Here is a 71,672-nt window from a genome sequence, read left to right as displayed (position 1 = left end):
CTTTTTAGTAGATTCATTTGAGTAGGAAGTATTATAATTGATACTAGTCTAGTTTTTGGTTTGGATAGTTGGGATTGTTGTGTTAGATTTTATGATTTTTGTGGTTGGAATTGGATGAGTAAAATATGTTTCAAAGCAGGAATTTTATTTTAAAGGGTAGTATTTTAATTTTAATGTTTCGAAGAATGAGTTGATAAAAAAATTTATAAAAAAAGTAGAGAGAGTATAACATTAATTGAATTTGTACAAAGAACATGTTAATTAAAGAACGTAGTGTATGCCTTTGGATAGGATAGAATAGAATAGAATGGCGGCAAAGAATACATGTGGCAAACTATGATTAGTCTGTTGAGGATTTATAACCAACTCCAAAATTTTGGTATTAAGGCTTGGTTGTTGTTTTGAAGAATCTGCAGATTATGGGGATAATGAAGTTACAAACTTTATGTTGTTTTAGTTGTCAATAAAAGCAAACTGAGGTCTTAAGGGACAAAAGTTTTTGATTTTGACTTCTGGTTTACTTTCCTCTGGAACTTTTCCCAGTGATCAAATGAAGCATTAGAGTTTTAGTTTGCATGTGTGTGTTCTCACGGAAGATATTTTATTTTATTTATATATTGTATTGATTCTGCACCCTTTGTTACTCTTGTAGTCTCTGTTGTTGGTACTTTTTGTAGATTAACTTATTTTGCGAAAATTGAGCTGATTTCTTGGGATTTTAGGGAAGAATTTGGATGACAAGGGCATCAAGAACTCGGTCTTCTGTTTGGAAAGTTAGTGATAAGCATCCAGGTTGAACTCCATATTCCCCCCCCCCCCCCCCTCGTTTGTTTCCTTTCTTTTTTTTTGGTTCTTCTTCTTCTAATTAAAAGTTCATATGTTGCTATATGGTAGGTTATAATGCCAGTGATTCAGATTCAGACGAATTGAAGGGTGATTCTTAGTAGACCTTTTAGGCCTGTGAGTCCGAAACAATCAAATGTAAGTTGATATCCCCATTACGTTTGGCCTTATTGTACTTAATTTAAAATAGCAAGATGTTTACATGGCCTTATTGTACTTAGTTTTTCTCATTACCTTTTACTTAATTTAGAATATCCGGATGTTTTCAAACAGATGAAGACCATGGGTTATTCACTGTCAATTGTGTCCTTAACATGCCCTTTTGTGTCTGGTTTTGTGAGAATCTATTTTCTGGGTTCACGTATAATTTTTTTTTTATTTGGCAGTAAGATGCACTTATCTGAATTTGATTAGCGCACTTAATACTATAATTTAGTAAGTTGATTTACCTTTTTTTTTTTACCCTAAAAATAGTGAAGCTTTTGTTGGTTTCTTGTAGATTCACATGCTGAGGTTTCACCTTTCTAGACTTGCTTGTTTGATTTGCCTTAGTGTAATCATTGAAGCTACTGTCTCTCTTGTTAAATTGTCCCATAGGATGTTATCTTTAGCTTCTTCTTCTTTTTTCTTTTATGTGTGTGTGTGGAGGGGAGGGGAGGGGGGGTCCTACCTATGACAATGGACTGGGTATACCTTCACATGCATGCACATTATGTTGGTAATATCATTGTGCAAAATTATATGGTGATAAATACTGATAGTGAAAGTTCTCTCGTACTGGATATTTGACTTGTTATGGTGTTTAGAGAGCCACTTTCTTTCATTTTCATGGACCTTGATAGAAATAAAGTTTTAGGCTTTGAGAGATGGTATAAACCCACAGATGGCAAGCTTCTTCCTTGAAGTGCAAAATGAAAATGATGAGGTTGAATGTTGGAATGCAGTGCAGGGCTTGGATGGACCACTGGTTTTCTTATCTGCAGAAGCCTGCAGCCCTTATCTTTGACTTCATTGCAATGGGGCTTCAATTGTTCTAGAATTTAAATAAAAAAAAAAAAAAAAAAAGACCTTAGTCTGAGCTATTTTATACAAATAAAATACCTAAACTTATATTTTTATGTTCATTATTTATTTATGCTTCTTTTTCACTCTGCTGCTGTATCATCTTAACCCGAACCAATCCTTTTATCCTATATATGTTTCAATGAAGCTTAAAAAGGGCAATAGCAAGGTAAACGTTAAGGTTTAGAACTTGGCTAAATTTCAATGGGTTTCTCATCTCCTCTTTTATCCCATTGAAGGGGTATTTTTTTCAATTTCAACGCCAATTACTCTCTTCTTACACAAAAATTTCTAGAGGCATGTTACTTTTTATTTTTTGTTAGCCAGATGTTTTGTTTTATATTTAGTCATCACTTCAAGATATTGTTTTTTGATGAGCCTGGATATATATCATATAAGAGAGGCTCTGTTTATGAGAGCAACAGTCAATGAGTAATCCATAATTGCAATGAACATACTTGTACAATGATAATTTTGAGGTGGATGAGTTGTAAAGAAAGTAGAACTATAAATCAATGCTTTCATGTGAAGTCAAACACAATGAGTGAGTGTAGTAGTAGCATGTTGGTTTGCAAGGAGACCAAAATCAATGGTTCAAATTGAATCTACTAACTAACAAGAGTAAAGCAAAGTAATGATTAAATGAAGTGGCACTAAATAGAGTTAGATGAAACACTCAAGTAGATCACAATTGTTGAGTTTGCTCTATACTTTTCGATTTGCAGATTCAGTAGTGTTGTACTTAGTAACAGTCATGGATTGCTAGATCATTGATTGTATATATCTTTCCTGAAACATATGTTAGATATGGGCATGAGTTGTTTATAATTTCTGTTCAGTTAAGCATAGTTCTGGTTTGACTAATCTGCTTTCATTTTTTTTCCTTGTTTCTAGGCTCAGCTTGGAGCTATGCTGTTCTTCGCGCATCTGGAATGTGCCTGTAACAAGATTTTGTTCTCTTTTCCTGTTCACTTGTCTTTTTTACTCCTCACCCCCCAAAGAAAAACCCAAAATATTGCACTGTACAAATTCTTTTAATTGTCATCAGAAAATGATTTCTTCATTGCCCATTCATTGGCAAGAATCCTTTGAGGTTTTCAGTCATTACTAGGAAATGGTTGTTTGCATTGTTTTCTTTAATTACCAAATGATACAAAATTTTATAATTTGAATAACATTGTTGACAAAGAAATAATTACTGAAACATCATGCAAAATCTACTTATCAAAAAAAAAAAAAAAAAATCATGCAAAATCAGTGGCTGGCAGCATCTGAAACATCATTCAACTAGCATGTTTGCCTTAGCCCAAGTATGTTGAACTAAAGGATCCTTTGGTTTCATGGCAAATTCTGTGTTGCTATCTCAGTCAACAATAATTATTTTAATGTTTTTGGTTTATGCATTGTCTCTCACGTGGTTTTTTTTTTTTTTTTTTTTTGGTGTTTGGTTACACGCGCACCTAATGGGTATTGAACCCATGGATTCACCTTCTACATAGAACTTTTAAGGGAGGAGGCACCAGTATGAACATAAATTTCTTTTATGCTTTAAATTTGCAATACAATGGTCTTGAATAAGCATGTGGAATTCCTCAATCAAAGATGGAGATCTGAGGTTTCATGTTCCAATTATCATGTGTTAGGGACTGTAAAGTGATGTCTTTTTTTTTTTTTTTTTTTTTTTTTTTTGAGGTGTGATGTGTCATTTCAAATATTCTATCATTTAGCAGACCAAATTAAAAAAGGACAATACAAATCTCAGTTTCCATTTGTAATTTATTAAGGTTTTGTTGTGTGTCGGTTTTTTTGACATGTTTGGAAGCAGATCCAGGAAAAACAAAAAGAAATCAAATAAAGAAGAATGAACAAAAGAAAAACGAAATACAATGATTACATGAACCTTTAAATCTATGTTGGATCCTGTGTTTTGGTTGGATCTATGTTGAGTTGTTCACAACTTGCGAGGTTCCTCGAGTTCAGTAATCAGTATAGTGAATAGAGCCGCCCCCTGGCAAAACACAAAAAAAATGTCTTCTACCTGCTACTGCTCTTCCTCTTCATTATGCTTTCCAAGCAAAATTGACCCCCTACCTAACAAGTTCAAACTTCAAACTAGATTAGCCAATTAGCATCAATTTTTTTTTATATCTGTACGATTCCACATGAAAGACATGCCAAGCATTATTGTCAGTATATTATCATACACAGACTGATGCTTCTTATGTTAAATAGGTCATATGGGGTGTACATGAATAAATATAGCCATATAAGGTGTGCATGATGCGTCCTATGTTAAATAGGCCATATGGGATGTGCATGGATAAATATGACCATATAGGATGTGCAACTGTGCATGGATCAAAGTTAAGTTAAAGTTTTAAGTGTTTTTATAATCTAATCTGACTCTCTTGTATTAAAAATCTTCTATTCAACCTAATCTATGATAGTTCTAAAAACCAATATTTAGTGGTCAAGTTAGATTGGATTAAATGTTTTTAAAAACCTGAATGAGATTTGACCTAAATTTCAAAAAAAAAAAAAATATAACTCAATTTAACTAATCAATTTATGAATAACCAATCCGAAATGTTGGATTGGACTAGATTTTTGGGTTGAATGCATCTCCTAATATTAAATATTCATATTTATTAAATAAAAAATTAACTGATACTCTATGGCTACTAATTTATGAAATATTTTTTTTTTTTAAATATGAAAAAAGAAAAAAGTAATTAATTAATTTGATGATTTTTAAATATTTTTCATAAAAATAGTATTAAAACTCTTCTATACTGATTTACTAACATTTACCTTAAAAATACCGGTTAACAAAACTACCTATTCTGTCAAACAAAACAAGACTATCAATTTAACCAACAAAGTCCATAACAAGACGAATTGATTATCACTATCAATTTAACCAAAAAAACAAAATAGATTATCACTCCCAAATCTAGAAGCCCAATTTAAAATCAATAACTTAATCACAATTTTATTGCTATTGGACCTGGGCTGAGGTGGTGAAGGCTGGATATAGTATATACTGGTATACAGTTGCCTACTCCTAGTGCTAGTGCTAGGACAAGACCTCTTCAAATTAAACTTTCATTTTTTTAAGGAAAAAAAAAGAAGAAAGAAATTTTTAAAAAAAATCGGTTAATGTGAGCTTTAAAGGCACATATTAAGCCATTTAATTTTTTAAAAAAAATTTATCAAAAATTAAAAAAATTTTACCAATTTTTTAATTCCTGATGATTTTTTTATTTATTTTTTAAATAGTATATATCATGTGCCTTAGCTCACATGATGGTAAAACCTTATTAAAAAAAATATCTTACCCCACTGCACTAGAAAACAATGAAAAGTCTGACTATAAAAATTGTCTTTTCCACTGAGAAAATCCGCCTCTTTGATCTGACTGTTCATGGAAAAGGTCTTGTTTCGAGGTTGAGCGATCACATGGGTACGTGTTAGAAAGGACACTTTATTTTATTGTTGGGTTGTTCTCCTCTGATGTAAAGACGGCTGACTGTTAGAAGGGTCAACTTTTTGATGATGTGTTACCCAAAAAAATAAAAAATTTGCTGATGTACTTCCTAATATAGTTTTATAAAATTTTTGTTTAAACCCCCCCCCCCCCCCCCAAAAAATAGTTCATTCAAATGAGAGACAATATTATCTCTTGAAGGAAAAAAATTTACCCTTTTTTAAATTTACTAATTCATTAAATTGATTTGGTTGTACAACCATTTAACACAAAAAGAGGTTGCTAGTTGTAACTTGAATTTTTATTTGGATAGGAGTTATTATTTGAATTAAAAGATTCTTTTTTTGTAAAAAATATAATTGAGAATGGGCGATCAATGTGACTTTGCTATTTAAGCATAATCATAATAGTACCTTAACCGTTTTCGAGCAAGATTTCATACTCCCAGTTAATTAAGTTAAGTCAATTTCATTTAAAATGAAAATGAAATATAAGAAGTACTACAACATAGTTAGTTGTTTGATACTCGAATTCAAGTCTTGAGACTTATTGACCTGATTTCTAACCAACTAGGCCTCCCAAATTTCTTTGGAAAAATAATATTTTAAACTCTACGGTCTACAAGGCAACAAAGTTGATGGGTTGAGGTTTAATTGCTTAAAGGGATTAGTTTTTCTTACTATTAATTTGCTAATAATAAGAAATAATGTTATTAGATTATAAAACTCTTGAATCTTGAGAACTATATACTCCTAGTTTAATTTGTTAAATATAATGCATAATTTTGCTATAACTTTTTATTTTGCAGGATACTAGCCCTTATTGGATTGGGATTCGAACCATGCAATTACTATCGGGTGTAAGATATAAGAGCTAATATGGTAAATTGTTATTTACCTTTTACTTTTAAAATTTTTTACTCTTTTATCATTAGATTTTTAACTTTTACATCTCACAACCTAGTGATAAATTGCATGGTTTGATGGTCATGGTCATGTTATTGCACCAGATCTAAATTTTCAATTTTCAATTAAATAAAAAAAATAAGTATATATATATATTTGTAGAAGAAACAAAAACACCCGAAATCTTAGAGCAAGTCAAACAACATATTTGTAGTATTAGACTATTAGTATCGTAACAGCAACTTTCAGAGGGGTTTCCATCACGTACAACTCATAGCTGTTTTTTACGAAAAGATGGTGATGCAATCATGTTATCAATATTATCATCATCATTATCATCATCATCATCATCATCATAACATACAACATATAACATACAAGTACAACAACACATGCATATCCCATAGTTAGAATTACAATAATTACTAAATCTTAGAAAGACTTTTAAGTTTGAACGTTAGCATAATAATCCGAAAGAGGAGGTTGAAATAGAAGAGATGGAGAGAGAACCACTTCTAGCGAAGCAAGAAAAACCTTTATTAGATACTCAACACAATTCTATCCCTTCTTCACTTTTCACGTACTTGTACGTTGGTCACTTTTTGGCCAGATGGGGTGCCAGGTTTATTTCTCATTTTCTATCACTATTTTGTTTACAATTACATTCTCATTGTTGGGTTTTTTTTTTTTTTTTTTTAATATATATATATATATATATATATATTTTCTTATATTTTTTGGGAAAAAATGTATGTGCTAACTAGTATATTGAAAATCCATGACAGTTTCAACATTTTGAGATTAAGGCTTGAAATTTTAGAGACTAAAGTTTTTTTTTTTTTTTTTTTTAACTAAAATTTTGAGACTAAAGCTGGTTCTTGTTGTTGTTTACCATTTTTTGTTAGGCTTATTGAATTTGAAGCTATTTCACTGCTATTGTGACATTTTAAAAATTAAATCTTTCACCATTAATGTTTTAGAACTATTTCAAACAGTATAATTTTCATTTTTATTTCCCTGGATGTTTTTAAGTGTTGAGTGAATCTTACAACTCTGGTCTATTTAAAAATTGAATTTGTTGTTGTTGTTGTTGTTGTTGTTGTGTGTGTGTGTGTGTTTTTCTCTATTTTTTTTTCTTTCCATTTCCTATGAATTAGTTTATTATTGAGGTGTTCAAATTCAGATTGTATGAACACTGCTATGGATTTTGAACCATTGAAAGGCTATTTATTAGTTGCTAAAATTTTATTAAAAGCTACTGCATGAGAATTCAACAAATAAACTACACAAATCGATTTCAGGTGAACAATCTATTAATACTACAGCTATCAGCTATGCCCATCTTGGGCCAAGAAATTAGAACTATGGAGGTATTAAGTGAAACATCTTTGAAGGAAGAAAAAGAAGCCAGCCAGATTTATTTTTCAATATATATATTTATCTTTCCCTACATGTTTATGCATCATTTTGTCATAGAGGTCAGTCAACCTAGTTTCATGAAAAGACTGAGTCTGTTCAAGTAAACTTATCTGAGGACCATGTTCCATGTGATTGTGTTCATTGTCTAATGAAAGAGAACGATTGAATGTGCCCTGATTGAATCCAAACACATGGTTATATTGACCAATGCATTTGCCCTTCAATATTTTGCCAATAATGACAAATTGGGTGACTCCTCACACCCAACACACTGTTTGGAATTAAGTTCTTATTGAATTCTTTTCTTGTTGCAGGATGTGGGAATTCTCTGTTGGTTTATACATGATCAACATTTGGCCAAACTCTTTACTTTTTGCAGCTATCTATGGTGTGGCAGAAGCTTCTTCTACCGTACTCTTCGGTGCCATTGTTGGACAATGGGTGGATAGGTTGACATATGTACAGGTTTGCTTACCAATCTATTCAGTGTACACTATATTAAGTTTACAGATTTGGGATGGAGGGTGAGGGCATGAGTTTAAGATATATTGGGTGCGTATGTAATATAATCAACCAAAAAAAAGAGACAGATTTGTGATTGGTGAACATCAAAATAAAACAATTTTTCAAAAGTCTCCTAGAAACACCCAAAATATTTTGCCAATTAATTATTGCCCGATGACTAGCTCTTGAACAGGCACAATGAGAAGTTTATGGATTCTAATCAATGTATGGTTCTCCTTAACAATTTATAGCCAGGACTATCTTCTAAAAGATTATTGGAGATGGCTGGCAAGTTCATTTTTGGCATATTTGTTCTGCTTAAATACCTTTCAGACAGGCCCTCCCAACTCTTTATGTTATTGCAGAACACAACAATGTGTTGGAAGGTACTGGGGTTGTAGCCTCTTTGCCTTCTTTGATAAATCTGTTATTCATTTGTAAAAGCAAAAAGAATAGACTAAGAAAGAAAGAGACAAGAATTAATCCGCCTAAGCTGTCCACCAATTAATTTGCTGAGATAATCTTGTTGTCTTCATCTACAGGATGGAACATGAACAAACCATTATATGATAATATAAACTTACTGAGTTATTTGTATAAGTATGCAGGTTGAACTTGCTGTTTGAGACAAATTTAAATCATTGATAGATAAATATGCATCTTAAACTCTATTGGCAGGTTCTCCGACTTTGGTTGATAGCACAAAATCTCGCTTATATAATTGCTGGAGGCACAGTAATTGCACTGCTGAAATTTTCATTCTTGAAGTCCACAAATTTTACAGCCTTCATCTTTCTTGTGATATTAACCAACGTCTCCGGAGCAATTGCAGCACTTTCAACCCTCGCTGGTACCATCTTGATTGAAAGGGAATGGTAATTGCATAGAGGCTTTCAAGTGAAAAATGACTTCATAATTTCACTTACATTAAAAAAAGTAGTGTGTAATTCTAGTTGAAACGTTTATCAGTATTGTTGTTATTCAGAATTTGATCCTGCCAGACATATCATCTAAAATTTATTTTTCCTTAGTTAGAAAGTATTAAACATTTCATATTTTTGTAATCCTTGTTCAGTTTGTGCCTTAGTAATGCTTAATTTTTGTTATATTGTATTGTTGCTATCACACCATTTTGTCATTTTTGGTTTAAGTTCCTTTGTTTTCTTGGCTACCAAACGGAGAATAAGGAACTTGCTATATTAAAAAATAATAATAATAATAACTCTTATGTAATATATTATCTAATTTTAATTTACAGGGTGGTTGTGATATCAGAAGGCCATCCTCCAGAAACGCTGACAAAGCTGAATTCAATTATCAGGCGAATTGATCTAATAAGCAAGCTAGGAGCTCCTGTATTATCTGGCTTTGTTATCAGCTTTGTGTCACTAACATCATCTGCTGTGTCTTTAGCACTGTGGAATGCTATTACTATTTGGGTGGAATATTGGCTTTTTATCTCTGTATATAATGGGATACCTGCTTTAGGTGAAAGTAGCCAAAGGAGGGTCTCAAGACTTTCACCTAGTGTTGAAGAGACAGAAAGCTTGCTTTCTGATGATGGAGGCAATTCAGCATTGGCAGAGGAAAGCTGTTTCATGAGTATATTTGGATGGATCCCTTGTTTTGATGCATGGAAAGTGTATTGGCAACAAGATGTTGTGCTCCCTGGATTAGCTCTGGCTTTGCTCTATTTCACCGTCCTTAGGTGAGAACCTAATTACTCTTGGAATAATGGTTAAATGATCAAATACATCATTTCCTAACATCTTAAACTTTAGGGACAAGTGGTAGTTTAAGCTTTCAGGACAGGTGGTAATCTATCAATTACAACTTCTTCATGAGTGAATGAATATATAAATATGTTTTAGGTTGTCTATTTTTCACAGGTCTTATCTCCCCTTAATTGCTATCCATTTTACGTCTGATTTTTTTTCCTTCTAATTGCTTCTAACTACATCTCAAAGTACATAAAATTTCCTCTCTCTCTCTCTGAGTCTGTGTGTATATTTTTTCCATGCTGTTTTTTTGGCTTAGCTGAATGTTCAACAAGTTCTTACTGATTTTGTTTATCCAGCTTTGGAACTTTGATGACGGCTACTTTAGAATGGGAAGGTGTACCTGCTTATGTTATAGGGTTAGCACGTGGAGTAAGTGCTGTGATTGGAATAGCTGCAACAGTTGTATACCCAATATTACAATCTCGCATTTCAACACTTAGAACTGGACTCTGGTCTATCTGGTTTCAGGTGAAAACTTCAGTAGACACATAACAGGTCATTTGGTAGTCAGAAAATAGATTTAGTAGTATTACTTATTTTTAAGTCACATGCCCATTTGTAAATTGTAATAACCTGCAATTGCATTTTTTCCCTTTCTAAAAATACAGATATAAATAGTGATTCTTTAAGTAAAATTTTTTTGTGTTATAGGCCATACTTTGTCAAAGTTACTCCTAATTGACCATTGAATTTATGGAGTTTATGTGGTTTTCATGCAGTGGTTCTGCCTTATACTATGTGTTTCTTCAATATTTGTGCAAAACGGCCTTTTATCAGCGTATATGCTGATGGCTGGAGTAGCAACATCTCGGCTTGGTTTGTGGATGTTTGACTTATCTGTCATCCAACAAATGCAGGTAGAGAAACCCCAGAAATAAAACTAGGACTATACACTTATAGCAAATTTATAGCAAACTAGCACTTATACATTTTAATGTCTCTCTTTCTTCTATTATTAAAAATAATTTCAACTTGTATTCTCACTCATTTTCCTTTGTAAATAGGATCGTGTTCCTGAATCTGATCGCGGTGTTGTGGGAGGAGTTCAGAACTCTCTGCAGTCTATTTTAGATTTGATGACTTATGTCATGGGAATAATTATCTCCAATCCCCAGGTGACCTTATTTAGCTTTTGGTTTTGGCTTAGTGGAATATCATTGGATTGGTGCATGTATGTTCAGTTTATGCTTTGCTCTGGAATATGCATTAGTTCAGTAAGAGCACTTAAGACATCCTTCCAATCTGTGTGTGTCGTGAGAGAGAGCGAGATTGAAAGAGATTATCATTATTATTTTGGTGAAATTTTCAGATTCTCTGGTTCTCAGTTTCTTTAAGTTTGAGAAACAGATAAAAGAGCAGAAGGAAATTCTATATTTCTGTATTTGTAACCTGTACAAGTAGAAGCCTGTATGCTATATGTATAGGTGCACAAAATGAGTGATGTATAAGAAATGGGAGTACTGTACTAGTAATACTAACAGGCCTGGCCTTTGGGCCTATAGGGCTTACTGTATTCTAACACTCTTGATAACTTAAGAAATTGTGTTTTTCTTAGTACCATTCATCCTCATTTGACTTTTGGTTGTGGTGGAAATACGATTAGTTCTTCATGCCACACATTTGAGAAGCGTATCATGTCACATGTGGATTGTGTTCACCAGACTCTTGTGTCAATTGAGAAATATGATGCTTTGAACCAAATTAACTCCATTATTGTTATTGTGTTATATTTCAGGATTTCTGGCAGTTGATTTTGATATCCTTTATGCTGGTGACATTGGCTGCATTGCTCTATACTGTACATATCTACCGTGTCCGGAAGCACCTCTTCCACTTTGAGAAGTTATTTTCATGGATTCAATGGTCAATAAGATCACCTGAAAAGGCTGAAATGCATACTCAAGTTGAAAAGGTAGAGGTTCTTGCGTCTAATGAGTCATGATATAAATGTTTCTCAGTTGGTGACAACAACATGTTGTATCTGCTGGCCTGAGAAATTGATTTCATATTCCTATGTAAATAACATTCTTACAATCAGTATGGCTAGAACTTAAACGTTTTGTTTTGAGAAATAAGATAGGCAAATCTAATAATGTGTTTTGGCATGTTGTAATCAGCTGGAATATCAGCATTAGAGCTGAAACTGCTATAGATAGCTTGTAAAATTTCTCTTTTAGTGAAGCTATTAGATGAATTCAAGTACAAACAATTTAGTCCTATTATATTACTATCAAAGGACCTTTATCTCTTGACTTCAAAATTTATTCTCTGAAGTAAACGACTAACATAGCACTTTATAATTTAAGTGTTTGTAGTCTTTGTTAGAAAGTTTAGTAGCTGACAATTAATGATGAAATTACTTTTTGGATGTTGGTTGGTTGGTTGTATGGTTGTCAATTTGTCAATGGGTTATACAGAGTGCGATCAGTTTGGGCTATTCTTCAATGTTCTGAAAGATTCGTTTCACGAAGCAGACATGTGAGACAATTATTGCTTGCCGTAAGAGTTTTGTTAGTATTAAATCTTTTTCTACTAATAGTAACCAAACTACACAAAAGCCTTAGAATTAAATTTTATGTATACCAGAAGGGGTTTTATTATAATCCCTCAATTTATAGCTTACAAGTTACAAGTTCAATGGATCTCTATTGTAAATAATCCAAAAAAACAAAAACAAAAACAAAAACAAAAACAAAAAACAAAAAACCCAAAAAAAAATAAAAATCAAAAATCAAAAATCAAAAGTGACACTTTTCTACAAAATAAAAATGATTTTAAAGAATAATGATAAATAAGAAGTAAAGTTTATGGAAACTGACAGTGAAGTGAAGCTTATCATCATGCCAAAAGAAAGAAGAAATATTTTCATAAATTGTTTATACAACGTTGTATAAACAATTTAACTTTTTTTTTTTATATGAAAATTGTTTATACAAAAAAAAGTTAACTTTTTTATTTTAATTTTATGAAAATTGTTTATACAAATAGCTCATGTGGCAAGTTGAGATTGATGTAACATCACTTTCACACAGGGACGGACTCAGTAGAGGGCCCAATGGGGCCCGGGGCCACCTTGGCCCAAAAAATAATTAAAAAATTTAGTTATATATAATACTTTAAGCCTAGCCAACCCTTACCGAGCCCCCCCAGCCCAACCTTGATCGGCCCCCCTAAGCCCAACCCAATTTTTTTTTTAAAACCTATTAACACTTTTAACTCTAGAAACCGATTCAAATATAAGAGAGAGAGAGAGAGAGAGAGAGAGAGAGAGAGAGAGAGAGAGACCAAGAGAGTGATTGGAGTGGAGAGATTGAGAGAGAGTATTGATTGGAGTTAGCGGTTAGCCAAGGCGCCGCACAGACCATCAGCCTCACACGACATTGCCACAGGCCACCATCACGCCGCCTAGCCTTAGCCGCCATAGACCCACGTCGCTACCACTGCCCTTAGCGTCTCCGGCAGCTTGATTTGCCTAACCCACCATCGTCTTTGGCAGCTGCAGCCTCTAGCCTCCATCCTAAAATTCCAATCTGCCCTTTCAAGTAGTTTTTCTCTCTTTAAACTTCAAAACCTAACATAACATTGATATAATGTTTGTGTTGTGAATCTGTGATTGACTGTTTTTTTTTTTTTTTTTTTGCAACTGATGAGTGGGAGAGTCTGAGTTGAGAAAGTGAGATGTGAGTTGTGATTTATATATAGTTTTTGCTAAAGTATTTGATAGTGAGTTGTGATTTATAAAGTGATAATATGTAAAGCATTTGATTGTTTGACTGTTTGTTGGTAGTTGGGCAATATTGGGAATAGGCAGCAGAGATAATGAGAAGAAGAAGATAAATGACATATAATGCATTATAAATTAGTAGTGGGGGTACTGGTGTGTTTGGGGCAATGGGTGACAAAGATATATAAAGAGACAAAATGACAAAGATAAAAAAAAAAAAAAAAAAACAAAGATAAAGAAACAAAATTAAATAAATAATATAATATATATATATATGTGACACAAATTTATCAAAATAAAATTGTCAATGTTTGATTAGTCCTTTTGTGAGATAATAAATATAATTTTTATTTTATTTGTAGATCATGAGAAAATCAACTACAATATTTGATTTTTTTTTTTCAAAAGAAAAGATTTAAATTCAACATATATGGATGTTGTAGGGATAAAAGGCCCAAGGTGCATTTTTGGGCCATAGGCTTTGTCTGAGATTGTTTACTTGTCCGAGGACGGATTAATAGCAATAAAGATGTTAGATCTAGAGACCCAAGAGCAAATTGTGACAGAAGAAGCTAAGAGAAGTAATCCGAGGAGGGGTATCACCTCGGCTAAGCGAAGTAAGGATCAGATATATCATGTTGTCCAGAATGATCTTTTAGGAGGTCTTGTGGATGAAAATATGTTTCACGGGGACACAAAGAGCAGAGACAGTTGTGAAATATCCAAGAGAAAGCTGCTACTACCGCATTGAATGCTCTGTACCTAAATCTCTAGCCGCATTAATGAGCAAGTGATATGTGAACAGTAATTTTCAGCCTTACAACTATTATCTAAAGACTTCCGAAAGGGGCTGATGGGACAAGTATCAACATTAGCAGTCTAAACTTACATGTGGAGAGCAAAAATGGGAGGGAGAAGGAAGTATAAGAGGGAAGAAGGTCCCGGAGAAAGGGGGATCGAAAGAAAAGAGAGAGAGAACACTGTAGACTGAATTTTTGGTAATCAATCTTTAAGAAATAAGAAGTATAAGAATCAACTCCTCGGCTTGAGTCCGAGGACAATTTTTATCATACTCACTAGTCCATACTTATCATTTTAGGGATCTTGGGCCACTGTTGTTGTTATTTAAGCTCATTAGAAACAAGATTTCTAACCCACTCTCTACAAATTTATTGTTTTGGACTCTTTAAGCCTATACCCTTCCTATTATTGGGCTTAGGTATAAATTGTGACCTTACAATTGGCACCGTCTGTGGAAATCTTTGTTTTTCAGTGAGTTTAACGTCTAGTTATGATAAATTCAGGTACACACCAAATAGAGTTTAGGGGGTCCCAGCGTCAAGATGACTTTCTCAATCTTGAACGAGGTGGAAACCGGGAAGGAAGTGTACATACCATCTATACTAGCAAGAGTCGGTCACGAAGTGGAAGCAGAGTATCCCATGAGGAGAATGTCAGGGTCATGCAGTTGGAGATTGAGCATTTGAGGAGAAAGTTGCGTCACGAATGACGGAAGCGAACTCCATCCATTTCTGACTCTTCTTCTGATGAAGATGGGGAGGGCAGCTACAGGCCTAGATCAAGAACTCCCCCTAGTATGTCTTTCTTGTATGAAGAGGGTAACCCTCATAACCGTAGGAATAGGAATTCGTCCTGCAAGGGCTTGGGAAATGATGCTATGAGCAGGACACTGAATCAAATTTCTAAATCACCCTTCACGCGTAAAATTAAAGGGGGGAAACTTCCTCGGCGTTTCACTCAGCCAACATTCACCATGTATAATGGTCAAACTGATCTTGTGGAGCACGTAAGCCATTTCAACCAGAGGATGGCTGTGCACTCCAAGAATGAGGCTTTGATGTGCAAGGTGTTCCCATCTAGTTTAGGGCCTGTCGCGATGAGGTGGTTTGATGGCCTGGGATCAGGGTTTATTGATTCCTTTAAGAAACTCACCCGGGTGTTCGGATCTCGCTTTATTACATGCAGTAGAGTCCCTTGGCCTTTGAAGGGGGAAAACTTCCTCGGCGTTTCACTTAGCCAATATTCATCATGTATAATGGTCGAACTGACCTTGTGGAGCACGTAAGCCATTTCAATCAGAGGATGGCTGTGCACTCCAAGAGTGAGGCTTTGATGTGCAAGGTGTTCTCATCCAGTTTAGGGCCTATCGCAATAAGGTGGTTTGACAACCTGGGATCAGGGTCTATTGATTCCTTTAAGGAACTCACCTAGGTGTTCGGATCTCACTTTATTACATGCAGTAGAGTCCATTGGCCTTTGAAGGGGGAAAACTTCCTCGGCATTTCACTCAGCCAACATTCACCATTTCAACCAGAGGATGGCTGTGCACTCCAAGAATGAGGCTTTGATGTGCAAGGTATTCCCATCCAGCTTAGGGCTTATCACGATAAGGTGGTTTAACGGCCTGGGACCAAGGTCTATTGATTTCTTTAAGGAACTCACCCAGGCGTTCAGATCTCACTTTATTACATGCAGTAGAGTCCCTCGGTCTTTAGATTCTTTGTTGTCTATGATTATGCGAGAGGGTGAAACCTTAAAAACATACACAAACAAGTACTGGGAGATGTTCAATGAGATTGATGGGGACTTTGATGATGTGGCCATAAGAACTTTCAAGGTCGGCTTATCGGCCGAGCATGGTCTGAGGAAGTCGTTAACTGGGAAACCAGTTAATAATGTGCGCCAGCTCATGGACCGTATTGATAAGTATAAACGGGTTGAAGAGGACCAGCAGTTAGGTAAAGGAAAGGCGAAGGTGGTCTCTCAGGATAGGAGGAACTTCAGGTTGGATAAATACAATGATAATCGTCCTCGGTGAGATTTTACTAGGCAGACTGGGGCTGCTATTGTGCCAGAAGCAGTTAACACAGTGTTCCAAGATCTAGTTCACCAGATTCTAGAGAAGATCAAGAATGAGCCATACTTCAAATGACCTAATAAGATGAGTGGAGACCTTGCCAGACGCAATTAGAATCTTCATTGTCAATATCACCAGGAGCGAAGACACACCATCGAGAATTGCAGAACCTTGTAGAATCATTTGGAGCAATTGGTCAGAGATGGAAGGTTAAAATAGTTCTCATATAGGCCCAATGGGCAAGTAGATCATACAGGCTTAGGCACTCAAAGGAACACTTCTTGAAGGCCTCCATTAGGCACCATTAATGTCATTTTTGCAGTGTCCAGGAGGACGAGTTCGTGTCCCTCCAGAGTAATGACTGTAACTCGGCCATTATTCGAGGACTCTAATCATGAGCCGAAGAGGGCTAAGGTTGTAATCCAACTGGTATTGAGTTTCTTGGAGAATGATAGGTTTGGAACTATACAACTACACGATGATGCTTTAGTGGTCACGCCCAGGATAGGGGGTACGATGTGAGGCGTGTACTGGTTGATCAAGGTAGTGGGGCAGAAATTATGTACCCTGACTTGTATAAGGGATTGGGGTTGAAACCAAGGGATTTGACTAGTTATGATTCACCCCTAGTAAGTTTTGATGGAAAGATGGTTATACCAATGGAACAAGTCAAGTTGTCAGTGTAAACGGGGTTAGAAGTTGTAGAAGTTAACTTCATAGTGGTGGATGCATATTCTCAATACACAGCCATTGTGGCAAGACCCTGGCTTCATGCCATAGGGGCTATCCCTTCCACTTTGCATTTGAAGATGAAGTATCCATCTGGCAACCAAGTTGAGGAGCTGATTGGAAGCGAATCTACGGTTTGTAGCAATTAAAGAAGCAGATGTTATTAAAGGGTCTAGTGGCAGAAGCAGAATGTGAAGGTTTAGAACAGGTTTTTATAAGTGATGATAGAGAGAGGTATTTTCAAGTAGGAGCTTAACTGCCTCCTCAGGAGAAGAAAGAGTTGATGAAGTTCCTTAGGGAGAACATTGATGTGTTTGCTTGGAATGCTTATGAGGCCCTTGGGGTAGATCCGAGCTTCATTTGTCATCATTTGAATGTCAACCCCACCGTCGTACCAAGAAAGTAACCACCTCGGAGATCATCTAAAGAACATTCCGAGGTTGTCAAGAAAGAAGTAATCAAGCTCAAGCAGGCAGGGACTATCAAAGAAGTTTTTTTATCCTGAATAGTTGGCCAACACAGTGGTGGTTAAAAAGAAGAATGGAAAATTGCGGGTATGTGTAGACTTTACGGATTTGAATAAAGCGTACCCCAAAAATCCTTTCCTCATGCCCCGCATTGATCAATTGGTGGATGCCATGGTTGGGCATCTTCAAATGAGTTTTCTAGATGCTTTTCAAGGTTATTACCAAATACCTTTGGCTTTGGATGATTAAGAGAAAACAACCTTCGTTACTCCTATAGGAAAATATCATTACAAGGTAATGCCTTTTGGTTTGAAGAATGCGGGAGCTACCTACCAAAAGATGATGACCAGAATGTTCAAATCGTAGCTAGGGAAAAGTATTGAAGTTTATGTAAATGACATGGTGGTGAAGAGTAAGGTGGTGTCCGAGCACGTTGGGAATCTTGGAAACATCTTTGAGATAATAAGGAAACATAAATTACGCCTAAATGCTTCCAAATGCTCTTTTGGCGTGGGGTCCGGTAAATTTCTGGGTTTTATGGTTACACATCGTGGAATTAAAGTCAATCATGATCAAGTTAAGGCGATTAACAGGTTGCAGCCACCTTGTAATCCTAAAGAAATTCAAAAATTGATAGGAATGACGGCTGCCTTAAATTGGTTTATCTCTCGGTCCACGGACAGATGTAGGCCTTTCTTCCAGTTGCTGAATAAATGGAAGGGATTCGAGTAGATTGAGGAGTGTGCTTTGACTTTTCAACAGCTTAAAGAATATCTTTCTCTGCCACCTGTTATGTTCAGGCCCAAGGTGAATGAAATGTTGTTTGCTTACATTGATGTGGCTTCTCATGCTATTAGTTTAGTGCTGATAAGGGTTGAAAATGTTGTTTAGAGGCCAGTTTTTTTATGTGAGTAAATTATTGCATGAAACTGAGATTCATTACTTACTACTGGAGAAAGCCATTTTGGCAGTGGTACATGCCACGCATAAGCTTCCCCACTACTTCCAGTCCCACACAGTTGTGGTTCTAACCCAACTCCCACTTAGGTCTCTACTTCGGAGTGCTGATTATACGGGAAGAATTGTCAAGTGGGGAACAATTCTTGGGGCTTTTAATATTAAGTATATGCCACGAACCTCTGTAAAAGGTTAGGTCCTCGTCGACTTGGTGGCTGAGTTCGCTAAGCCCTCATTAGAAGAAAATATGAAGAAGTCAGACATTGATGAAAAATCAGTTGGCATGATCTTCTTGAAAGAATCTCTATCATGGAAGGTGTACGTGGATGGCACGGCAAATCAAAGAGGATCAGGAGTGGGGCTGGTTGTAATATCTCCGGATAAGATCGTTATTGAAAAATCTTTGAGGATAGGTTTCTCAGCCACAAATAATGAGGCCGAGTATGAAGCTCTACTAGTAGGAATGACCATGGTTCAGAAGATGGGAGGGAAAACTATGGAGGTGTTCTCGGATTCAAGATTGGTTGTAGGCCAAGTGGAAGGGGAGTTAGAAGCCAGAGATCCGAGGATGCTAGAATATTTAAGTCAAGTTAGATGTTTGCAATCAAAGTTTGAATCTTTCACTTTAGTGCAAATCCCTAGAAACAGAAATACTCATGCTAACTCTTTAGCCACCCTAGCAACGTCCTCGGCACAGGTTTACCCCAAGTCATTTTAGTGGAAGATTTGTGTACGCTTGCTAAGATGAATATGGATATAGTCCGTGTTCATCAAATCAGAGTGGGACCTAGCTGGATGGACCCTATTGTACTGTACCTTAAAGAGAATATCTTACCTGAGGAAAAATCCAAGGCTGATAAAGTACATAGAAAAGCTCCTTGATTTTGGCTGTTCGAGGATCAAAAGTTATACAAATGCTCTTTTTCTGGACCATACCTGCTGTGTATACACCTTGAAGCAATAGAGCTACTTCTAGAAGAATTGCATGAAGAAATTTGTGGAAGTCATACAGGAGGCAGATCCTTATCTCATAGGGCCCTTACCCAAGGATACTGGTTGCCTAATATGCAGAATGAAGCACTAGAATATGTGAAGAAGTGTGACCAGTGTCAAAGGTTTGCTCCCAACATTCATCAACTAAGGGTGTCCTCAATTCTCTATCCAGTCCTTGGCCATTCGTTTAATGGGGTTTGGATGTTGTAGGACCCTTCCTCAGGGCAGGAGGAAATAGGAGATGACTACTGGTCGACACAGATTACTTCATTAAATGGGTTGAAGCCGAGCCACTATTAAATATTAGGGACTTGAATGCAAGAAGATTTGTTTGGAAAAATATTGTCACCTGGTTTGGAATTCTTCATACCCTTATCTCAGATAATAGCGTTCACTTTGATAGTAAGGCCTTCAGAAGATATTGCTGCGATTTGGGCATTACAAACAGATATTCCACCCCGGTTTATCCACAAGGGAATGGACAGGCTGAGGCTGTTAATAAGGTAATAGTTAATGGGCTCAAGAAAAAATTGGATGATGCTAAGGGAAAATGGGTGGAAGAACTGCCACACGTCCTTTGGACGTATAGGACTACACCTCGTAAGTCCACAGGGGAGACCCCATTTTCAATGACTTATGGGGCCAAAGTAGTAATTCCTCTCAAAACTGGTTTCCCCATGCTGAAGATGAGCACTTTTACTTCAAGCAACAATGATGGGTTGTTAGAAAGGAGCCTGGATTTGGTTGAAGAACGAAGGGAAAGTGTCATGGTTCAACTAGCATATTATCAACACAAGCTCAAACAGGGTTATGACTCGAACGTAAAGTTAAGACCACTGGCGCCAAGGGACTTAGTATTAAAGAAAGTTTTGGGTACTGCAAAAAATCCAACTTGGGGAAAATTAGGGTCAAACTAGGAAGGGTTATATCGCATCACCTCGGTAGCTGGAATAGGGGCTTATTATCTTGAAAATCTGGATGAAAATGTTGTACCACGTCCCTGGAATGTAAATAACTTGCGAAAGTATTATTATTAATGAAAGTTTTTTCTGTTATATATAGCTTATTACTTCATGCGTTACATTTATTATTTCTCTAAGTATCAAATAGAACATTGGTTATGCCTGGCTCCTCAGACCACATACCTTGGGAAAATTGATATCTTCCATTAGTTCTCTAAGTATCAAACAGAACCTTGGCTATGCTTGGCTCCTCGGACCACATAGCTTAGGAAAATTGATATCTTCCATTAGTTCTTTAAGTATCAAACAGAACCTTGGCTATGTCTGGCTCTTCGAACCACATACTTTGGGAAAATTGATATCTTCCATTAGTTCTCTAAGTATCAAACAGAACCTTAGCTGTGTCTGGCTCCTTGGACCACATACCTTGGGGAAATTGATATCTTCCATTAGTTCTCTAAGTGCCAAACAGAACTTTAGTTGTGCCTGGCTCCTCGGACCACATACCTTGGAGAAATTTATATTTTTCAACATTTTTCTAAGTGTTAAACAGAACCATAGTTATGTCTAGTTCCTCGGACCACCTACTTGGTTAAATTAACACTTCGAGTTAATTTTTCTAAGTGTTGAAGTTGATCTTGATTATGGTTCATCCCTCTGATCACATATGTCGGGGACTCCTGCAACAATGATCTGGATAAATGAAGGTTCATGAGCATCACTTAAAACATTTGTAAGCATATCAAATATATTTGATGTCTGGTCAATATTTGGATGTTTCATCAAGAGCATTAGGATTATGAGGAATGATGTGAATGATTGTTTTGTTGTGACGTATGGATTTTAAAATTACAAGGGTGTTTTACTAATATTGTTGATTTAGTAACTCTCGATTCTGTTGAGTAGATAGGAAAGTATTGTCCTTTATATAGACAGCAAAATGGAGGACGTCTCATTGTCCCACTCGTTAATTACCAAGGAAAACAGAAATTACACAAGGAAATGATATAAGCATAACCACCATGAATAAAGAACTTGTAACTCTCATTAATTTAAGTCTCGGGAAGAGGCAATTTGCTTACAAAAGATCCACTTACATATAGTGGCAAAATGCCATCACCAAAAGAACAAAAAATATAAAGAAAAACTTACAAAAGAAAAGAAAAATAGCTGCTAAAGAAATAAAACCCTATGAGCTAAACTTTGGCTGTAGGAGCAGGGTTTTCTTTGGCTAGAGGAGGAGGGTCTTCTTTTTTGCTTGTCTGAGGTATTAGTATCTTTGACCATGGGAGTGACCTCTTTGGATTTGGCCTCTACCACGGTCAAAGAGGTCTTACTGCCTCATGTTTTTTAGAGCATCCATATCTCTTGGCAAGAGGATGGGCTGCTCCAAAGCTTCAGCAATGTAGGCAGAATGCCCTCTCTAGAATTCTCTAATAGAGGAATTCCATTGGATGGCGATGCCATCCAGCTCTAGCCGAAGAGCCCAAACGTGTTACTGGCGCACCTCGGTTGCAGTTGGATCCTCCTTGTTGTCCTCGAGGGAGACCCGTTTATCCTTAGCCATTTTTTGCTGCTTGGCCCCCTGCAGAGGGACTACTTCTCCCTCCTCCACTTCTTGCTCCTTCCTTTTCTTCTTTAGGTTATCCATGGGAAGCAGGCCAATTGTGGTTGTAGGAGGAGAAGGAGGGTGAGGTGGAAGGGTGAGTGGCAGTTGGGGTTTAGGGGCCTCTTTGGATGACGACCCCTTGTGCCTCGCAGCCATGATATCCTTCAAGCCCTTCCTCAAATTCAGAGCCATTGATTCTTCCTCGGCTTCACTGTCTACCTCGGCGATTATCAATGGAGGGAAATGAGCTACTAATCTATTAAGCTCACTTTCCGAATTTGAGAGGTCGATGGGATTAATTTGCTCCTCTTCTTCTTTATCGAGTTGGAATCGGTCTATTTCCTCCTCGAGAGAAAGGCCTGAGGAGGTAGATTCCTCCCTGGAAGCTGCTACTTCAGGACGTATAGGAGGGGGAAGTGCTGCTACAAGGTGTGTGAGGAGGGGAGGAAACTCGTCAAACAGGTCTCCTTGGGAAAGAAATCCAGCTTTGGAGACGTCTATTCTTCGACGCCTAGGGTTGCTTGCTGTAATTGTGTTACCCACGTCTTGGAAAACATCCGATATCAGCTCAAAACCCAAGATGAGGTGAACCGCCATCAGCTGTCCGTCCTCACTCACGAACACCTCGGACCTTAAGATTCTGTTAAGGTCTTTGGTGTTGGCTAGGCTTAAGCGAAGTGCTATGTGTTGTTTGTCTGTAAAAAAATCTAAGGAGCAAATCATGGTTTGACCAATAAAGTTCATCATCAAAAGGAAATTAATGTAAAACAAAAAATGAACAACAAAGCTAAAAGAACTAAATCCCATGCCAAGGGACCTAATCCTATGGTATCACACCTGGCTTTCCCTCCCGAATTGGGCAGTGAAGACCGTCGTGCCACTCCCTGGAGGTGATTAAGTAGTCGTCTTTCATGCCCTTGTTGGACTTAGGAAGACATGATATAAGCCTAACAATGTTGGACCTAGACTTAAGGTAATACCCCGAGTCAGTGAGTGAGTGACACCCGTACATATGGACATGTGAGTCTCAAAACCCATCTGCTCATTAAGAGCATCAATGCTACCTAAAATTCTAAATACATTGGGCGCCCATTGGTGATGGCACAACCTATGGTTATATAGGTAGTCTTGGGTTACGTTCCCCATGGGAAGTGTCATTCATTCTTCTATGAAAGCGATCATAGGAATAACGACTTCCCCTTCTTGCCTATCAGTAAGTATCAGATTTGGGGCACAATACCTCAAACTAACTCTCTAGGGGATGTGGTATTTGGCTCTAAAGCTCTCTATACCAGCGGGAGTGTCTATTAGGTCTTTGAATCTACCCATTTGAACACATTAAAAAAGAAGATTTTGAAAAATGGGTAAAGATTAGGAGGCTGAGAAGAGTGGCCGAGGAGAAAAGAACCTAGGAGCGTGAAAACTTACAAGAGAAAAAACAGGTGACACTTCAGGAACTTCTTGAAAGTTAGGAAAGTGGAGGATTCTTGGAAGTAGGAGAATTCAAAAAATTCTTAAGGTCTAAGTAGGTTGTGAAGTAAAGGAAAAATTGCGATCTTTTAGGCATTTTATTTGAGAGGTGGGGTTGAGTGGGAGTTATCCCGCTCAAAATTCAAGGAGAAATTCTAACCGTAGGATCTGCATCCCACCGTTGAATGCAAAGGACAAGGCGCCACCTGGAGCATTTAATGAGGCATCACGGGCCTCGAAGCGTTAGAAACAGTTACAAGTGTAGGAAACAACATTCTCACGTGTAGAGGTTGAGGAAGCGTATAGAAGCCGTTGCATTGGATCACAACCTCGATTTTCTCCTCATATGGGAGAGAAAAACGGAGTTTTGAGGGGCTATATTGTAGGGATAAAAGGCCTAAGGTGCATTTTTGGGCCATGGGCTTTGTCCGAGGTTGTTTACTTGTCCAAGGATGGATTAATAGCGATAAAGATGTCAGACCTAGAGACCCAAGAGCAAATTGTGATAGAAGAAGCTAAGGGAAATAATCCAAGGAGGGGTATCTCCTTTGCTAAGCGAAGTAAGGATCAAATGGTACGTCATGTTGTCCAGAATGATCTTTTAGGAGGTCTTGTGGATGAAGATATGTTTCATAGGGGCACAGAGAGCAGGGATAGTTGTGAAATATCCAAGAGAAAGCTGCTACCGCCGTATTGAATGCTCTGTACCTAAATCTCTGGCCGCATTAATGAGGAAGTGATATCTGAACATTGATTTTTAGCCTTACTGCTATTACCTAAAGACTTCCGGAATGAGCTGATGGGACAAGTATCAACATTAGCAGTCTAAACTTACGCGTGGAGAGCAGAAATGGGAGGGAGGAGGAAGTATAAGGGGGAAGAAGGTCCTAGAGAAATGGAGATCGAAAGAAAAGAGAGAGAGAACACTGTAGACTGAATTTTTGGTAATCATTCTTTAAGAAATAAGAAGTATAAGAATCAGCTCCTCGGCTTGAGTCCAAGGACAATTTTTATCATACACACTAGTCCATACTTATCATTTTGGGGATCTTGGACCACTGTTGTTGTTATTTAAGCTCATTAGAAACAAGATTTCTAACTCACTCTCTACAAATTTATTGTATTGGGCTCTTTGGGCCTATACTCTTCATATTATTGGGCTTAGGTACAAATTGTGACCTTACAAATGCAGTTGTGAATTTTTTCGATTTTTTTTTTCACTTATTTTTGGCCCCCTAGCTTTAAATCCTAGATCTGTCCTTGCTTTCACATAGCCAACTATTGAAACCATTTTTATTGTACATCTATCATAATATCATGTCTCAAAAATTGTGAAAAAAAAATTATAAAATTTTATGTGATTAGACTAATTGTGCTAAGAAATTATATGGATAAACCCATAATTTGATATGGTTAATACTTAATAGATAACATAAGATCTCAACAAACATTATCCAAAAGTATGGTTTATGAGTCAAATGAGATTACAATTGTATCTCTCTTAAATTAAACCAAAGTAAGATGTAGATATATAAGTATTATCATAGGTCCTTCTGGACCACTTCATATACCTGTAAACAAAGTTCTAACTTCTAACTTAGTTGAATTTGTCAATTTATTTATTTATTAATAAAAATGAGGTTATTAAAATGGGAAAAAGAATGTGTAAACAGAAAAATCCACACAGACGACCAGCCTCACAAGTCACAACCATAGCTATAAAACAAAACTACTGCCCAAAAAAAAAAAAAAAAAGTGAAACCCACAGGCTCTATGCGTACAACACAACTGGGGCAATAAATTTGAGACTAATCCTCCACTTCTTACAATGTTCTCTGTTGTTTCAAAGTCCAACAATCTTTCCTTATCTTGTGTATTTTACATCTATTGCAATTACCTCGGTTTGGTTAAGCGTTTTGACTTTTGAAAGCTTAAAAGAGCGTTTTTTAAATCTAAAACTCTGTTTTGTAACCACAACTCCTCATAGTTTTTTTTTTTTTTTTTTTTTTTTTTTAAACTTACAAACACTCAATTTAAATTCAAAATACCATTTTCTAGCTGCTTATACAAATGCACCTAATTAAGGTTGAAAATCCATAGTCGGATCTTCAAATTTTAAGATTAAAGCTTGATTGTTGTATTTTAGCAAGGTTAAATATATACTAGAAACTTAGCCTTACGAACATGAAAGAAATAACCATAACAATCTTTTGAAATACATTTTAAGCCTTGAATATTTTTGTTGAATACACCAAGATGCTATTTGATTTAGAGGTCATTGACAAGATTTTTTTTTTTCTTGCTTTGCAGTTTGCACTTTATTCTTACAAAACAAGCATTTGAAACGTATGAAAAAAGAAAAATAATAAATATAAGAAACAATAAATTTTACATTTTTTATATTTAGTGAGGTGACAGATTATAATTAGTGTATAATAAAAATAATGTCAATAATTATCTAATTTTGATATTATATTAAAGTCAATCAATCAGCGCAATAAATTGTAAAATCGTAAAATCTATTGTGCATTGTTTTAAAATAATAATAATTTATATATTATTATTTGTTTTTTAAAAAAAAGGATTTAATGGTAAGTTGTTGGGCTTTGGGTTTATTTCAGTGAGAAAAAAAAAATGTTTTGAGGAGTGAATGACTGATTCAAAGAACTGGGCCATATGGGGCCTGTCCATGCAAGTTCTAACTTCTAAAGTAAGAGTCATTGACCTTAGACAGTTAAGACCAATTCGGCCTCCATTTTCAATTTCTTTGGATTTTGGTGGGTGGATATATAGCTAACCAACATATATTTAACTCTTTCTTCTTTTGAGAGGATATATTTAACATTTCTAATAGAAGCTTTTGGTCAAAATTCGGCATATTCTGGTACAATTACCAAGCTCTCTGTTCCTCAAAAGTTAATATATAAATTTTTTTTTTTTAGAAACAAAAACACACACAAACAAAGGGAGAGGGAGTGAGGTCCTTCTCATATTATGTGGCACATTAAGAGTATATTAAAATTATTAACTTAGTTTACTCTAAGTCAGACTTTCTTATAAACGCTTTAAAAAGTTTAAAATACTACCCTTGTACCAAAAAATTTGTAACTCCGTGTTATTCTGATTTAATTTATTGTTGTAATTATTGAATTATATAAAAACAAAATTATTATCATTATATTTTTATTACCAAATGTGTATATTTATATGAAATTTTATTATTTTTAGTTACAACTCAAAATAAATGTTGTGGATATAATATTTATCTACACTATATATATATATATATATATATATATATATATATATATATATATATATATATAAAAGTTTAGGCTTCCACATTGTGTATGCCCTAAATATTGAAAATTTATGTTAAATTTGTGGTAACTCTCTTACGATGATCTTACCAGTATTTATTTTATTTATTAGTTTATTATAATTTTTAATAGAATTAGGTGTTACATGTCATGCTTGCACTATCCATTAGTTGTGACATAATTTCGACAAAAAAAGAAATAGTAAAATAAAATCTATCAAAAGGTTGTAATACATTGGCACTGTACTTCTTCCACCTCTTTATTCATCAACGTATCTATATGAGAATTGTGAAATTATATATAATATGAAATTATTTAGTGATTTTCACCAAAATATTTACAATAAATTAATATTAAATAAACTAATGGCCAAATTATCTCATATACTATATAATAAAAGTTGTATCATACATGTTGGACCAAGTGGGCACCCTCTCCTTTTTTATTTTTATCATTTTTATTCTTATTTGAATCACATAAGTTATGATTAAAACCAATCTAAACAAAAAGAAACTTCCCTCGTGAATTATAAGCCCTTTGTACACTAAATGAGAGTTATGAAATTAAATAATTTAGATTCTCAAAAAAATTTAATAAAATTTAGTTATTGTTACCAAAATGTACATTCATAAAAAATTACATACTAAGTAAGGTCAGATCCAAAGCATGTACCATATCATATAATACAAGTTTTGTCCTCCAAGTTGTGATTGCCCTAAATATTGAAATTTATGTTAAATTTGTGGAAACTCAATTACCAATAATTATTTTATATTATTTATTAATTTATCATAATTTTTTTTCTTTAATAATAAAATTAGGTCTTACACGTCATTCTTGCATTATGTGACTCATTACAAGTTGTATGACATAATTTCTCCTTGTGACTCCTTTTAAGTACATTAAAATTATTCACATATTTTACTGTAATAGAATTCTATTACCAAATTTTTCAAACAAATTAAAATAGTATTCTAGTTAAAACTCAATTATCAAAACTCTCAAGAATTTTTTTTTTTAAATCCATTATTTTTTAAAAATTATTTTATAATTTGGGGTATATTATAATTTATCTCCTTAATGCTTTGGCCTATCATAATTTAGTACACAAACTTTCAATAGTTACATTTGACCTCATAAGGTGTTTGAACTACAACAAAATCATTATGAATCTTCCCAAAATAGGGTTTATAATTTCATTTTCATAAAAACTTTAGGAACGAAAATATAGTGATTGAAAAGTTTGTGAAACTAAATTGCAAAATATATTAATTTGAATAATACCCTAATGATTTCATTTTAATCCAAAATTAAGAGAGTGAACTGTAGCAATTGAAAGATAGTGAAGTTAATTGTAATAGGATCAGGGACTAGGAGTAAGTTGTAATTTTTTTCTATAATCTAACATGATCATTGGTTTTTGATATTAACTTGATGCTACACTATATATGCATTCGTCATGTAAACTTAAATTACATTTTTTTTTTTGGGTTCATTTTTTATTCAATTTTAATTATATTAATAAACTATTTTTCTTTAATTTATAGTATATTTTATCTTACAAAATGTTATTACATCAAATGACTATACGAGTTTGCCAAAGTTGTGAGTATCTAAGGACGGGTTTAACCAAAGCTATTAAGTAATAAGTGGGCATTACCTCCCTTGCTAGGCGATAAGGTGATGATGATGACTACTGGTGAAGCTTTTACAAAACCACTCTCAAGCTTGCATTTGCATATGAATATATATTGCAGGTTGCTTTTGAATAGGTCAGGCGGCCAAGAAGAACATGGAGCACATAATATTACAGGGAAGCCTATAAAAAGTTGCCGACAGTCTAGCAACAATTTGGGCTGTAATTTGACAGAAGGCTTTGTAGTTTTTACTTTACTGGCTAATGATGTTTTATCTAGGGTAAGGATGTTTAGTCCCTAAACAATCACTCGAATTTCAAGGTTTTTGTTTTGTTTTTGGTTAAACATATACCAGAGGAAGGGGCAAATGAGATTTGAACCATAGATATGGAGTAACACAAAACACACCATTATCATTGGACTATCACTTGAATTTCTCAAATTTTAATTATGTCATTTTTCAATAAACTTCATTTTTTTTTTTTTTTTCTCTTTAGTCTCTACCATATGACTGGGGTGAGAGAATTGGCTGATATTGCATTTCTTTTTCAAAAAAAAAGAAAAAAGAAAAATGTAGTAAGTATGGTATTCTATGTTTTTGAATAATGCTAGAAATACAAACTATTTCACAAAAATTTTACAAATTGTTAGTATAGTGTGTGATTAGTGATAAATGAAAAACTGATATTAATAGTGGGTCTAGATGAAAACTAATAAGATATTAGCCACATCAACATTTTGTAAAAATATTGTAAAATAGTTTATATCCGTAGCATTACTCTATGTTTTTTCAATGTAAAATATGGAAGTACAATAATAGCAATAATAATTAATTACTAATTCTTCAACCATTAGTTGTACAAATTTCGCCCGGTAATTTCACAATAAAGTAAATTTTAAATTTTTTCTCAAAAAAGTAATTTTTAAATTAGATAATTGTATTCCCTTAAAAAAAATAGATAATTGTATTAAGATTTTAACGAAGAGCATTATCCAATAATAAAATGGGTTTGATTTTGAAATTTGAATGAAGAAATTGATACAATTAATAGTAAGGGAAAAAAATAAAGCTACTAATATTAGTTGGAGGACAAAATTAGGAATTCTAATTAACAAAAGCAACTAGCACACACCCTCTAGGGAATAACATAAAGTCTCTTAGGTAACAGGTGTAGGCTACTCTCTTATTGCATATATGTGAATTCAATAGGTAACAGGTGTGTGTATATAGAGTGATTTTTTTACTTTTTATTTAGTGTGTATATATGTCAGAAGAAATAATCATGTCATTTGTCCATCATTTTACTAAAGAACTCCTGTTTATTTAACATTACTGATTCAATTTAACAAGTCTGTTTGGAATTTTTTTTATATCATAAACTGACTCAGCAATTTTAAATAGATAAATTTTTTAATATATTAATAAACAAGTGACGTTGCCCACTGTAATAGCAGTATAATTTGACATGTTTCTTGTATGTAAGAACCAATAAAACAAAATTACAAGCCCCTGTCAGCCCTCAACCTCAAGGCAGAAAGTGCCAAATGAGGGACTAACCAACCCCAAGGACTGCTACAATAATAAACAAAGACAGACAACACCATTAGCATCCCTATTGACCCACGGGAGGCTACAAGTTACAACAAACAAAAGTCTTTTTCGTCAAGAACAAAATATCTTCAATCAAACATCTCTCCCAACCTAGGCTAATGCCATTCTCTTTTAAAGGTTAACACTTCTGTAATTTAGGAGTCCTCAAATATTAGTTCCTTCTTAACCTCTCTGCTCTTTGGCAATCATCTGAGACCACAAAATGGCTTAAGTTTCAGCTAATTCTGGTTTCAAGAGAGGAACTGTGTATGCTTAGTTTGGAATATTCATCATTATGTATGTTTATGTTGTTATAATAGCTGGAAACATTATTGTATGCCGTGTGTTGTTAATTTGGAATGTTATGTATGTTCATATTATTAGAATTTGTAATTTTAAAGTTAATCATTTGTTTATGTCTTGGTAATTTGGTACTTAATTAGTAGTTATTGTCTTTTATAAGTAGTTTGGATCAATTTTATTTCAATGATTCTTTAACATAAATTATCATTATCATTTTATTTTTATACCAAAATTAGAATCTTATGATCTTCCATCCAATACGCAAACCCTCGATCATGTGTATAATCCCAATCCAGACAATCATGACGAAGAAACATGATTTAGTTTCATTTACACATTGGTTTGACAACTTGCAATATTTTAAGAGATATACCTCATTGCATTTGCATATTGAGGTAACAACTTAAACAAGTGATTCTACGTATATATTCATTGCAAAAGATATCATCACTATAAATACAAGATAAATTATTCTTTAAATCCTTTATTAAATACATATCAAAATAAGTTTTTTTATTTTTTGAAAAAGAGTTTTAACTTATGACGTTCACTTTATTATCAGATCAAAACATCAATCTATTTTTGGTATAAGTGGAATTGAATCTCAAATTTCTTATTTAACTATTAAAATTTTTATCAGTGTAGCTAACCGTAACCCTACCAAATTACGTTTCTAACTTTAAACAAAAGGCTGTGCTCCAGCACGAGTGAATTCACATGAAATTTTTTTAAGCATAGACCATCTAAGTCACAATCAAGGAAACAAACTATGATGATCCCTTGATTATGAATCTGATAACTGGGGTATGACGTTATGTTTTCTTTTGCCAATTGAATAATGACCAGAAAATTCATCACGTTGCCGTACAGATACTTGGAGATAAAGAAAAAGAAGATTAGGTATAGACTATGTATAGTAACTTCTTCAAAAAAGGATTAGGTAAAGCCGTACTAGTTTAAACCTGCTATTAGGTAATATGATAATACAGAATTTCAACTTTCAATTTACAATAAACTGACTTAGTCTCATCTTGGGAAACAAATCAAAGATTTTGTATACGAAATTGGAGGGTTATTTGAACAAATATACCTCCGAATTTAATTTCATATGGCACACTATTTTAAATTAAGCTTATTTGAACCAAGGTTTCATTGACTAACATTATAGAAGTTAGCAAGGAAAAGCCATCCAATAGTTTGCTTTCTTTTTATTCTTTTTTTTTTTTTTTTAGAGAAATGATATGTCCACAACATTTTCATAATATTTTTACAACAAATCCTATGTGGCAGGTTGTTACTGTTAGGTTCAAATTTGAACCAATAATAACTAATCACCTGTGATTTGTTGTAAAAATGTCATAAAAATGTTGTGGACGTAACATCTTTTTTTTTAAAAGGATCATTTGGTTAGGACATACATTAATTATCCATTTTTAAAAAGTTTTTGTGTGGAATTAAAAAAGCTATCAAAACAGTTAATAACGTTTTTCATTTTTTCATAAAAATTTTCTAAAATAGTTTACTAATGTATGCCTTATGACATGCCTTCATGAAACCCTTTATAAAATTAAAAATTTTATGCATTATCGGACAAGGCATCTAATGCCAAATATACTAGTGTAGCTACTAGTGGGAATTTCATAATGTTTTTTGAGGTGCAAAAGTAAAAGGAATCGAAAATGATAGTACTAAAGTGAGAAAGAAAAAGAAAATCACAAATTTCAACGTGTAGAGAGCGCGTTTTGTTTGACCTGACTTTGATTCCGTGTACAAACTACGTACAGACTCAGTTGCCCACTCATCTTTAAAGGTTTTTAAACCTTTTTCACATATTATATTTAGAATAGGCACCATAAATTACATTAATAAAATGAGTTTGGATGGGTTTAATCTTTTGTAGCTAAGCAAAAATTATTTGCTTAAAACCTTGCTTACTTATTGAAAGCCATGTCCTACCTCACTTACTAAATAACTAGATAAGCAAATAGCATTTCATGTAAATAGATATATATATATATATATATTTTAACCTCCATGTTAAAATTCCATTTATGCATTTTACTATTCTTTTTTGGTATTTCCTTTAAGCACTTCCTCTTTAAGAAAAATAATAAAATTAAAAAAAATTTAACTATTGACATGAGAAGTTGTGATTGGAAATTTGGAATTATATCCGTTTTAAATAAATTTATTATTGTTACCATTTTTATTAACAACAATTAAGCACAACACGCATATTAACTCAATAGTTATTCGAAATCACCGTGCTCTCCTGGCGTGATGGTCATTTTATAAGTATAAGTGTTTGTGGGGTGTGAAGCGTGAAGAGTAAATATCGTGGTTTAAGTTTCCAAAAGAGAGCTTTACATACACACACATACACATATATATACACTTAAATTAGATTATAATAGAATTCTGTCTCAGATTAAAAAAATAGTTATTTGTAAAAAAAATATGTGAAAAAACTAATCTCTAAACTTACTAAAGAAAACCAAACACTCTTGACATTGTTTAATGATACGCCTTTTTGCCTAGAGAAAGGTTTAAAGTAAACACAAAAGAAATGAATACTTTTTCCGTGTTTTGCTGATGCATCAACTCCCAATCCTATTATGAGTTTTTAATTGCGAAACCAGAAGGCATTTTTAAAGAATAATATCCTCTCTATGGTCCTTAGGATTTTCTTTTTTTCTTTTTCTTTTTTTCCCTAAGAAATTCTTGTTTGATTAAGAAACAAAAAACTACACGAGAAAAACAATGAAACACATAATTGCATGGTGCAGAATCATATAGCAATAGCACCTCCACCAGAAGAAGCAGAATAAAAATCTGATACTCACAAATAAACACACCGAATCTTTGCACTTTATTTCATCATTCCCTATTTGACACACCATGGGGATGCCATTCCTCTCGCTCAGGTCAGCCACATCACATGGCAGAGCTAACCAAATATATGCCCAAACCACAAATCTATATCTAGAAACAACCAAACTATATATAGCATCTAAAATCAAGTAACAAAACGTAGGGTATCCTTTATCATTGTAGGAGTGGTCCCTCATTGGTAATATCCAAGGAAAAGTCAGCATTTTGGAACGCGAGAAAAAAAAAAAAAAAAAAAAAAACCTTAATTGTAGTATTTTAGGCTTGTTTGGTAGAAAGATTCTTATTTTTATTTTCAAAACAACATGAAAATAATCTTCAAAAAATTGAAATTGAAAATAGTTTTTAGATAATAATTTTTACATTATATGTGTTTGTCTCCTACTTTTAAAAACAATTTTCAAAATACTAAAAACAAAAAATGATGTTTGGGAGACATTTCTATTTTTGATATATATATATATATATATATATATATATATATATATATATATATATATATTTTTTTTTTTTTTTTAAGTTTACAAAAAGTAACGTGTAGAATATGTAGATTATTATTATTATTATTATTATTTTTTTATAATGATAAGGATAGAGCTCAAGTATATATATAAATATATATATATATATATATATATATATATATATATATATATATATATTTTTGGGATAATGGTAAGTGTCAAATTTGGAGCATGAGATTTTTTTTTTTGTGATAAAGATAATATCCTTAATTTAAGAGATGGAAGAGTTTGGACAAATTTGTGGGGTTCACTGTTTTCATTTTATTTACAACTTTACCATTAAAAATGTTTTTTTGTATCTTGAAAACATCCTCTCAGCTATTTTCAAAATCCAAGTCTGAATAGGGAAAATATGATACAATTTTCTAAAAACTGTATTTAGGGAACATCAACCAAAATATATATTCAAGTGTGAGACACACCATTTTATGGTTTGCAAAACAAAAAATTATATTTAAATTCTCTTATCAACCCGGTTCTCAATTCTTTATTCAAAAAATGAAAAGAAAAAAGGGTTCTCAATTAAATATGAGAACTTTTGGAAAGCAATTTATAAGTCATAGCATTTTTGGAAAGCAAAAATCCTTTTGTTAAGGATTTTGTTAATAATGTTCTTGAAGGGTAGGCTAAGGTGTATCTAATATCTCATTAAATGTATACAAATATTATTTAATAGAGTATTAAATACAATTTAGCATGCACGGTGTGGGGAGTAAATAGACCCTGATGGGGATGTGGGCCTTTGGGCCATGCTAAGGAAGGCCGACCTGCTCTTGGGTTTAGAACTTGTTAGTACTACGGGTCGGCCCATACGCCGAGGATCCGAGGATCCAGCCGAGGGTGAATTTCCCTTCAAACGGACACTGGAGAACCCGGGACTTCATGGTAAAGGTTAGGGAATGACACGGTCAAGACCAATGGTTAAAGGGGAGGAACCCTTGAATGTCCTAGAAGCACCGATGTTAGAGAAATACCAAAGATAAAGGCTGCCACCTCCACATTAAAGACCCTGCACCTACCACCCTGGCCGCATTAATGGGGAAGTGACACCTGAACAGTGGAAGGGAAACTTCTGGTTACTATTCAAAGGCACTGAGAAAAGAAATATCTAGGCTAAGGGGGAGTTGGGGCAACACGTGTACAAAGTATCAAAAAGAGGAGTATTTAAGGAGCAACCTAGAACAGGAAAAAGGGGTCCATTTTTTGTAATCTAAAAGAAAAAGAAAAAAAGAGAAAGAGATAATATAAGAACAACTCTCGGCTTACGTCCGAGCAGGTTGATTTACAATATTCCTTGTTGTTTTCAAGTGTTTGCAATCTTTGGCTTGTCATTTAATCCTCAGACACTTCTAACCTGGGTTTCAAGCCCACACTCTACAAATTCATATTGTTTAAGGCTCATTGGGCCTGAGCCCGTAACTGTTCTTCGGGCCAGGTGCAATTGTGCAATTACAATTGGCGCCGTCTGTGGGAAAATCTAGTCTAGAAGAGGTAGGGATACTATGGCAGGCTTAGGTGCTCACCATGCAGAGTCACAGGGATCACAACCGGAGGATCATTTCGAGCGTCTTGAACGTCGAAGGGATCGTGAGGGAAGCGTCCACACAGAATACCCAGGAGCTAGCCATACTCATGGTGGGGGTAGCATTACCCATGAGGAGGGTTCTGAGTCCATGCAGAGGGAAATCAATCGTTTGAAGAGGAAGTTGCGTCGTGCTAAACGTAGGTTTTCACCGTCCTCGTCTAATTCTTCCTCGGAGGAGGATAGGGGAGGTGGCTACAGTTCAAGGTCGCACTCCCCCACCAATGCAACGTCCTCCGGTGAGGAGGACGACCAGCCAACTCGCAGACGTAAAAAGCTTCGTTCTAGGGGCTTAGGCAACGATGCTATGAGCAGGGCATTGCACCAACTCTCCAGATCTCCGTTTACACGGAGGATTGAGAGGGGGAGGCTTCCCAGGAGGTTCACCCAGCCCACCTTTACCATCTACAATGGCCGGACTGATCCGGTGGAGCACGTGAGTCACTTCAACCAGAGGATGGCAGTGCACTCTCACAACGAGACTCTGATGTGTAAAGTTTTCCCCTCTAGCTTGGGACCTGTGGCTATGAGATGGTTTAACGGTCTCAAATCGGGGTCTGTAGGCTCATTCGGGGAGCTAACTAGGGCATTCGCTTCGCGGTTCATTACGTGTAGCAGAGTCCCTCGGCCATTGGACTCGCTGCTATCCATGGCCATGAAGGAAGGGGAGACGCTGAAAGCATACTCCGACCGATACTGGGAAATGTTTAATGAAATAGATGGTGATTTTGATGAGGTGGCGCTTAATACCTTTAAGGTAGGTCTTCTTACTGACCACGACCTAAGAAAGTCTTTGACGAAAAAGCCCGTCCGCAGCGTACGCCGCCTTATGGATCGTATTGATGAGTACAAAAGGGTAGAGGAAGACCAGCAGCAGGGGAAGGGAAAGGAGAAGGTTATCCCGCAGGAGAGAAGGGATTTCAGGTCGGACAGATATCACAACAACAAGCCGAGGAGGGATTACTTCGGGCAATCCGGCTCGGCAGCACCTCAGGCTGTAAATACTGTGTTCCGAGAACCAGCGCATCAGTTACTAGAGAAAGTTCGTAAATAGCCCTTCTTTAGATGGCCCAGCAAGATGGCAGGGGACCCTGCGAAAAGAAATCAAAACCTCTTTTGTCAGTACCATCAGGATGTGGGCCACACTACCGAGAACTGTCGGACCCTGTGGAACCATCTGGAGCAGCTCGTCAGTGAGGGAAAGTTGAAGCAGCACTTGTGTCAGCCCGTTGGGCAGGTCAGTCAAGTTGGCTCAAATAACCAGAGGAACAATTCATCTCGGCCAGCATTGGGAACAATTAATGTTATCTTCGCTGCACCTGGTAGGACCGGCTCAGGTCCCACTAGGGTGATGGCGGTTTCCCATCCTCAGGCCGAGGATGTGGGTAGCAGGCCGAAGAGGTTGAAGGGCACTTTGCCCGTCTTAGGTTTCTCCAAGGAGGATAAGGTAGGGACTATCCAGCCCCATGACGATGCTCTTGTGGTCACCCTCAGGATAGGGAACTATGATGTGAGAAGGGTGATGATAGACCAGGGCAGCGGTGCAGATATCATGTACCCTGATCTATTCAAGGGGTTAAGGTTGAAGTTGGAAGATCTTACTCCTTATGATTCGCCGCTTATAAGTTTTGAAGGGAGAGCCGTTGTGCCGAAAAGACAGATTCGTTTTCCCGTTCAATCCGACTCAGAAACGGTTGAGGTGGACTTTATTGTGGTTGACGCGTACTCTCCATATACAGCCATCCTTGCCAGGCCATGGCTGCACGCTCTTGGAGCTGTCTCCTCTACCTTGCATGTTAAGGTTAAATTTCCCTTGGGGGAATGTGTTGAAGAGGTCCTCGGCAGCCAATCGGTCGCCAGGCAATGCATATCGGCTGCTGTCCTGCATCAGACGGAAGCCGAATCTTCGGCTCTGATTACCAAAGACTTATAGCAGTTAACAGCTCCTGGTTCATCTGGGATGGTGACAGGAGATGAGACACACTATGAGGAGTTAGAGAAGTTTCCAGTAGCCAATGACCCGGAGAGGTTCTTCCAAGTCGGCATACTTTTGCCACACCAGGAGAAGATCGCATTGTTAGAATTTTTGAAGGACAATATTGATGTTTTTGCGTGGGATCCTTATGAAGCTCCAGGCGTTGATCCGAGCTTCATTTGTCATCATTTAAATGTCAACCCAGCCATTGTTCCGAGAAGGCAGCCACCTCGGCGATCTTCCAGAGAACATTCTGAGGCTGTGAAGGAAGAGGTTCTTAAACTTAAGAGGGCGGGGGCTATCAAAGAGGTTTTCTACCCCGAGTGGTTGGCCCATACAGTTGTTGTTAAAAAGAAAAATGGAACGTGGAGGGTATGTGTGGACTTTACTAATCTGAACAAGGCCTATCCTAAAGATTCGTTCCCAATGCCACGTATTGATCAACTGGTGGATGCCACTGTCGGACATCCTCAGATGAGTTTTTTGGACGCCTTCCAGGGTTACCACCAGATTCCCTTGGCCTTAGAGGATCAGGAGAAGACTGCCTTCATTACACTGACGGGGAATTATCATTATAAGGTCATGCCATTTGGTTTGAAAAATGCTGGGGCTACTTACCAAAGAATGATGACCAGGATGTTCGAACAGGAGTTGGGGAAGACTATTGAGGTGTATGTAGACGATATGGTGGTGAAGAGCAAAACGATACCTTCACACGTGAGAGACCTGGCTGACACCTTTGAGGTGTTAAGAAAGTATAAGCTGCGCCTTAACGCCTCAAAATGCTCTTTCGGCGTTGGGTCTGGAAAATTCTTGGGGTCCATGATCACTCATAGAGGCATAGAGGTAAACCCAACACAGGTTAAGGCTATTCAGAACTTGCAGCCTCCTCGGAACCCAAAAGAAGTCCAGAAATTAACCGGAATGATTGCCGCCTTGAACAGATTTATATTTCGGTCGGCTGACCGATGTCGTCCTTTCTTTCAGTTGTTGAACAAATGGAAAGGGTTCCAATGGACCGAGGACTGCGCGTTAGCTTTCCAACAACTCAAGCAATATCTTTCTCGGCCGCCCATTTTGTCTCGTCCCGAGGCGGACGAGGTCTTATTTGCTTATCTGGCAGTGGCTGTCCATGCGGTCAGCCTGGTCCTTATAAAGAATGATGACGGGGTGCAAAGGCCGGTATACTACGTTAGCAAATCTTTAAACAAAGCCGAGGTGCGTTATCTACCCTTGGAGAAAGCACTTTTGGCCGTGTTTCATGCCACGCGAAAGCTTCCCCATTATTTTCAGTCTCACACAGTGGTTGTTCTGACCCAATTGCCCCTCAAGGCAGTGCTGTGTAGCGCCGACTACTCAGGAAGGATAGCAAAGTGGGGGACCATCCTGGGGGCTTTTGATGTTAAATACAAGCTTCGCACCTCGGTGAAGGGCCAGGTCCTCGCTGACTTGGTGGTAGAGTTTACTAAACCATTGCTAGAAGAAGCTCTAAAAGAAGCACACATGGATGCAAAATCAGTTGGAGTGATCACGGCCGCAGTGCCCTCGGCTTGGAAAGTGTATGTGGATGGGGCTGCTAATCAGGTTGATTTACAATATTCCTTGTTGTTTTCAAGTGTTTGCAATCTTTGGCTTGTCATTTAATCCTCAGACACTTCTAACCTGGGTTTCAAGCCCACACTCTACAAATTCATATTGTTTAAGGCTCATTGGGCCTGAGCCGTAACTGTTCTTCGGGCCAGGTGCAATTGTGCACTTACACACGGGTTAACAAAAATTAATATTTTTATCATTCATTTAAAAAAAAATTAATTCAAATTGTACACAAATATTATGATATCACAAAATCACAACAAATTTATGCAGGCAAACTAATAAATTATTGATGTTAAAACATTTTTGAAAAATGAAAATGCCAAAACTATTACAAAAACATTACAAATTCATGTGACAAAAATGTGTTTGGTGCCATATAAATAATATAATAAATAGGTATTTAATTTAATTTTTTTGTGATAGGTGACATAAGTTTGTAAGATTTATATAATAATAATATTCCTAGCATCGTTACTATAAAAAATTGTGCATTACAACTTTTAAACGAGTATTATATTATTACTTCTTAATATGATTGTATTATTAGTCAAAATTAGCACTTCTTTTCATAAATACTCCTATAATACTAAAATTTAATCCTGTAATTTATTTAATTAAGAAAATTTTTTCTAATTGAGAAATAAATTAAATATAATTAAGAAACTTAAAAAGCAAAACTAAACATACAACCCTCTCAAAAAAAAAAGAAAAGAAAAAAACATACAACCTACACAAATATCTTAATAAGGTACAATGCCAAGAGTACTTACCTAAATTTGGACCCCCTCCCCAAAAGAAATTTTCCCAGTTGAAACTGCATGAGTCACAACCTTCCCTAATTAAAATCTGAAACTCTCCTTTTGACTCAAAAATCAAATGGTCTCTCTTTCTCTTTCTCTCTCTCACATGGGATTCCTCATTCCTATTCCTACCTTTTATCTCTCTAGCCGTTCTTATCTGAGTAAGGTTGGTACTATGTATAGGCCACCTATAAGTACGGCTATATCTAACCGCATATCTTATTTATTTTTATTTTTTATTTTTTTTAAAATATATATTTTTTTTTTTGCAACGTTGCGATTGTCCTTCACACAAAATGAGAAAGATACTTCTAAAAAATTGAAAAATAATATATATATATATATATATATATATATTTTATGAATTTATAATAATTTTTTATTTTATTTATTTATATATATATATATATATATATATTTGTCAATACGTTTCGTACCGTCTGCACTTGAATCTGTCCTTCCTCACATAGTCCTCCACCATATGAATTAGTCCTTTGTGTTGCGATAAGACAGCGACTTTTCTTCGTGACCAAATTGCCCATAGTCAACCGCTATTATTTACTGGTCGTCCTTCTCGTCCTTGTTCCGTACGGAAATTTATTTGCCCACTCAATGACATAAATGCCACCCATCATTTTCCAGAATCATCACATTTTTACCCCCTACTAATGATTTTTTTTATATATATATAAAATACAAAAAGTAGCTGGTCATGTACTAGCGTGCTATCCAAAATTTTCAAAATATCTAATTTACTACCTAATTACAAAAGTCACTTAACCTTGTTTGAATTTTTTATTTAAAGAATACAAATGTCTTGATGCAGTCCTTGTGAATTAAGACAAATATTTAAAAAGAAGAAAAGGATTTAGAAGTGTAAGAAATTCTTTAAACATAATCCTCATCTGGCACCATTTAAAATTTTTTCTAAGAATATAATTGTTATAATAAAATCATTGTAAGAGTATGAAAACTTGAACTCCAATCTTTGTTCTCACATCTCATGAGCACTTATGAGGTGACTATCATGCTAAAGGTGCTTGGTAGTAACTAGTAAGAGTATGAAAATTTTAAATAGTATTTAGTGTGCATTTGGAAAATTATTATAAGCAAGTAATTTTTTTGCTTATTTTATGTACCATTTGTGAATCTCATACTACTTTTTATTTCTCATTTTTATTTCAAAATAATCTAAATTTCATATATATATATATATATTTATAAAAGTTAATTTTTATCTTTTTGTTTCATATGATGTAAATAAGTTAAAGAGAATAAGCAATTTACAAACGATCTCTAATAAGTTTTTATTTGAAAACTACTTTTTCTATAAAATTTTTTGTTGAAAGTACTACCAATTAAATAAAATAAGTAATTAATTCACTTAAAACTTGCAAATAGTAGAAAAAATAAATAATAAACTAGCTTAAGCTGATAAAAGCATCCCAGTCCTAGACACTCACTTGTCATTTTAGGCCGTTTTTATATTTTACAAAAAGGAAAATGTTTTTATTTAATTATTTATTTTTGGATAAAAATTAAAAAGGAAAATGTTTGTACCTCACATCGTAAATCGTACTTCAGTGATTAGGAGAGAGTGAGGGGTAAAACAGTCTTGTACTTGAAACAACAAATACAATCAAAGCAAGCTTTATAGGAAGTCCACAAGGCTAACAAAGTAATTCTTCACGTTCCTTCTTCCTCAATCCTCACTACTCCCTTCCCCACAAAATTCCCCATCACCAAAACCCAATGCTTTTCTGTTTAACGGTTACTTCTAACCTCAAATCCCAGCTATAAACACAATCTCATCTCCAATCTCATACCTCAAGTCCCTCAAAACCCAGAAAAACAAAACACCAAACACAAAACCAATACCTTTGTAAGTGTTTTTGCTTCTCAAAAAAACCAAAAAACATGAAGAAAGCAAAACACTTTCAGTTTCAAGTTCAACCACTTATCAACAACAACAACAATAACAGTTTGAGCTTCAGCTACTTCGATCTCTTGTCTGAAGAAATCGTGTTCACAATCCTCGACCTCTTAACCCCAAACCCAGTAGACAAAAAATCGTTTTCTCTCGTGTGCAAGAACTTCTACTTCCTCGAATCCAAACACCGTCGAATTCTCAAGCCACTTCGCTCCGAGTACCTCCCAAAGGTTCTAACACGTTACTCCCACGTGACCCACATGGACTTCACGCTTTGTCCACGTGTGACCGACGCTACCCTCACGAACATAGCGAGTGCGTGTAACTCTAACCTGGTTTCCATTGATTTATCGATGTCCAAGTTCTTCACGGGTGTTGGGTTGTTGAATTTGGCGGTGAAGTGTGACAACTTGGTGGAGTTGGACTTAACTAATGCGACGGAGTTGAAGGATAGTGCGGCGGCGATGGTGGCGGAGGCGAGGAATTTGGAGAGGTTGTGGATGAGAAGGTGTAAGATGGTGACGGATATGGGAGTTGGGTGTATTGCTGTTGGGTGTAGGAAGCTGAAGCTGTTGAGTTTGAAATGGTGCGTGGGTGTTGGTGATTTGGGTGTGGGTTTGATTGCCGTTAAGTGTAAAGATATTCGTAGTTTGGATCTTTCTTACTTGCCGGTAATTCTTCTTCTTCATCTTCTTGTTCTTATTGTTGTTTTTGTTTTGTGTTTTTTTGGTCTTTTTGAGCTTGTTTAGTATGTATCCATGTCTTGTTGCATACCATTCTGGAAATTATGTTTTTGGGATTTGTTTGTGTGTGAAAGTCCATTTTATGGTTAAGGTTTTGTTTTTTAGATCTAACAATGTAGAGAGTGTGGTGGAATTTAAAATTTTAAATGATATGGTACTTGATGCATCTTTACATTTGTAACATTTAATTTGGATCATGAAATGGGTCTAATTAAAATAGAGAGGATCCTTATAGGTGAAGATGATGCTGTTTTGTTCTGGGGGGAGAATATGTATGAATGTAGATGTGATCATGGTCAAAATCCAATCTTTTTTTGTTTTTTTTTTTTTGGTTTGATTTTTTGATTTTGTGATCATCATGGCATATCAGCTTAGTGAAGGATATTCTTACATGTGTGTGTATCTGTGGATGTGGTCATGGTCTTTAATCCAATTTGGGTGTAATTCGTATTAATTATGTCATTTGTGTTTGAATTTTTGTTCCCCATGGTTTTTTAGCTCACTGAAGGACGTTCTTTACATGTGTGTGTGTATGGAAGTGATTCTAGTCTTAGTCATAATAAAATTTGTTGTGTGATCAGTATTAATTGTGAATTTGAGGTCTTTGATTTTATTTATTTATTTATTTATGGTTTGTCAGCTTATTTGACGATGTTGTTACATGATCTTCATCTTGAGTTTTGTAGCCCTAGCTAAAATGTGGAAAAGTGATAATTAAGTGTTTAGCGGATTTTTGCCTGTGGAATGTGTTTTGGGAAATTTTGTTACATATTATTGATGCCTTTTCATGTTCTGCAGATCAGTGACAAATGTTTACCATCCATCTTGAATTTGCAATATCTTGAAGACCTGGCTTTAGTGGGATGCTATGGTATAGATGATAACAGCCTTGCAGTCCTCAAAAATGGGTGCAAGTCGCTAAAGGTACTTTTTCATGGGTTTGCTGTTGTCCTTTTGTCTTATTCCTTTCATTGTATTAATTACAATTAACAAAGATAGAATAATCACAATGTGGAGCTAAAAGATTTGCCTGGGCACAAAATTTGGAAGAATATGAACTTCCATGTGCCTTGCATAATCTAAGATGCTGTTCTAAGGTGCTGAGTTTGCAATCTAATTTAGTTGATGTTATAACTCATCAATGTATTTAAGTGTATATCATATGATTTTCATGCATATATATGATATACATAGAATAAACATCCTGTTTGGCCATGGATTCCACATCCTACTTGTCAAATGGTCAGTTATGTTTCTTTTGAAGTATCTGTTTGACCAATTCACTTATTTTTCCTTTGAACAGAAACTTGATATGTCAAGTTGCGAGAAGGTTACTCACATTGGCTTGTCTTCCGTATTCAGTTGTACCAAATGTCTAGAACAAGTTACATTAGCAAATGGTTATTCTGTAAGTCTCTACACTTCTTTGTGTCTTTCTAAAAGCTGAAGCTTTTTATCTTAGTACATTATTGACAATGTCATAATGGTGGTGATGTAGGTTAATCTTGACCTTGCTGATAGTTTGAACAAGCTTTCCAAGTTGCAATCAATCAAATTAGATGGCTGCCTAGTTACCTGTGCTGGACTAGGGGCCATTGGAGATTGGTGTGTATCACTGAAAGAGCTGAGCTTAAGTAAATGTAAAGGGGTGACAGACGAAGGTTTGAATTACCTTGTTACGAAACAGAGAGATTTGAGGATACTAGACATCACATGCTGTGACAAGATAACTGATGTTTCTATTTCCCACATCACAAGTTCATGCACTGATCTCAGTTCTCTCAAAATGGAATCATGTCCCCTGGTTCCTAGAGAAGCATTTATCTTAATTGGACAACGGTGCCATTCTCTTGAGGAGCTTGACTTAACAGATAATGAAATTGATGATGAAGGTATTCACTTTACTCCACTATAACGTAAACAAGGGCTGCCCTATGAGTGATATGCTAATGTAGTCATGTTCCTTCCTTTTACAGGTTTAAAATCCATCTCTAAATGTAGCAAACTCTCTAGCTTAAAACTAGGGCTTTGCCTAAACATAACTGATGAGGGACTCGCCCACATTGGCATGAGCTGCGTAGGGCTTAAAGAGCTGGATCTGTACAGGTTCGTGACTTGTAATCCATAACTTTTTGTCCTTTTTTCTCTCTCATTGGGATAAATTAGTCCATGTCATCTTTGGGTTATTTTTTTGATTGGATTAAAATAAGTACCGCGTTTAGCATGTGGTGCAATATGAACCTGGAATTCTGTGTTTGTACCTAGAAAAATATCTTTTCACTAATTATCGGTATGGTTGATGTGATGAAAATCCTTGGCAATCAACTGAAAGTATTTACTTTTTTCAGGTGCACAGGAATAACGGATTCAGGAATTTTAGCAATTGCCGGTGGTTGCCCTGGCCTTGAGATGATCAATATAGCCTACTGTAAAGAAGTTACTGATAATTCCTTATTGTTGTTCTCAAAATGCGCACAATTAAACACAATTGAATGTCGAGGATGTCCTCATATCACATATTTAGGTCTAGCAGCAATTGCTGCAGGATGCAGGCAACTCACCAAGTTAGACATAAAGAAATGTTACAAAATTGATGATGCTGGGATGATTCCACTAGCTCACTTTTCTCAAAACCTCAAGCAGGTACTCTTCCTCCCCTTTCTCTCTTTGTTGGAACTTAATGGATCAAGAGAAACATTGAAATCAAGCAGTAATGGTTTATTCCTTTACTTGTAGATAAACTTGTCATATAGCTCGGTCACAGATGTGGGGCTCTTGTGCCTTGCCAGCATAAGCTGCCTCCAGACTTTGACTATCTTGCACTTGAAAGGTCTGACACCTAGTGGACTAGCAGCTGCCTTATTGGCATGCGGAGGACTAACAAAAGTGAAGCTCCATGCATCCTTTAAATCCTCGTTACCCCAAGCAATTTTTGAACATTTGGAAGCGCGTGGTTGTTTGTTCCAGTGGAGAGAAAAAGTGTTTCAGGTATGTCACTTAGTTGTCACTAGGTCCATGAAAAAACTAATTTCTTCCATCCATCATATATATATTAAAAAAAAAAAAAAAAAAAACCCTTACCTAGTGCATGAGTTTCCCACTTTTGTGGGCTCTAATATTTAGATTAAGGTAAAATTTTAGGTACAGCTTGTTAGGTATTGCACCTTCAGTTCCCCAATTAAATTCAACCACAAGGTTTTATTGATCAAATGCAACAACGAAATGTTTGGAACTTGCTGCAACAGCTGCATTTCCTCAACAGGCAATAGCATTTGATTGCATACATGCATGTCTTTGCACATATGTGTGCTTCAATAACATACCTTTGAGAGAAATCAGCTTATAGTCAACAGCAACCATTCAATATTTGATTGTTAGGTGTGGACAGCTTTAGAGGTTGACAATCATGTAGACAACCAAAATGAATGTTAGATGAACTAAAGCCAATATATAGCACTATTAAAATAATCATTTGCAGTTAGTTAAATTACTTGATTAAGATATTAAGGTTATTTTGGTGTGATTGACAGGCTGAATTAGATCCCAAGTGTTGGAAACTACGGTTGAAAGATATGATGCAATAGGGTCTTCTGAAGCTCCTTTTTGTTCAGGGTGTCAAGCTCTCAAGCTGGTAACTGTAAATACTATGCAGAAGTTGACGTCTATAGCATATTGGAATTCAAAGGCCTTTTCCCCTATGCTTGTTTATTATTTGGAAATACATGTAGTCGACTCTAATTAACTTATTGAGAATTCAAAGCTAATCCTAAAAATTTTAGGATTAAGGCTTGGTTATTGTTGTTGTATTTGGCGAAGTATTTAGCCTTTGGCAACTCTTTCAAGCAAGGGCTATCTTTTTTGGTGTGCATCATGGAAGCTTCGTGAAAGTCATCAAAAAGTTCAGAGAATTGGTCTTTGCGAACTTGTTTTGACTACTCACTTTAATTGACTACAATTATCATGTGCTTGCGTACCTACCTTATTATAATAAATGGAGATGGCTCTTTGTAATTGGGTATTATAGCCCCTTTCTTGAATGTTTTTCTTCTCTCTTGGTATTGAAATTTGCCGAGTCACTTGTTTCTTTAAAAAAGTATAATGTTGCAGACTTTAAAAGCAAATTTGGAAGTAGCGTACCTTGAAAATTTTCTATTTGGACCGAGTCCTAGCCCATCAGGCAAACAAAAATATGTTAAAGTTGGATCCTATATGTATATCCAATGTGGGACACTTCAACATTAAGATAAATATATAGCAATTCATGTGAAATGATTCAATAGTCATCGGAGTTTTCTTTTTTGCCACAAGCTTAATACTTTTGAGGCTGCCACAATTAATTTCTACTGTCGTGACTCGTGATCTTGCTTTGCGAAGCAAAATTCTCCTTGGACAGGATTTTAGCTTATCTGCATAGATAAAAGCAACATTCAAAATCAGAATCCTATTACAGGTTCTTTATGCTCCCTCTTTTATAGACATAATAGCAATGCTAGCGACCAATCTACTCTCCACCATATCATTCAATGAAATTCAAGGAGGCACTCTATATTGGCAAAATGGGACAGACCCATCTACTCTCTACCCCATCATTTAATGAAAGGAGGTACTCTATCATCAACATGGCAAGTTTGTACAGCTAGAAACAAACGGATTTCAACATCTCAACAATTTTCAAACAAAGACAAAACGAGAAACAAATTAACTGGTTGGATGTGTGATTGGATTGGTTCTAATTACTCAGGTGAAGTGAAAGAAGGAAGGAGATTCTCAAATAAGAAAAAACAGATTTGGCAATTTCGAAAGAATTGAACTAAAAGTCATATAAAATGAAAATCTCATTTACTGGACAGATCAGTTCTTAGTAACTCTGAACCAGATTTGTAAGAGGCCTACTTAGAGACAATAAAAGAAGGTGGGCTAAAAGCTCCTCCATAATTCATATACATAGGCATCTCTTCTAGTATTATAGTAGAACTTTAGGCCTTATATAATGGTCCCCATTTGGCAATTGAACCAACAATCGCAAATTACTCATAGAAGTATATGATCAGTGAGTTATTGCTTTCCTCATAATGGCTTCAAACCGTGACTTTGATTCTTACCCTGTTAAGTGCCATTGTTAATGATTGCATGGTCCTCTTGGAGCACCTAGAGGAATTTTAGTTTGATCAAGCCCATTGTAAAAGAAACTTTTGTGCCAACTTCTTGTTGTTTAGTTTCTCCCTAATTCATGTCTATTAAAAAAATAAAACATTTAAGATATTATTTACACCCTTTAAGTTAGGATCACTCCTAAATAGATCTTGTATTTATTAAAACTTGTGATTTGCACTATTGAGCATTATAGAAAGAATCGAAATACCAATGTATAATTCTTCTATTAACATCTATTAGAATCTTATCATTAATCCACTTAGGACCTTAGTAGAAGGAGCACATTGACATTTTTTCAATACCTTGAAAGCTGAAGTTGCAAGTTTTGAAAGTTGATGAACCGATTTAAAAGTGGTTCTAAACTTAGAGGGTGTAAAGTATATTTTCTCGCACACACACACAAAAGTATGTAGCCCAATGGGCTAAAATCCAGCATTCAATGTGTGAAATGGACCACTTTTTGTCTTTCGCAATCTTTGAAGTGCCACTGTAGCTTCAATTGGTCATGAAATCATGATCCATAATGTACTTGTGGCCCATGGAGAAACAATCAAAGTGATCAACCCATTAGCCGTTCATGCAAGAATTTAAAAAATAAAAAAGATATTCATATTCGCTTGAAGGTCCCACCGGGAGTCGAACCCAGGTCGCTGGATTCAAAGTCCAGAGTGCTAACCACTACACCATGGAACCTTGCTGGTCGAGGGTTTCACCATTAAATAGTTCACTGTGGAACTTTGAAGAGAGATTCTCCAAAAGTCTAAATGAATAAATATTGTGATTTTGGATGTAATTACCAATTTCGATTATATAATTCATATTTCTTAATTCTTCCTTCCAAAACCAATATTTCGGTTAAGTTGTAAATTACCTAAATATCACCCCTAAAACATTTCTAGTTTTAAGATTTTTTTGGTAAATAATCCTTGAACGTTTAAGAACTCATAATTTGTTTGAACAAATTCTAGTTGAGTTACAACTTATGTTGAAGCGAATTATTGGAAAAGTTAATTTATTTTCATTATAGGCTGTGAACAAGTTGATTTTTTGTAGAGGAAGATAATGAACAAAGAAAAGTTATGTATTATTAGGACAAAAACTTAGATGTTGTATTTTAAGTTTTTTAATTAATCAATGAGTTATATAGTTAAATTTAATTATCTTTGAGAGAAGATAGCGCAATTTATATTGCATTGGTCAATACAACCATATATTAATTGAAAAACGTAAATTTTTAAGATAGAACATTTAGGGAATTGTTCTTAAGTTATGTTCATCCAATTAAGTGGCTCATTGGCAATACAACCACATTGTTAAATTTAACTAGGATTCCTAAGGTACATTGTTTAAGAAATTATATTTAAATTTTGTCCTATCGACATTTGCTTTAATAATTCAATTAGTTTTTTTTAGGGATATTAATTCAATTAGTTTTTTTTTTTTTTGAGAAACAATAATTCAATTAGTTAATAGAAGACATTTCACATTTGTGCTTTAAAAAAATTACTATGACTCTATGAGGTTTATCAATTATATTCATGAACAAGACTTTATACGCATATATCACTAATTAATTTCCCGAAAATTATAAGTTAATGTCTTGTACCCATCAAGTCATTATGATACTCCTCGAATTTTTTTTTTTTTTTGAGCAAAATGATACTCTTAGATTTTTAGACTTTTAATCACTTCACAACAACAGTAGAAGAGTAAGATTTGGGTTGGGACTAATTTATTTTGACATATTTAATCAACGCTGAAAAGTCTTTCAATCCACGGGGAAAGTTTAAATAAAGTACCCACCCAAAACAAAAACTAAAATAAGAGATTCTAATGCATAGTGGCTTTTACTTTTAGTTTTGGGCAAAACTTAAATAAAATATATAAATATATATATATATATATATTTTTTTTTGAGAAACACGCGCGCACACATATAAATAGGTGACATATAGGATTAGGTGACATATAGGATTATATGGACTATAAGTGATATGTTTAAATTTAATTATCTTTGAAAAAGAATATTATTTACATTACATGGATCAATACAATCATATATTTGAATTTAATAATAAAAAAAACTTAATGCGTAAAAAATTTAAGTTAAATTTAAGTAACATGGATTTGTAACTAAGTAATTTTACTTACTTTTTTTTTTTTTTTTTTGAGAACCAACTAAGTTTTATTTTATTTTTTTTAGAGAGTTTCAACTTATGACATTTGCTCCTGATGATAGATGATAGCTCTTTATTATCAGACCAAGACACCAATTAGTTTTTTGATGTAGGCGGGGATTGAACTTTAGATCTCTTATCCAACCATCAAAAACTTTACTAGTTAAATTAACTGAAACCTACCAACTAAGTTTTACAAGTAAACTTAGTTACTTACTTAAAATCTGATCAAATATAAATTTTCAAATACAACGTACTAATTAAAATACAATTAAAAAAAAACATAAAAAAGCAAAATGGTAGCTGATGAAGAACACGTGGCTAGCTCTCTGCCTTAGCCGCCTATCTTGTGACCAGTCAAGTCAAAGCCACAAGCTTGGACCAAATATGGGTTTCCACGGTCAAACTTTCTGAGCTTCTCCGAAGAAGCATAGAGATGGAGAGGTAAATAGAAGAACAAGCCTCAGCAATAAACATTTGGCCTTCAAAGTATTTAGTATTTATCTCTCTCTGCCTCTCTTCCTTACTCTTATTATCGCCCATCTTATATAGTTATAGTACACATGGCTTCCTCAGCTAGCAGTTTAAATAATCCTATAAATTCTCATTCCAACTTCTCCTTCTCAAACCAATTCATGACCTCCTTCACTGACCTCCTTTCCAATAACAAAAACATGGACCAAGAAAATGAACTCAGATGGGGACTCTCTGACCTTAAATCTGATAGAAATGGAAATGAAATACCAAAATTCAAGTCACTTCCACCTCCTTCATTGCCACTCTCTCCTCCTCCACTTTCTCCTTCTTCTTATTTGGCTTTCCCAACAGGTTTAAGCCCAAATGAATTCTTGATGTCACCTTTGTTCGGCTCCAATTACAATGTAAGTTATGAGCTCCATAGTCCATATATATGTTTTGATGTTTGTTGGCTGAGTTTTACTCATATGCATACTGTTACACAAAATGATAAATGGGTCTTTGTTATTTTGTTATGTTTATGCAGAATCTTCCATCTCCAACTACTGGGGCTTTTGCTAGTCAAGCACTCAACTGGATGAATAATTCTGGTGATAACCAGCAGCTTGGAATGAAGTTGGAAGAGAAAACTCTCTCTGATTTCTCTTTCCAACCCCAAACAAAGCCTGCAACTACAACATCATCATCCACCTTTCAGTCTTCTTCAAGCATGGTCTCAAACTCGGTGGTATGTGTCATTTCATATAATTCAATTCTTACATATATTCTTGATGTTCAGTAGTTATGAACACTTTCTTTTTTTTTTTTTTTGTGTGGAGCTTTCTCTCTCTTTAGTTTTCAAAAACTCAAGCTTTTTGTTCTAAAATTTTGAATTCAATCATGATCCTTAACAAAATAATTAAAATAGCAATTCAAAGTTTTTTGTTTTTTTAATAAAGAAAGAACTTATTATAAAGAAGAGCAGACAATACTACAAGTTCTTGATAGTATGTTTTAAGTTTTGTAATTAAAAAAATTTAATAATAGGGCCAACCAGAGTAGACTTTTTGTGGTATTGCCACATGCCAAAGTAGGAGGCCATGTTGAATGTCATATCATATGCCTACGAGCAATAAAAAAATTGGATCTGGCTTTCTTTGCCCTCATAGGGCTATTGAGACAATTTTTTAGATTGTTATAATATCCTAATAGATATTTTTTTGTGAAGAATCCGTAGACGTCGGCAGAGAAAGTATGTTTAATGCGTATAGTAATATGTTTATTGAGGCGATAAGTTTTCTCTGTGATAGTCAACAAACTTGCCAGCTGCTATGCAAAAAAATTATTCCTTAAAAGATAAAGACATAAGACATTATGAGAGGTGCTTTTGAAGACAACTTCTAGGCCTCGAGGCAAGAAGTTTTGGCTAGAAGTAACCGCTCGAGTTGTTGGGTTTCCTCAATAATTCAATACAAACTTAAAACTTATACCACTGCACCGATTATTTGTTTGAGATGTTTATAGAAATAAAAAATTGTATACTTTCCAAAAATAGTAACAAATAGTTTCCAAAAGCAGGGTGTATATATACCATATTGCTAAAGGGACATAAAGAGTTATGTTATTTGTCTTGCTACAAACTCCTTGGAGGCATTATTCATGGCAACCATTAAGACTACTCACATCCAGTGAGTGGCTAGGTGTCAACTATGACACTAAATTATTCAAATGCTTGAATTTTTCGTAGGTGGAATTTTTTTTCAATACTTTTGCTTTGAAACTAAATATGATTCTTTCTTTTTTAATTTTTTGCCAGAACAAAACTAAATATGATTCTACTTGAACAGGAAGAGTCCTTGAGAAGACAAGAAGAAGCATGGAATCTTAAAAAACCCACGAATCAAAATGAATTTTCGTTGGAGAAGGCGGTAGTAAAATCAGAATTTGCACCAATAAAGAACTTCACTTCAGAAATGGTTACAAGCCAAGCAAAAATGCAGAGTGGTGATGCTGCCTTATCTGGTCACAATCAATGCACTCAACAATCACAATATATAAGAGAGCAGAGAAAATCAGATGATGGATACAACTGGAGAAAATATGGACAGAAACAAGTGAAGGGAAGTGAAAACCCTCGTAGTTATTACAAGTGCACGTATCCAAGTTGCCCAACGAAGAAAAAAGTTGAGAGGTCTTTGGATGGACAGATTACTGAAATAGTATACAAAGGAAGTCATAATCATCCTAAGCCTCAGTCTAACAGAAGATCAAATTCTCAATCAATTCAACCTTCTTCGTGCACGAATTCAGGCATTTCTGATCAGTCGATTGTTACACTAGGCAATAGACATATGGAGTCTGTCTCAATGCAGGATGATTCTTCAGTCTCAATTGGAGAGGATGACTTTGATCAGAGATCACCAATGAGTAATTCGGGAGGAGATGATGATGAAAATGAGCGTGAGGCCAAAAGATGGTAAGTCAAAAAGTACTAGTATGATGGCTTTGCTTGTGTTTTTTGAAGATAAAATTGTAAATTGGGTTTTATTTTTTATTTTTATTTTTGGTGAACATAAATTGGGTTTTATTAATACTCTTTTAATGTCTCTTTTGCAGGAAAGGGGAAAATGAGAATGGGGGGTTTTCAGCTTCTGCAAGTAGGACTGTGAGGGAACCTAGAGTTGTAGTTCAAACAACAAGTGAAATTGATATTCTTGATGATGGGTATAGGTGGAGAAAATATGGACAGAAAGTAGTTAAGGGAAATCCAAATCCAAGGTATTTCACTCTTGTGACAATTTATTGTCACAAAATTTTTTAAAGAGTACTTAACCTTTTAGATTTCTTTGTCTTTCTAAAAAGAACTTTTGAACTTGTCTCCTAACTCTGCAATTTTCTCTTATATTTAGGAGCTACTACAAATGTACCTCTATTGCTTGTCCTGTGAGGAAACACGTTGAGCGAGCATCCCATGACATAAGGGCTGTGATCACTACTTATGAAGGGAAACACAACCATGATGTTCCTGCAGCTCGTGGTAATGGCAGTTATGCTGTGAATAGAGCTGCAACCAATAACAGTAGCAGCAATGAAGCCATGCCAATAAGGCCCTCTGCCATGGCCACCCATCCTATCCAGACAAGTTACCCAAATTCTTTTCAGAATACAAGGCTAACAACATCGGGAATTCAAGCACCATTTACTCTGCAAATGGTGCAGAACCAAGAGGGTGTACCATTTTCAGGGTACAGAAATCAAAATCGTGACTATATGGATCAAACACAGCTCTCAGAAGGTGTATTGTCTAGGGCCAAGGAGGAATGGAAGACTGACTCATTCCTTGATTCATTCCTATCTTAGGATTGCTGATTTTGGAATAGAGAGAGAAGATCACACTAATTATATTTGTTTTATGACTATAGTTTATAGTTTATAGCTTTTGCTGTCTAAAATTAGTGATTGAAATAAGTAGGAGTTACTTTTTTTTTTTTTTTCCCCTTTAAATACGATTGAGGCTGCTTTGAAGCTTTAGAAAGTATACCTCATTTGATTCAGTTAAGTAGAACAGATAAATGAGGTACAAGATGAATGCCCATGTAAGTTGTAACAAGTGCCAATCCTGTGCTCTTGAAGAATTCTTTTATTTTTAAACATTTCTTGTTTTCCCTGCTATTTTTAAGAATCTAGCAAATCTTTGTATTTTCAGATAAGATTGTCTCAATATTTAGCCAAACCAGCCCCAATTGTCAGCTTCAGTAACATAGAAGTGAAACATATTGCTTAAGGGCCAGGGCCACATTATTGTTCTTTTCTTCACATTGTCCCACCAACTATACAATAGATAAATATGACTTAGATTTCTCAAGTGCTTAAACCAGAACTTTTTCGGCAGTTACTTGTCCCGCAAAGGAAGCTATGGCTCCCATGGTTTGATTTGTTCAGGAAAGTCACTTTCTGAAAATTGCTTTCAAGATATAGCATGGAGTGGGCCTTATTTGGGGGGCTTATTGTGTTTAATATTTTGCATATTTCATGACTGGAGCCAAAAGTGAAACTAGTTTTTTTGGCAGGAAACATCACCACTAAAACCGCCAAAAACAATAACCAAGCTTTAGTACTAAAATTTTAGGGTCAGCTATGGATTATAAACAAACTACTTAGAGTCAGGCCATAAATCGTAAACCTGACCAAGTACAATTATAAACAGAGTCAATGAAATCTCTTTATACACAAATCAGCTCATACAGCATATGACGAACAAATCCATACACTTACAAACAGAAGAAGGCTATGGATGCCCGAGTATTCCCTTTGAAAACATAAATTTACACGCAAAGGTATTATGCAAACAACAAATACAACAATGTTAAATAAAGAATCATCAATGGACAAAAAAAAAAAAAATCCATCTCAAATATAAGACTGAGTTGATATTTTGTATCCTGAAATCATGGCCGACAATGCCAGTGAAACGAATGCAAAGAAACCCATGCTGATGGCTGCTGCAGAAGAGTCTGTAAATATGTTGTCTACGCCCTCTCGCATGTTATTGGTCAAAGGAATTGCCGCAGATGTTGCTGATATCAATAGGTATGCCATAATCTGTGAAAAAAAAGTTTAATCAACCTCATTTTCAAGTTTAATTATAAACATAGAATCATAGCTGGACATTAAACATGTATCCCTTCAACTTATGGATTAAGGTCAAAACCTTCTTTTTTAGTTTGAATTTTAAATCAAGTGTGCCACTTTTGTTATTAAAAGACTAAACTGTATCGATTTCATTGAGACAAAATTGTGAGGTTCACCCAATGGTGCTCAAATACCCCAAAACGAGAAAGACAAATTAGACAACTAATAACTAAGAACACAAATCATCATTTTCCATCTCCTGCTTAAAGCCTTATACTTGATAAAATATTTTTCTTATTACTTCGTGTTTGTCCAATCCAAAATTTCATTAAATTTGAGAAATTTGTATTTGATAGTTCCCGATTGTTTTTTCCCCTTTGCTATCGTAACTTTAAAGTTTGGCAACATGTTACAGGTGTCTTTAACGCAACAATGAAGAAACAAACACGTCTATCAAGGTGGAGTGCAATAGAAAATTTTCTCTTATAGAACCACTAACAGTCTAACACATGTGGCCGATCTTAATTAGTCTATTGAAGATTTATAGCCCACCGACTAAGTCGTTATTGATTAAAAAAAAAAAAAAAAGTTTCTTGCTAAGTGAAAAATAAAAGAAACTGGACCCAGAAACAGAAACCCCCCAATTAAATCGGATTTAAAGCGAGATCGATCTGAAAAGTTAAACAAAAGAAAGAATCAAGACCAACCTGATCTCCAAAAAAGTCGAACAATCCAGAGGTCCGCTGTTGAACTTGAATCAAATGTCTCCCTGTCGAAAGTTCATGAACATGTCTCAAAGCTTGTGCCAATGAGTACAAGGTCGACAAAATCGCTATTGCCAACAAGTACCTATATATAAAAAGAAAAGAAGCTTCATAACCAAAACCAAAATTCTTAAGGCACAAAAACCCAATTAGCAGTCACTTTCATAAAATCAAATAATTGACTCTTGAATTTACCTGTATTCGTCGTATCTATCAAAATTTTTCCAATCACCGTGTTTATTACTGGCCATGATAATAAAAGCAAGCAAAGAGAAAATCAAAGCCAATGCTCTTAAAGCCAAAGCTGCTTTCTTTATCAAATCTTCCCTCCTCCAGCGCTGTACAATCGCCGCGGCACCACCAAACCCGAACCCCGAAGTGGGTGCGGTGGCTGAGTTTGCTTGGTTCTCCACGTCAGCAACCGGTGGAGCTGTGGGCTCAGTCGGTGTCGATTCCACGTGTTGGTGGTTCGACTTAGGATCATCCAAATTCGACATGTTTCTCGAAGTCTATGCCTTGGAAGTCAGCAAAGAACATTAACAGAACGAAAGCTTTTAACGGAACGAAAATTGTTTTTTTTAAATCATTTATTTATTAAATGACAACTCAGAGTTTGTATTTTAAGGCTAATTTGCTCGCTCATGCTGATTGGGACAAAAAGGCGTGTGATTATAACGGAGAAAAGTGGTTTTTGTGACGTGGCGTGGAGTGATTGGATGAGGTAGTGATGAGGAATACGAGGTAAAGTGGTGGATAATTCCGCCAGGTAACTGAAACTGAAATAGCTGTAACCAACTTCGGTTGATACGGTCTTTAGTAAAACAAAAAATTTGAGAACCTTCGGACAAGGCCAATTTTAGGATCTTCAGACATTTTTCCTTTGGAAGTAAGAAACCTTCATTGATCAATTTTGAGCCATGCTTGAACCATAATTTACTGCAAAAGTCATCACGTGGAGAGTTTTGAGTGGTAAAAGTTTAGACCCATGTAAAACCACTATTTTTTATTGAGAGCCATATAGACCCATTATTTTTTATCGAGTTCGAATTTGGTAAAGATGGAGTATAAAATTCATGTTTTACATAGACTAATAGAATATTGTCACATTAGTATTTTACTTAAAAATTCTATATATCCTACTACAATTAATAACATTTCAATAAATTCTTAATTTAGTTGGATTTGTATATGAGTATTAGAATTGATTGAATGTTGTTATGCTTATTTTTAAATATATGATAAAATGATGTGGTATATTAGAATTTGAGGGTTAAAACATGAGTTTTATACCACATTCTTACAGAGTTTAATCTATTTTTTCTCTACCACTCACAACTTGTTATGTGACAAGTTGTAGCAAAAGTTGTACATTAATTTATAATTCTAGCATTTTCCAGCAATTCTAGGCCTTTTCCTTCTTTTAGGGTAAAATTGGGTCTAGTGCACTGGAGTGGTTGGACACAAGTCGAGTCTGCAATGCTATACACACAGTATTTGACTACACGATACATGTAAGACCACAAGTTGTTATTAATTTTTAGGTTGATCGCCAATAAAGTTATTCATTTGAGAATGATTTCATGATATATTCAGCCTAAAGGATAGTATTACAACTTTTTAAAGCATCACACTTTTTCAATATATAATTGTATTTTTACACAAGAAACAAAATAATTTGGTGATTTACTCATCTAAATAAATGACAAAATTTTTCCAGGTATAATGGTGTCTTCACCTAATAAATAAAAAGATAAAATATGGGTACAACTCTTTAGATATTATGTTTCAAACTTTTGATTAAGTTCTCTAATTAAATTAAACAATCTGCTTATGTTAAAAAAAAAAAACAATAACATGGTTGAATTTAATTATCCTTAGAAAAATACCACCGTGCACTTTTGGTGCGGTGGTCACTCCACAAGTATAAATGCTTGTGGGGTGTGGGGAGCAAGGGCCGGATTTCAAGTCTCTAGGAGGGAGCTTGACACACATATACACTTAGATTAGACTAAGTAGAATTCTATCTTATATATAAAATTTATATATATATATATATATATATATATATATATATATATATATATATATATATATCCTTAGAAAAATAAGTCATGTTTACATTGATTGAATTAGTCAATATAATCATGTCGTTGAATTTAATTAAGAAACCTAAAATACAATATTAAAAAAATTGTATCTAGATTTTACTATAAATAAGATAAACAAATGAAAACATTATAATCTAAACACAAAAGAGGAATAGAGATCGGTTAGAGACTATTGGAAAATTATTTTATCATATGAAAGTTCCCCTTTATATTAGCATGAAGTGTTTCTATGGAGAACCTTTCATTCCTTGTTTTATGTGAACGTAAGCATCTTAATATTATAAATAATAATACAACCCATTCCCATAATCAAATGACTCATTTATTAATTCGAATTGTAAACAAAATGTTATTAAGTACGTACAATGATATGTTTTCGGTTGTTTGTGGCCCACCAACATTGCCAACCAAATGCTTTGTGTGGTTTTTTATAGTCTATCTTTTTAAAAATTTCAAGGGTCACTCATAGTTCCACTTCCAACACTTTCGAAATTTCCACTCACAGCCTTTTTTTTTTTTTTTTGGAAATTTCAAAGTTCATTCATAATAGTAATATATAATGACTCCTTGAAGAGACAACTTCTCTCTAATTAGTAATTAGAATTTGTATTAGACAAAACAGGCCAACAAGGTACATTGAAATATGGTACCAACCTCATGTTTAATTGAATTTACGTTTATCAAAAACTGCCCAATTTAAATAATTTGATTTAAAAAAAAAATTCAAACCTTCTTATTTTTCAATTATGCCGATTGACGATTGTATATTGATCAGCATTACACTGGCAAGTCGGTTCTATCTTTTTACTAGACCTATAAAACATATATACGGTGTGGTAAATCAAAAGGTAACTTGGGTTACTTTGTAATTACCATAGAGCTTGTATTACTTTTTTTTTTTTTTTTTTTTGAGAATGAAGACTTGGAATTTTATTGAATTGAATTAGTCACTGTCGGCCAAAAAGTACAGCATGAAGGTGAAGGAACTTCTTTCATCCACGTCAAGAAACTGCTATCATGTATCGCATGTTGAGAAGGTTATGTGCAACAGAATTACCCCTCTTATGTACATGAGAAAAAGAAATCCCAGTGGAATCTGTCAAACTTTTTGCTGCTGTGAGGATATGGCCATACGGTGAGAAGCTTTCTTCCTCTCTGTCAAGGGCCTTGATCACTGTTTCCGAATCACCTTCGAGAGTAAAAGATGAGTAACCAATCTCCAAAGCAAAGGATATTACTCGTGCTGCAGCCTGAGCCTCTATCATATCAACTGAGAATGGAAGATTGACTTGTTCGGATAGTGCAGTGATGACCTGGCCATGATTATCACGTATTACTGCACCGATACCTGCTCAGCCAATGTCCTTGAAGGTGGCACCATCAAAATTGACCTTCAGGTAGTTTGGTGGGGGTGGCAACCATTTGATCTGTGGAGGGACGTTGATGACCAACTGGTTAGAGGCCACGTGGTTAGCTTGTGTGAAATCTTGGAGTGCTTGTACAGCATTCAGGACCACTTGTGAGATAGGATAGTTTTCATTCTTTACTTTACTCTTAACTGGTTTCTGCTATGCCAGATTGTCCACATCACCATCGCTAGCTTCTCCATATCTTTACCGTCACTTTGAGCTTGGAGTAAAAGGTCTGATATGGTGAAGTTCCTTGGAGGACTGAAGTTGATCTCAGGTACTAACCTCTAAACTTATGAGATGGCTGAGCACTTCGAAAGGTCGTGAAGCACATCCTCAGCTTCTCCATTGCAGTGATCGCAGTTGGTTGACTGAATTCTTATCTTCACCAAATTTGCTTTCACTGGTAGTGCATCTTTGCAGGATCTCCATAGAAAGTTTCTCACCTTATTAGGAACCAATAAATTCCAAATGATCTTCCACAAACCTCCACTTGCACTCGGCCTCTCCAGTGTTTGATAATTAAAGCTCTCCTGCATGAGAAATCTATATCCAGACTGCACTGAATACTGCCCCGAGTGAGTATGAGGCCAAATTAATTTATCTTCCACTGCTGCACTACAAAGAGGGATGCTTCTAATCATTTCGGCTTTTGAAGGAATAAACAATCCTTGTAACAGATTTAGATCCCATTGTCCTGATTCTGTCTCAATTAAATCAGCTACTCGAGTCTCTTCAAAGCCTTCCACAATTGGTGATAGAATTCTTGGACGGTCAGGAGATGGTAACAGCCATTATAGGCATCTAGCCAAACCCCAATTGATTTTCCATTGCGTACAGTCCATTTTGTACCTTTCAAAAGAGCATCATGACCTTTCAAAATGCTGTGCTACACATAAGATCCAGCACTGGATTCAGGGGCCTCCATTATAGAGCAGTTGGGAAAAATTTTGGATTTGAAGACTCTGTAAAATAATGATTCCTTGTAATGAAGCAACCTTCATGCTTACTTTGCTAACAAGGCATCATTGAAAAGAGTAAGATCCTTGAAACCCATCCCTCTTTCAAATTTTGCTTGACATAGCATTTCCCATTTAACCCAATGAACTTTCCTTTTATCACCCTTCTGTCCTTACTAGAATCTCTTGATTAAGCTTTCTACCTCCATACACAGGTCCACTAGGAGCTTGAAACAACTCATTATGTATGTTGAAATCGCTTAAATCATTACCTTGATCAAAATTTCCCTACCTGCTTGGGACGGTAATTTTTTCTTCCAACCCTGGATTTTTTTCCAAATTCTCTCCTTAATGTAGTTGAAGCTTACTTTTTTATTTCTTCCCACCAATGATGGTAATCCCAAATATTTCTCGTACTGTCTTATCTTTGGAACTCTCAATGCTTCCTTTATATGGTCTCTGATCTCTTCAGATGTGGATTTCCTAAAGAAAATAGTAGTTTTGCTTCTATTTATCTACTGCCCTAAACAGTTTCCATAAGTCTCCAAGATATCTAGGATTTTATGACATTCTTGCATTGTGGCCCTGCAAAATAATAGACTATCATCTGCAAAAAGGAGGTGAGTTAGTCGAGGGCTATTTCTGCATAGAAAATAACTCTAAAATTCACCTTGATCTGCTGCTTTGCTGATGAGACCATGCAATCCTTTTGTGCATAGTAGGAAAAGAAAATGAGAGAGAGGATCACCCTGTCTAATGCCTCTTGTTGGATGGATCTTGCCCTTTGGTTCACCATTGATCAGTATGGAGTATGATACTGATGTGACACATAGCATGATGAGCTTGATCCATTTATTAGCAAATCCCATTTTCTTCATTACTGCTTCGAGATACGGTTATTTCACTCTATCATACGTCATACTCATGTCAAGCTTGATTGCCATAAAGTCGTCCTTCCCTATATGTTTCTGCATGCTATGGAGAGATTCAAAAGCTACCAAAATGTTGTCAAATATAAGCCCACTTTTAGTGAAGGCACTTTGGTTTTCAATGATAATTTTTGGTAGGATTCTTTTTAATCTATTTGTCAAGACTTTCTAGAAAATCTTATAAAGGACATTATAGAGACTAATGGGTCAAAATTCTAAGGCAAATTCTAGGTTCTTCTTCTTTGGGATAAGGGTTATAAAAGTATAGTTCAAGTGTTCAGGTAAGGAGGTAGAATTTAAAATTTTAAGAACAGATTGACAAACATCACCACCTACTAAATTCCAGTAGTGTTGATGAAATAAAGGGGGCATACCGTCAGGTCCAGGGGCTTTGAGAGGGGCCATCTGCTTAATTGCCTATTGAATTTCCCATGCCTTGAAATCTGCTTTCAGTTGCGAATTCATCTCCTCACTAATGATCCTATTAATGGAATTTGTAGTTTCTTCATATTGTTGGAGATGGCCGAGGAAAAAAGTTCTTAATAGTAATCAATTAAACATTTAGCTATACTTTTAGGATTTGAATTCCAGACCCCCAAAGCATCTCGGATCTTCTGAATTAAATTCTTCATCTTCCGTTGAGTGGCTCGTATATGAAAGAACTTTGAATTCTTATCACCATTTTGTGCCCATTAAGCTTTGGATCGCTGAAATCACATCCTATTCTCCTTGTCAATGAGTTCATTGATCTCTCTTTTTAGCTCTCTCACCCAATGATTGATGCCCGTTTGCCTTGCTTCCTTTTCGGCTTCTATCAACATTTTTCTCTTCTTGCCTAACTCTCACCTAACATTCCCAAAATGGTTATGGTCCCAACTCTTTAACTCCTTCCCACACTTTTCTATTTTCTTAATCACCTTGACAGTCGGATCAGTTGATTCAATTGAGGACCACACGGCTTCAACTACATTGGAACAACTAAAATCTGAAAGCCACATTTCTTCAAAATGAAATGGCATTGTCGGATTAGCAACCTCCAGCCCATCGGGTACAATCCAGAGAGGACAATGATATGAGGAATCAAAGGAAAGGTGGTGAATTCCCATCCTAGGAAATTTCATTAACCAGTCATTTGTTGCCATACCACGATCCAACCTTTCCTAAATGGTGTCTGTCTGCGAAATGCTTCTGCCATGTGAACGGAGCTCCCATGAAACTAAGATCCATGAATCCGCATTCGTCAATGACATCCCTAAATAGTTACATTTGAGTTTGGCTTCTGTTACTTCTACCCAGTTTCTTAGAGCTTCGAGTAATTTCATTAAAGTCTCTTGCACATAACCATGGAAGCTTGAACTTATTATTGAGTTGGCGCTGCCTATTCTAGGATTCACAACGTTTGTGGGTAACTGGTTCACCATAGAATCCAGTGAATCTCCATGAATCTTCTTTCCCTTTATTGATGATGGCATCAATATGGTTCTTTGAGAAAGCGTCAATACTCAAGTCCAAGGAATTTCTCCAGTACAAGGCCAGACCTCCACCTCTATTATTCCTCTCCACAAAGAATAGGTTTTCAAAATCTATTTGTTGTTGAATATCTTTTAGCCTTGCTTCATATGCCCATGTTTCGGCTAAAAACACTGCAGATGGATTTTTTGCTCAGATCACTACCCTAAGCTCCTTTCCTGTGCGTAGGTTCCTAAGCCCACGACAATTCCAAACTAAGAGACTCATTTAGATTGGCGGGGCTGCTGAATAGCCTCCACCTTTGAAATATCATGTTCCTCAAACTTTGAAACCCGTATCCGCTTCTTTGGTAACTCAGATTGACTTGCTTTCTCCTGATCTGTTGTTCTTTTTGTTAGCACAGTTTGCTGCTTGGGAGAGTCAATTAATATGATGTCACGTGCCATCTTCTTCCATTTACGTAGTAATGGGATCTTCACGTGCTGATGGTTCCAGAGCTGTAACACATGCTGGTTGTTTCAGTGTATCAGAGTTCAAATTCGAAAGCCTCATGTCATCATTATCCGATCCTACAAAATCTCTATGCATATCCGTGACTGAGTTCAAATTTGGGTCCACCATATTGACTCTATCAGGTAAAGGAATTTCATTGTTATCAAACTTCTGGATGGCCGAATCTATCTCCTGGATTTGAACTTCAAAATTTTCGGATTGGTTAGGGATAAGAGATGACTTTGGGTTGCGTTCAAATTCCTCAAATTTTGAATTTTCTCCTGAGTGAGTGTTTCGCGGGAAGTTCACCACTGAATCAGGGGACGCCGTTTTTGAAGCCTGGGCATCTTCACTGTTTGCCACACCACCGTGAGGTTCTTCGGAGTCTGATATCAAGCTCCTTTGCATCATGTCTACCTCTGATCAGCAGATGGGTTTTTCTGCTTCAGCCGTACCACCTGTAATTGCTCAGCATCCGTTTCCTCCTTCCTGGACCGACTTCGACCAAAGCCGTCACCCATGCCTATAACCTTCGTCGAATAGGTTTTTCCTGGACTATGCTGGAGAGCTTGAAGCGAAGTACCATATTCTTGTTAATCTGCATGAAGCGTTCCTTTACTGCTCAACCACTTATCACACTCTTTATCGGTTTGTGACGCTTTACCACACCAATAGCAAAAATTTGGAAGTTTTTCATACTTAAGTGAGACCCATACTTCTTCTTTATCATTAAGAACTACTCTGTGACCTCTGCAAAGGGGTTTGGAGACATCGATTTCAGCACGAACCTGAATGAAGTCACCTCCTTTCATCTCATTTGAATGGTCCGTAGACAAAACAACACCAATCTTCTCTCCTAGTTCAATAGCAGTCTCTGTAGTTAGCATACTGACTAACAGACCGTGCAATTGGATCCAGAACTTCATAGACGTAAACCTAAGGTTTTTCGTCGGGACAGAAAAATCATATGGTTGGAACAAAACCACGTGTTCCAATGCTAGGACCCGCTCAGCGTTCGTTTCTACTTCAAAAACAAATAGTAAAACATGATCCAGCCTCCCTGATTTCAAAATCTCCACTTGCCCTCCATAAATGTTTAAATGTTCTACCCACTGCCTCCACACTGAGAGCTCTTCTTGTCATAAATCTTGCTGCTAGTACGTGCTCATTCTTTTTGGAGAAGTGAGAGTTTGTTAGTTTAACTTTTTCCCCTTCCTCCTCTATCAAAGAGAGTTTTCTCCAATCCTTCAGAACTTCGTCCATTCTCAAGCAAAGGAGAGATGTGTGGGGGAAAGAAATTTGAGAGAATAGAAAAAGACAAAAGACCACGGCGGAGAAGATTAAGACTCGTGTTTCCCCACCCCTGAAAGAAATAAAAGTAGCCACAAGCCCTACTAATAACGTTGTTATTAGAGGGGAGATGTTATCATTCCGAGGAAGATAATGGAAATTCTACACTCTAGTCTCTCAGCTGAGGGACTTGAGAGAGAGGACTTTTTTTTAAAAGAAAAGTTGAATACATAGTGTTTGATACTTTGATTGAGTGCCTTAACAAGGAGATAAAGTGGGATACTTTGTATATCGAAGTATCAAAAATTAATTAACAAAAGTATCTATTTAACAAAAGATTGTTGGACTAAATAAAATAAAATAAAAAACTGGCTGATTATGATAAAAATGTTCAACCTTAATCAATAGACTTTGATACTCGTTTATCAGAACCAAAAATTAATAAAGCCTCGCACATTCAAGTTTTTTATTTACCTGATTCTCCCCAAAAAAAAAAAAAAGTTATTTATTTATCAGGTTTTTCTTATCCTGATTTTATTAATAGGGTATGGTTGTTTTTTTATTTTTATGACAGATGATAAGATTTAACAAAAACCGTGAATGGTCGCTTCCTAGAAGCTGTATAAAATAACAATTACATTTCTTCAGAGTTGGAGTGTTAGACCGAAAAAAATTCCTAAAAGATTAGGGTTGGTTACAAACGAAAGGTAAAATGAATTGAAACCCCATTTAGGTAGTGTTTTCTATTCTGTTGCTTAAGTTGAACTATACTATTGCCACCTTTCTTTCTGAGTATTGGAAGTTTCAAATATAGTAACTTAGAAGGGAGGAGGGATTCAGGTAGTAGCAGAAGCATTTCTAACCAATAATATAAATATATATATATATATATATATATATATATATATATATATATATATATATATATAAATAAGAGAAAAGAAATCTCATTATGATTGACCTTTCTCTCAAGTAGCAGCTCAAGACGTAAATTGTGAATTGTGTTTTTAGTTTTGACCCTCAAGTAGGTAAGACCCTAAGAACGAAGATAGAACTTGAAGTTAGGGTGGCAGTTTTGCTGCTGGTTGCGTGTGATGGCTCTAACTTCCGAATTTGCTGCTCAACTGCTCAGGGGTTTTTATTTATTTATTTATTACTTTTTGTGTTTTGATGTGTGCGTCTATTGCTGTGTAAGGATATTTTGTTAAAATTTTTTTAAAAGGCCAAGTTGTTTGTTTTGAGTAAAATTGGTTGATTGAGCTTATTAGTTTTTAAATTTAATATTGGCAACTTTTTTCATTGGGCTAATTTTTTTAGTGCTTGAATATTTTGTTTTAGATTTTAGATCTACAAATTTTTTTATGGCCTTTAAATGGAGGAAAATGCTAGAGTTGTAAACTTTTTTACAAATTGCGAATTTGGTGAGTGGTTATTAGTAAGTAAAAAAGTTATGTTTTGAGCTACTACTCGAGTGAAACGTCAATCTTATTGGGACTTTTATCTCTTCTATTTTTAAGCTTATACTTCCCTTTGTATTGCTTTTACAAAAAGAAAGGGTGTCTATGCCTACTCACTACAAAAAAAAAAAGACTTTTTTTGCAACGAAACTTTTTTGACGATTAAAAAAAGTTGTCGGAAACACAACTTTTTTTTATGGCAAGTCTCTTTCGTTGACAATTGCTTGTCAAATATTAAACCAATTGTGATTGCTAAATAAGTCTGTCGAAATTGTCTATTATTTTTGCCGAAAATGTGATTTCTTTTGGGGGGAAGTGTTCTTGCCTTAATTTTGCAATGGAAGAAAAATTTTCATCACTAATAGAGTAATATTTACGATGACCGAAGAAAAACCGTTAGAAATATTAACACTTGTGACGTTTTCGAGCATCGAAAATACAAAATTTTTTTTATGGTGTAAGTATTTGCGACAAACATTCCTCCGGTAAATATAAAACAAGGTATTAGCAATACATATGGAGCCCTCGAAAATGGTAAAATATTTTGAAGGGAAAATTCCCACCTTACTTTTTCTCATTTGTAACAACATTTATTCATCGCAATTTTTATTTTTATTTTTCTAATTGAGTTTGTATTTGCAACGAACATGTGACCATTGTAAATAGTTAATTTGTTTTAAAAGGAAGAATGTATTAGTGATGGAGTTGGATCCCTCCCAATAAATAATATTTGCAATGGACATAAGATGTCAACAATGGTAATTTTTTTTTATAGGGGGAATTTATGCCTTTATTATTCATGTTTTTAATGGTTTTCTATCACTATTTATTGCATTGTTATTTGTGACGAACGTTTTGGTTGTCTTTAATAGTTAAAATTTTCTTAAGAAAAGAAGATATTAGCAACAGTGAGGTAAATTTGTCACAATAAAGGTGATATCCAACAGACATATGGCTGTAAAATGGTTATTTTCTTTGAATGGTGAATTTTCCTTAATTTTGTCTTAAAACTCTAGAAAATTTTCTTAATTTTAAAAACTATACAAAAACGTCTTTCAAGACCCTCCAAGTACTTAAGGGCTATTTTGGTCATTTTAGATTAGAGGTAAAATGTATTTTGATCATTTTGAAGCTTTAAGGGGCACTTGGTCATTTGTAGGTTTTGGTTGTGTTATGGTTACTTTAGAAGTTATGGTATTTTGGTCATTTCCTTGCTTTGATGGGGGGTATTTCGGTCATATTTGATGCTTTAGTAGTTGTTATTGGTTATTTGGTTTTTATCAATATATAAGACAACAACATGCATTCATCATGCGCCAAACTCATATTCAAAGTTTGACTATTATATTGAAAGAGTGGGGTAAGATATTGGTTTTGACGAATTTTGAACTTAATTAGATGGTCAGATTGTGTGAACAAGGTTAATCAAAGTTTCTCAGTGGGTGGGTACAACGACACATGGTCATCATGCGATAGACTAAGATCCAAAATCTTACCTTTGGATTAGCAAAATGTGGTCAAATATTTGTATTTGTGAAGTACAGTGATAATCACACAGTTTGATTGTGAAAACATAGCAGTCAAAATCTTGCAAAACTTCGTCAAAGTCAATCAAACCCAGTCAATCTTCGGTCAAACTTCAAAGTTGGTTCTAGGACCACTAGATTTGATTAAATTAGGTTGATCAAGGAGGTTTTAAGTGAGTTTTGGGTATTGGTCAGTGTTTTAAGGTTTTCTCAATTTTCATGCTTTCATCAGATTCAGGTTTTAAAATGGCAAAACAAGGTAATCAAAAGTCACATACAAATCCATTAGGGTCATTTTGTAGGTTTTGTGTTGTATTTTTTAGATCATTTTCTCATTCTTAGTAATGTTTATATAGTGTATAACTATCTTCATCTCTTGGAAGAGTAATGAATATTTTTAGTGATTGAAGTTTCACATTAGGTGGATACAATGACACTTGTTTGTCTTGTGCCAAAATCAGGTTTACAATTTGACCATTGGATTGAAAGAGTGCAAAAAATATTGGTTTTGATGAATTTAAGCTCAATCAAACAGTTGGATTGTGAGAACGTGACCAATCAAAATTTTTTGGTGTGCTGTTACAATAACACACGTCCATAATTCTCTAGACTTAAATCCAAAATCTAGCAATTGGATTGGAAGAATGTGGTGATATATTGGTGTTTGTGAAGTATGAAAACAATCAGACATTCGGATTGAGAGGAATTAGGAATCAAAGTTTGCAAAACTTGGTCAAACATGGTCAACCAAATATTTTAAAATACTCTTTGAAGTTGGGTCTATGACCCGTTGAAAGACAAAAAAAAAAAAAAAAGTCACACTATTTATAAGATTTACCAAATAAAATTGGTAATAAAACTAGGGAAAAGTTAACAAGTGCCTAAGGGCATTTATTAGCGAACTATTTTTATAAAATTATTGTGGAAAAATAAAAAATGAACTAATTTTCTCATAAAAGTGATATTAGAATTTTCTTCAAATAATCCACTAAAAAAAATCCTAAGAGTATATGTTAATTGGACCCATAAAACTGATATGAATCATTATCAAATTAGGGTATCATCGACGTAAAGCTGTGATAATTACTTATTGAGTTCATTTAATAAATGTCTAAAAGGCATTAATTATGATTGAATTTTTTAATTTAATCCATCAGTTTTTTGAGTGTAGTCACATTTCAATCAATTAAAGAAATATCTATTTATTTATTTTATTACTTTCTAAGACAATAAAACCTATTAAATTCTTCTGTAACTTCATCAAAAAAAAAAATTGTGTTTAATGTTGTTCTAGTAACATTGTTTGTATTTTTTGAAAATATGTGTGAGTAAAAAATATGTAAAAATACATATAATATTGTTTAAAAACTAAAAACGTGTGTTTAAACACATGTACCAAACAGGCTAACCTTTAAGAGTTTAGACATTTTAGCACACATGGTTGGCAGGCACAAAGTCGAAGGTGGGACCTAAAGGATCAACTTGGAATTCATCATCAATCGAACTATAGTACACATGGACATGGTTGGCAGGCACATCAGTTTACTCTTCTTTTCCTTGTTTGTTTTCTCTGTTTTCCTTATTATTACTTCCTATCAAAAACAAAAAACAAAAAAACAAAAAAACAAATCCTTTAATACTATTTTGCAATCAAATGCATTTGTCGTGACTCCTTCATTTATTCTTTTTTTTTTTTTTTGATTTCCCACAGTGTTCCTCAAAGTTTTCAATTAGAGACTAATCACTGTTCATGCCGGGTGGGCCCACAAAGGGGTAAAGCGCTGGCCTAGAAAATTCTTTTCAAAGTGCAGGTAGCAGGACTCGAACTAGGGAGCACACCCAGTCGAGCCCAGTACAAGCATCTTGAGACCGAGAGCCCAACCAACTCGGCCAACCCCTTAGGTTAAACTCCTTCATTTATTCACTTTGTAAAGAAAAATATTATTATATATATTGTGGGGGGTAAAAATGCTTAAATGCACGTTTGGACCTTGGGCTTGGTTAGTTGGTATAAGTCTGTTCAATCAGAGTCTTCTAGGCCCACAAGTCAATCCGCACTATAATGGTCCGAGGAGTTGTCCGAGGAGGAGTATCTCCTCGGACAGGCCCAGTAAAGGCCATGAGACTTGCTAAAGGGTTTAGATACAGAATTTTGAAAGATCTATTGGGTAAAAGCGTGATCCAAGCACCCGTTAGAAGCAGGAACGTGTGAGAAATATCTGAGGAAAAAGCTGCTACCATCACATTAAAGGCCCTGCATCTACCTCCTTGGCCGCATTAATGGAGAAATGACCTCTGAACAGTAGTATTCAACCTTCCAACTATTATTTGAAGACTTTAAGAAGGTGGTGGATGGGACAAGTATCTAGGAGGAAAATCTGTGTTACACGTGGATGAAACAGAGAACAAAAAGAAGGTTATAAGAAGACGAGAGAGGAAAGAAGGGGAGGGACCTTTTTTTTGAAAACTAAACAAAAAATTGTAATCTTTTGCTTAGAGGAAGAAAGGCTATACAAATTGTCCGAGGAGGATTTTTTGTCACATTCATCTATTACTTGAATGGACTGCGTCATTCTAGCCTGTTCATCAAATTTTCAATATCCCTAACCTAGGTTTCAAACCCATACTCTACAAATTTCATTGTATAAGGCTCTTTGGGCCTGAGCCCATCACTCGTTTGGGTCCGGGTAAAATTGTGCACTTACAATTGGCGCCGTCTATGGGGATCTAGTGTTGAAGGAAATGAAAGATCATGGCAGGCTTAGGTTCGTGTCATGCAGAGTCTTAGGGGTCCCAACGCGAAGATCATTTTGAGCGTCAGAGGCATCGAGAGGGAAGCGTGCATACAGTATAACCTGATGCAAGCCATTCGCGTGGTAGGAGCAGGGCCACCCATGAGGATGATGCTAAGGCCATGCAGAGGGAGATTGACTACCTTAAGAAAAAGCTACGCCGCGTCAGACGAAGGCGGGCTTCACCTCCGTCCAACCCTTCCTCTAGAGGTCCCGGGGAAGTAGTTACAGTCCAAGGTCCAGGACTCCCCCTAGCGAAACCTTCTCCTACGAGCTTCCAAGTCGTAAGCACAAGAAGTTTCCCTCCAGGGGCTTGGGGAATGATACTATGAGCCGAGCGTTGCACCAACTCTCCAAGTCACCCTTCTCACGCAGGATCGAGAAGGGAAGGCTCCCACGGCGGTTCACTCAGCCCACCTTCACCATCTATAATGGCAGGACAGACCTAGTAGAACACGTGAGCCATTTTAATCAGAGGATGGCAGTACATTCTCAGAACGAAACCTTGATGTGCAAAGTCTTTCCTTTTAGCCTGGGACCTGTTGCTATGAGGTGGTTTAATGGACTAAAGTTGGGGTCTGTCGATTCTTTCATGGAACTCACTAGGGCATTCGTGTCTCGATTCATTACATGCAGTAGAGTCCCTCAGCCTTTGGACTCATTGTTATCCATGTCCATGAGGGAGGATGAGACTTTGAAAGCGTATTCTGACAGATACTGGGAAATGTTTAACGAAATCAATGGTGATTTTGACGAAGTGGCGATTAACACTTTCAAAGTGGGCCTCCCAACTGATCACGATTTAAGGAAATATCTGACCAAAAAGCCCGTGCGGAGTGTACGTCACCTCATGGATCACATCGACGAGTACAAAAGGGTTGAGGAAGATCAATAACAAGGTAAGGGTAAGGCGAAGGTTATCTCCCAGGAGAGAAGGGATTTCAGGTCAGACATGTACCATAATAATAAGCCGAGGAGAGATTTCTCAGGGCAATCTGGTTCAGCTACTCCTCAAGTAGTTAATACTGTATTCTGAGAACCAGTGCACCAATTGCTGGAGAAAGTCCGTAAGGAACCCTACTTCAAGTGCCCCAGTAAGATGGCGGGGGACCCTATGAAATGGAATTAGAACCTCTTTTGCCAGTATCATCAGGATGTGGGTCATACTACCAAGAACTGTCGAACCATTTGGAACCATTTAGAGCAGCTTGTTAGTGATGGAAAATTGAAGCAGCACCTGTATCAACCCAACAGACAAGGAAATCATTCGGGTTTAAATAATCAGAAGAACAAATCATTCGTTGTACCTGGCAGGACCAGTTCCTGTCCCACAAGGGTGATGGCGGTGTCACATTCCCAAGCCGAGGAGTCTGGCTC

General features: G+C 35.5%; 5 protein-coding genes and 1 non-coding gene across 7 annotated transcripts in view; 4 read left to right on the top strand and 2 right to left on the bottom strand.

Annotated features, from left to right (window-relative positions):
* Positions 1-2,991, top strand: part of LOC142609525 (uncharacterized) — a 3,741-nt gene extending 750 nt beyond the window's left edge. The window contains exons 3-5 of the mRNA XM_075781127.1: positions 723-792; positions 895-981; positions 2,800-2,991. Coding sequence (XP_075637242.1) covers positions 723-792; positions 895-944 — 120 coding nt within the window. The 3' untranslated portion in view covers positions 945-981; positions 2,800-2,991. The remainder of the gene's footprint in view (positions 1-722; positions 793-894; positions 982-2,799) is intronic.
* A 3,731-nt stretch (positions 2,992-6,722) lies between these two features.
* LOC142609549 (solute carrier family 40 member 1-like) lies at positions 6,723-12,261 on the top strand. 2 transcript variants are annotated; one of them, XM_075781157.1, is made up of 8 exons: positions 6,723-6,919; positions 8,031-8,181; positions 8,899-9,095; positions 9,479-9,928; positions 10,298-10,469; positions 10,721-10,858; positions 11,006-11,116; positions 11,737-12,261. In XM_075781157.1, exons 1-8 carry the CDS (start codon positions 6,795-6,797, stop codon positions 11,941-11,943), a joined length of 1,551 nt encoding a protein of 516 aa, XP_075637272.1. In that variant the 5' UTR covers positions 6,723-6,794; the 3' UTR covers positions 11,944-12,261. The 2 variants fall into 2 exon arrangements, with proteins under 2 accessions (XP_075637272.1, XP_075637273.1); XM_075781158.1 differs by lacking the exons at positions 6,723-6,919; positions 8,031-8,181 and adding an exon at positions 8,427-8,606 and having other exon boundaries at positions 11,737-12,106.
* A 29,521-nt stretch (positions 12,262-41,782) lies between these two features.
* On the top strand, positions 41,783-46,715 carry LOC142610940 (F-box/LRR-repeat protein 3). Its single transcript, XM_075782930.1, has 8 exons — positions 41,783-42,608; positions 43,479-43,604; positions 43,984-44,088; positions 44,179-44,572; positions 44,657-44,786; positions 45,029-45,323; positions 45,417-45,668; positions 46,211-46,715. Exons 1-8 carry the CDS (start codon positions 41,925-41,927, stop codon positions 46,262-46,264), a joined length of 2,040 nt encoding a protein of 679 aa, XP_075639045.1. The 5' UTR covers positions 41,783-41,924; the 3' UTR covers positions 46,265-46,715.
* Positions 46,716-48,455: 1,740 nt separating this feature from the next.
* TRNAQ-UUG (transfer RNA glutamine (anticodon UUG)) lies at positions 48,456-48,527 on the bottom strand. Its single transcript has one exon. It is a non-coding gene; the product is annotated as a tRNA-Gln (tRNA).
* Positions 48,528-50,424: 1,897 nt separating this feature from the next.
* Positions 50,425-54,139, top strand: LOC142610903 (putative WRKY transcription factor 33). The gene is made up of 5 exons (XM_075782885.1): positions 50,425-50,892; positions 51,015-51,215; positions 52,315-52,943; positions 53,084-53,245; positions 53,377-54,139. Exons 1-5 carry the CDS (start codon positions 50,575-50,577, stop codon positions 53,825-53,827), a joined length of 1,761 nt encoding a protein of 586 aa, XP_075639000.1. The 5' UTR covers positions 50,425-50,574; the 3' UTR covers positions 53,828-54,139.
* A 520-nt stretch (positions 54,140-54,659) lies between these two features.
* LOC142610868 (CASP-like protein 4B1) lies at positions 54,660-56,435 on the bottom strand. The gene is made up of 3 exons (XM_075782835.1): positions 56,059-56,435; positions 55,807-55,948; positions 54,660-55,069 (listed from the first exon to the last, which is right to left on the bottom strand). Exons 1-3 carry the CDS (start codon positions 56,358-56,360, stop codon positions 54,878-54,880), a joined length of 636 nt encoding a protein of 211 aa, XP_075638950.1. The 5' UTR covers positions 56,361-56,435; the 3' UTR covers positions 54,660-54,877.
* Between the last annotated feature and the right edge of the window lie 15,237 nt (positions 56,436-71,672).

This window comes from Castanea sativa, chromosome 9, assembly GCF_040712315.1.
Source record: "Castanea sativa cultivar Marrone di Chiusa Pesio chromosome 9, ASM4071231v1".
In the NCBI taxonomy this organism is placed as follows: domain Eukaryota; kingdom Viridiplantae; phylum Streptophyta; class Magnoliopsida; order Fagales; family Fagaceae; genus Castanea; species Castanea sativa.
This window is presented reverse-complemented; position numbering and strand designations above follow the sequence as displayed.

Coding starts and splice junctions, on each gene's coding strand:
- LOC142609549 (XM_075781157.1), top strand. CDS start 6,795: ATGGAGAGAGAACCACTTCTAGCGAAGCAAGAAAAACCTTTATTAGAT. Junction 6,920..8,030: donor TTGGCCAGATGGGGTGCCAG/GTTTATTTCTCA, acceptor TTCTTGTTGCAG/GATGTGGGAATTCTCTGTTG. Junction 11,117..11,736: donor TAATTATCTCCAATCCCCAG/GTGACCTTATTT, acceptor GTTATATTTCAG/GATTTCTGGCAGTTGATTTT.
- LOC142610868 (XM_075782835.1), bottom strand. CDS start 56,360: ATGTCGAATTTGGATGATCCTAAGTCGAACCACCAACACGTGGAATCG. Junction 55,949..56,058: donor GATAGATACGACGAATACAG/GTAAATTCAAGA, acceptor TTTTATATATAG/GTACTTGTTGGCAATAGCGA. Junction 55,070..55,806: donor TCGACTTTTTTGGAGATCAG/GTTGGTCTTGAT, acceptor TTTTTTTCACAG/ATTATGGCATACCTATTGAT.
- LOC142610903 (XM_075782885.1), top strand. CDS start 50,575: ATGGCTTCCTCAGCTAGCAGTTTAAATAATCCTATAAATTCTCATTCC. Junction 50,893..51,014: donor TGTTCGGCTCCAATTACAAT/GTAAGTTATGAG, acceptor ATGTTTATGCAG/AATCTTCCATCTCCAACTAC. Junction 51,216..52,314: donor GCATGGTCTCAAACTCGGTG/GTATGTGTCATT, acceptor CTACTTGAACAG/GAAGAGTCCTTGAGAAGACA.
- LOC142610940 (XM_075782930.1), top strand. CDS start 41,925: ATGAAGAAAGCAAAACACTTTCAGTTTCAAGTTCAACCACTTATCAAC. Junction 43,605..43,983: donor ATGGGTGCAAGTCGCTAAAG/GTACTTTTTCAT, acceptor TCCTTTGAACAG/AAACTTGATATGTCAAGTTG. Junction 44,787..45,028: donor AAAGAGCTGGATCTGTACAG/GTTCGTGACTTG, acceptor TACTTTTTTCAG/GTGCACAGGAATAACGGATT.